General features: G+C 40.1%; 1 long non-coding RNA gene across 1 annotated transcript; it reads left to right on the top strand.

Annotated features, from left to right (window-relative positions):
• Window positions 1–43070: 43070 nt before the first annotated feature.
• LOC138844208 (uncharacterized) lies at window positions 43071–53516 on the top strand. The gene is made up of 5 exons (XR_011379771.1): window positions 43071–43388; window positions 46503–46652; window positions 47157–47240; window positions 49716–49920; window positions 52251–53516. It is a non-coding gene; the product is annotated as an uncharacterized lncRNA (long non-coding RNA).
• The last annotated feature ends 18573 nt before the right edge of the window (window positions 53517–72089 follow it).

Raw genomic sequence — 72089 nt, 5'->3', positions numbered from 1 at the left:
GGCCGCAACAGCTGGAGCTGTGCTGATCTGAAGCCAGGAGCCAGGAGCTCCTTCCAGGTCTCCCATGCGAGTGCAGGAGCCCAAGGCATTGGGCCATCTTCTACTGCTTTCCCAGGGCACAACAGAAAGCTGGATCAGAAGTAGAGCAGCCGAGTCTTGAACCTGCGCCGGTATTGGATGCCGGCACTGCAGGCGGTGGCTTTACCCGCTACGCCACAGTGCCGGCCCCCTTTATTCCTTCTGATTTTCGGATTATTTTGTCAGTGACTGGAAGAGAAATGTTGAAGTCTCTGGGTATAATTACCAATTTGACTATTTCTTCTTTTAGTTCTGTCTGTTTTTTATTCATGTATTTTGAACCTCAATTATTAGGTGCATACACATTTAGGAGTACAAGAGTACTTTGGTAAGCTCATGGAAAAGTGAAATTACAGATACTTATTTTAGTGCAAAAATGTTTTGAAATCCATGCGTAATTTTTTCATAATATGAATTTTTTTTCAGCTTTTGGCGATGCTTGCATGCATGGATTTCAAAATTTATGTACCAAAATAAACCTATCTTATATGTGATTTCTTGATTAATTGCCATTTTTATTATGTGATGCCTGCTTTTATTCCAGATAATTTTGCTTGCTGTGAAAACTACTTTGATGTTAATATAACAATTTCATCTTCCCTGCCCTTACACTTTTAAAAAATTATTTGAAAGGCAGAGTTACAGAGGAGGAGACAGAGAGAGCACGATCTTCCATTGCTGGCTCACTCCCCAAATGGCCACAATGGCTGGGGCTGGGCCGATCTGAAGCCAGGAGCTGGGAGCTTCTTCCAGGTCTCTCACGAGTGTGCAGAGACCCACAGAGCTGGGCCACCTTCTGCTGCTTTGCTAGGCACATTAACAGGGAGATGGATTGGAAGTGGAACAGCTGGGACTAGAATCGGTGCCCATATGGGATGCTGGAGCTGTAGACCATGGCTTAATCTGCTGTGCCACAGTTCTGACCCCTCAAAATTTATTTATTTATTTGAAATGCAGAGTTATATATAGAGAGAGACACACAGAGAGAGAGAAATTTTCTTTTTTTCTTTTTTTTTTCCTTTTGACAGGCAGAGTGGACAGTGAGAGAGAGAGACAGAGAAAGGTCTTCCTTTTCTGTTGGTTCACCCCCCAGTGGCTGCTGCAGCAGGCGCGCAGCGGCCAGTGCACTGCACTGATCCGAAGCCAGGAGCCAGGTGCTTCCCCTGGTCTCTCATGTGGGTGCAGGGCCCAAGGACTTGGGCCATCCTCACTGCACTCCCGGGCCACAGCAGAGAGCTGGACTGGAAGAGGAGCAACCGGGACAGAATCCAGTTCCCCAATCAGGACTAGAACCTGGGGTGCCGGCACTGTAGGCAGAGGATTACCCTATTGAGCCACGGTGCCAGCAAGAGAGATATTTTTCATCTGCTAGTTCACTCCCTGAATGACTGCATCATCCAGGGCTTTTATAAATTTTACATTTCCCTGATCATATATCATTCAGACATGCATATGAACTCTTACCTAAAATTTAATAAAAAAAAATACTGAACATGAAAAGAGCCCATTAATCTGCTAGGAATTCAAGTACTAATAAATAGTTGTGTATTAAGGAGAGATCTTTACATAAGTAGTATTTTTTTTCTAGAAATTGTATGACAAAGAAGCCCAGGGTTCCTTAAGTTTCAGTGGCCCACTGACCAGCTCTTCTAAAGCCATTCTCCTTGCACTTGATATGCTATCATATTACCTAGTTTCATTTCCTGTAGAGCCCTTATTATTTTAAAAGTCCTAATTTATTTAATTGCTTCCTTATCCTTTCTATGAAATGTAAGTTGCCTAAAAGCAGGATCCCAGTATGTCCTATGCTATATAAATGACCACCTGCAGAAAGTTAGTATACTTTGTTAGTTTTTTCCCTTGTGCCCATCTATTTGTTGTATTCCTGTGGATTAGGGCGTATTAGAATCCATTATACTATCCTCTCTAGTTTTGTTTATGAGTGGAATTTTCCACAATAAAAAGTTTTCTATCAAGGATGAGCAAATTTATATTATAAAAAGATATTTAAGTCAAGATGACATGAAACTCAATTTGTCCTGTAATCTGTTCCTTTTCTTATATTTTAAAATACCTGTAAAAAATGGGCTTCCTTTCCCCCAGGTAATTCAGTTCGAAACGCCAGCATGGGGTTTTAGAGCCTGAATGAGATAAGGATAGCAGTTGCTTGGGTAGTGGTGGATCACTGGAGCCATAGATATTAGTTACAGGGAGAGGATTGATCAAATAAGTAAATCTGTTGAAGTTATGGTAGCCAGGTTTCTAACTTTTAAAGTAGGAGAAAACTAGAATTAACCCTATGGTGCTAGGTTGAAATGGAGATGCTACTATAAACTCTTGAAACTCTTGATTTATAGCATATACAGACATGGCATGTGTGTGTTTCTCCAGCTCTATCCATGGAAACAGCCTGGAAATCTGCACTCCAATAATAATGAACACATTGGGTACAAGATACAGTTTTTTAAATATACTAAGTTCTGCTGTAACACTTGTTTTGCAAACAAGAAACATGGGAATACAGTGTGAAACAATATTTTGTGTTTATGTATGCATTATTTCTATGACAAACACTAGGTGAACTAAAACTACTGTACATAGCTGAATCAAGCTGTGTAAGAATACACAAAATGCTTACATGCATACACCTTACACATCTACAGCTACCTTAATATTTTGCTTATGTTGTGTGCCACACCCATTCACATCTGGTGTTAAGTTTCTCTAATTTGATATAACTAGCCCTCTTGACTGCTTCACCACAATTTACAAACTACAACCAATTTTTTTTTGACAGGCAGAGTTAGACAGTGAGAGAGAGAGAGACAGAAAGGTCTTCCTTCCGTTGTTCACCCCCTAAACAGCCGCTACAGCTAGCACACTGCACTGATCCAAAGTCAGGAGCCAGGTGCTTCCTCCTGGTCCCCTGTGTGGATGCAGGGCCCAAGCACTTGGGCCATCCTCCACTGCCTTCCGGGGCCACAGCAGAGAGCTGGACTGGAAGAGGAGCAACAGGGATGGAATCCGGTGCCCCAACCAGGACTAGAACCTGGGATGCCGGCACCACAGGCGGAGGATTAGCCTAGTGAGCGGCAGCACCAGCCCAAAGTACAACCATTCTGAAACCCATTTGAACAGGAAATGTTTTTTTCAAGGTAAGTACTATGTTTATTATAATATTTTTGTATTTTTAAACTTCTAATATGTATAAAACTATGATAACATATTTTCTTAGATTCTTACCTATATTTTAATGTGCCCTGATGAAGGTTTTGAGTTTTGTGCCCCACCCCCACTTTCCTCCAAACCTTGTTGATTTATTGAATGACTGTGCATTGCACAGTGATTTTTAGGAACATGTATTCACTCAAACATCACCTTGGAGAACAGACCGCATCTCTCTTCACTAAAACAAATCACAGCCCCTTGGAGAAGTGACTGATTCCAGGGCTAGAAGTGGCAGAGTATAAGATGACCCTGGAATATTTTGTGCTGGGAAATGAGGAAATGCTAGAAGCATTATGGGAACATGTCAGAAGTGACACAAAAGCAAGCTTGAAGAGGCTTCCATTGAACACATGTGGGATATTTTAAGCCTCTCTAAGTCCATACTTTTATAATTTTTTGAAAACATTTATTTATCTTAGTGGCAAAGAAAGGGAAAGACAGAGATCTTTCATCCACTGGTTCACTCCGCAAATGGCTGCAGGAGATGGGGGTTGGCCACACTGAAGCCAGGAGTCAGGAACTCCACCAGTGCTCTTAAGTTGGTGGGAGGGGCCCAAGCACTTGGACCATCTTCTGCTGCTTTCCCCGAAGCAGAACAGGCAGAACTTGAACCAGCAGTCAGACATGGGATGCCAGCATCACAAGTGGCTACTTAACTCACTGTGCCACAAAGCCGGTTCTGTACTGATATAAATTTAAAAATAGGTATACTCAAATTTTTTTCTTTGGAATAACACATTTTCCTTATTTTTTTTATTATCTGTGACGCAGAGAGAGACACACACACATATACAGCACCCAGCTGCTGGCATACTCCTCAAATGCCTGGAACAGCTCGGAGTAGGCCATACTGAAGCTGTGAGCCAGGAACTTAAACCAGGTCCCTCATGTGGCTGGCAGGGAGCTAAAATTGAAGTCATTGTGTTCTGCCTTCCAGGTTCTGCAGAAGCAGGAAAATGGAATTGGGATCAGAGCTGAGACTGGAACTCAGGCACTCTGGTAATGAGATGCAAGCATCCAAGTGGGGTTTAACCTCTAGAGCAAACACCTTTTCCTCCATGAATTTTGGAAAGCCCTCTCATATGTCTGACATAAATGTATTTTTTCCCTTTCTTTCCAGAAGATTTGGTCATTTGGTTGATGATAATATTTGTTTTAGATTAATTCCATAATTTTTACAAAATGTTTTTACATTCATCAATTCATTGAGAACACTGAGAAATAGTTATTGTAAATAGCTATTTCAGTTCAAGACCTGGGCTCTGGTCAAACTCTGCCTAGGATAAATTTCCTAACTTTTTTCAGGCTTCTTTCTCCATCTTTAAACTTTGGATGAAAATATTACCTGCCCTATGGTTATTGGTGTTAAGTGAGATAATTCACACATCTTGCCTTAGAATATGGTAAACAGTCTTTAATATTACTAGCTATAATTTGATTCTTTTAGTTTCTTGTTAGCTCACCAAGGCATATACTATTACTTTCCTTTTTTTTAGTTTGAAACTGAAACTCAGAGAAATTCAAGTGACTTATTCTAGCTCATATAACTATTAAGTGTTAGAGTTGTGGCTCAGTCACCATTGTGATTGTGCTGTTTGATTATTCTAGGTCCAGGTCCAGTGTACAGTTTTCATTTAAGAATATTTTAAATCAGTAAGAGGAAAGAATAGGAAATTAAATAAATTCTTCAGAAACTACGAATAAATCATCACTTTGGGCAATATGTTATGCATCTTAGAATTAATTATATGACTTCTTGAATGCTAGCATTGTCTGAAGAGTTCCTTCTAAAATTGCAAGTATGCTCATACCCTTTGACTGTAAACATTCTAATAATCAGGTATGAGCAAAAAATGCATAGGTACAATGTTTAACATTGTCTAAAGTAAAGTAGCCCCTAAAAATCTAAATTCTAGATAATATGACATAAATTCTAGAATGTTCAGAAGAAAGGATATTCTGAAGCCATTAAAATTGTTGTTTTAAAGGACATAATAACAGGAGAAATACTCCAAGTATAATATTATGCAAAGTGATGTAAACCACATACAGAACTTATTATCACAATTTTATATAGCATGTACTCATACAAGTATATTAATAGAAAAAAAAAACTATGCCACAATAGTGGCTGAGGTTTCTGTGTTAGGAGTTCTGATAGTTTTTTTTTTTAACTTTTATTTAATGAATATAAATTTCCAAAGTACGATTTATGCATTAAAATGGCTTCCCCCACATACTGTCCCTCCCACCCACTACCCTCCCCTTTCTCACTCCCTCTCCCCTTCCATTCACATCAAGATTCATTTTCGATTATCTTAATATACAGAAGATCAGCTTAGTATACCTTAAGTAAGGATTTCAACAGTTTACACTCACACACAGAAACATAAAGTGAAAAATAATAGATGATTTTTTTTAAATGATGATGAAATCAGATCAGACCTATTGTCATGTTTAATCCCAGTGAGAGTCAAGTTGGGAGTTGCTAATTTTTTTTTTTTTTACAGAGGATCAGTTTAGTATACATTAAGTAAAGATTTCAACAGTTTGCACCCCCATAGAAACACAAAGTGAAATATATTGTTTGAGTACTCGTTATAGCATTAAATCTCAATGTACAGCACATTAAGGACAGAGATCCTACATGAGGAGTAAGTGCACAGTGACTCCTGTTGTTGACTTTACCAATTGACACTCCTGTCTATGGCATCAGTAGTCTCCCTATGCTCCAGTCATGAGTTTCCAAGGCTATGGAAGCCCTCTGAGTTCTCCGACTCTTAACTTGTTTAGACAAGGTCATAGTCAAAGTGGAGGTTCTCTCCTCCCTTCAGAGAAAGGTACCTCCTTCTTTGAAGACCTGTTCTTTCCACTGGGATCTCACTTGCAGAGATCTTTTGCCAGAGTGTCTTGGCTTTCCATGCCTGAAATACTCTCATGGGCTTTTCAGCGAGATCCAAATGCCTTTAGGGCTGATTCTGAGGCCAGAGTGCTATTTAGGACATCTGCCATTCTATGAGTCTGCTGAGTATCTCACTTCCCATGTTGGATCACTCTCCCCTTTATTTATTCTATCGGTTAGTATTAGCAGGGACTAGACTTGTTTCTGTGATCTCTTTGACTCTTAGACTTATCAGTGTGATCAATTGTGAACTGAAATTGATCACTTGGACTAGTGAGATGGCATTGGTACATGCCACCTTGATGGGATTGAATTGGAATCCCCTGGTATGTTTTTAACTCTACCATTTGGGGCAAGTAAGCTTGAGCATGTCCCAAATTATATTTCTCTTCCCTCTCTTATTCCCACTCTTATGTTTAACAGGGAAAACATTTCAGTTAATTTTTAACACTTAAGAATAACTGTGTATTAATTACAGAATTAAACCAGTCATATTAAGTAGAACAGACAAAAAAACTACTAAGAGGGATAATGTATTAAGTTGTTCATTAACAGTCAGGGCTATGCTGATCAAGTCACCGTTTCCCATAGTGTCCATTTCACTTCAGGAGGTTTCCTTTTTGGTGTTCAGTCAGTTGTCACCGATCAGGTAGAACTTATGGTATTTGTCCCTTTGGGACTGGCTTATTTCACTCAGCATGATGTGTTCCAGATTCCTCCATTTTGTTGCAAATGACTGGATTTCGTTGTTTCTTACTGCGGTATAGTATTCTAAAGAGTACATATCCCATAATTTCTTTATCCAGTCTACCGTTGATGGGCATTTAGGTTGGTTCCAGGTCTTAGCTATTGTGAATTGAGCTGCAATAAACATTAGGCTGCAGACCGCTTTTGTGTTTGCCAATTTAAATTCCTTTGGGTAAATTCCAAGGAGTGGGATGGCTGGGTTGAACGGTAGGGTTATCTTCAGGTTTCTGAGGAATCTCCAGACTGACTTCCATAGTGGCTTGACCAGTTTGCATTCCCACCAACAGTGGGTTAGTGTCCCTTTCCCCCCACATCCTCGCCAGCATCTGTTGTTTGTAGATTTCTGAATGTGAGCCATTCTAAACGGGGTCAAGTGAAACCTCATTGTGGTTTTGATTTGCATTTCCCTGATTGCTAATGACCTTGAACATTTTTTCATGTGCCTGTTGGCCATTTGGATTTCCTCTTTTGAAAAATGTCTATTGAGGTCCTTGGCCCATCTCTTAAGTGGGTTGTTGGTTTTGTTTTTGTGGAGTTTCTTGATCTCTTTGTAGATTCTGGTTATTAACCCTTTATCTGTTGCATAGTTTGCAAATATTTTTTCCCATTCTGTCGGTTGTCTCTTCACTCTCCTGACTGTTTCTTTTGCAGTACAGAAACTTCTCAATTTGATGCAATCCCAATAGTTAATTTTGGCTTTGAGTGCCTGTGCCTCCCGGGTCTTTTCCAGAAATTCTTTGCCTGTGCCAATATCTTGAAGGGTTTCTCCAATGTTCTCTAATAACTTCATGGTGTCAGGACGTAGATTTAGGTCTTTAATCCACGTTGAGTGGATTTTTGTGTAAGGTGTAAGGTAGGGGTCTTGCTTCATGCTTCTGCATGTGGAAATCCAGTTTTCCCAGCACCATTTATTGAATAGACTGTCCTTGCTCCAGGAATTAGTTTTAGATCCTTGATCAAATATAAGTTGGCTGTAGATGTTTGGGTTGATTTCTGGTGTTTCAATTCTGTTCCATTGGTCTATCCATCTGTTTCTGTACCAGTACCATGCTGTTTTGATTACAACTGCCCTGTAGTATGTCCTGAAATCTGGTATTGTGATGCCTCCGGCTTTGTTTTTGTTGTACAAGATTGCTTTAGCTATTCGAGGTCTCTTGTGCCTCCATATAAATTTCAGCACCAATTTTTCCAGATCTGAGAAGAAGGTCTTCGGTATCTTGATTGGTATTGCATTGAATTTATAAATTGCTTTTGGGAGAATGGACATTTTGATGATATTGATTCTTCCAATCCATGAGCATGGAAGATTTTTCCATTTCTTGGTATCCTCTTCTATTTCTTTCTTTAAGGTTTTGTAATTTTCATCATAGAGATCTTTAACGTCCTTTGTTAAGTTTATTCCAAGGTATCTGATTGTTTTTTGTAGCTATTGTGAATGGGATTGATCTTAGAAGTTCTTCCTCAGCCATGGCATTGTCTGTGTATACAAAGGCTATTGATTTTTGTGCATTGATTTTATACCCTGCTACTTTGCCAAACTCTTCTATGAGTTCCAATAGTCTCTTAGTAGAGTTCTTTGGTTCCCCTAAATAAAGAATCATATCATCTGCAAAGAGGGATAGTTTGACTTTTTCCTTCTTGATTTTTATTCCTTTGATTTCTTTTTCTTGTCTGATGGCTCTGGCTAAAACTTCCAGAACTATGTTAAATAGCAGTGGTGAGAGTGGGCATCCCTGCCTGGTGCCAGATTTCAGTGGAAATGCTTCCAACTTTTCCCCATTCAATAGGATGTTGGCTGTGGGTTTTTCATAGATTGCTTTGATTGTATTGAGGAATGTTCCTTCCAAACCCAGTTTGCTTAGATTTTTCATCATGAACGGGTGTTGTATTTTATCAAATGCTTTCTCGGCATCTATTGAGATAATCATATGGTTTTTCTTCTGCAGTCTGTTAATGTGGTGTATCACATTGATTGTCTTGCGCACATTAAACCATCCCTGCATACCAGGGATAAATCCCACTTGGTCTGGGTGGATGATCGTTCTGATGTGTTGTTGCATTCTATTGGCGAGAATTTTATTGAGGATTTTTGCATCTATGTTCATCAGGGATATTGGTCTGTAATTCTCTTTCAGTGCTGCATCTTTTTCCGGCTTAGGATTTAAGGTGATGCTGGCTTCATAGAAAGAATTTGGGAGGATTCCCTCTTCTTCGATTGTTCTGAATAGTTTGAGAAGAAATGGAATCAGTTCTTCTTTAAATGTCTGGTAGAATTCAGCAGTGAATCCATCTGGTCTTGGGCTTTTCTTTGTTGGGAGGGCCTTTATTACTGTTACAATTTCTGTCTCAGTTATGGGTCTGTTTAGGTTTTCGATGTCTTCATGGTTCAATTTTGGTAGGTTGCATGTGTCCAGGAATCTATCCATTTCTGATAGGTTTCCCTGTTTGCTGGCATACAAGTCCTTGTAGTAATTTCTGATGATTCTTTTTATTTCTGTGGTGTCTGTTGTTACGTTTCCTTTTTCATCTCTGATTTTATTGATTTGGGTCTTTTCTCTTCTTTTTTTAGTTAGTTGGGCCAGTGGGGTGTCAATTTTGTTTATTTTTTTCAAAAAACCAACTCCTCGTTTGGCTGATTTTTTTGTAATGTTTTTCTTGATTCAATCCTGTTGATTTTAATTATTTCTCTTCTCCTACTAGATTTGGGTCTGGTTTCCTGTAGGTTTTCTAGATCCTTGAGGTGAATTGAAAGCTCATCTATTTGGTGCCTTTCCAATTTCTTGATGTAGGCACCTATTGATATAAACTTTCCTCTTAACACTGCTTTTGCTGTGTCCCATAAGTTTTGGTATGTGTGCTGTTATCCTCATTTACTTCCAGAAAGTTTTTGATTTCTCTTTTGATTTCTTCTATGACCCATTGTTCATTCAGTAGCATGTTGTTCAATCTCCATGTGTTTGCGTATGCTCTAGGGATTCCTGAGTTGCTAATTTCCAACTTCATTCCTTTATGGTCTGAGAAGCTGCATGGTATGATTCTAATTCTTTTGAATTTGCTGAGACTTGCTTTATGGCCTAGTATGTGGTCAATCCTAGAGAAGGTTCCATGCGCTGCTGAGAAGAATGTGAAGTCTGTAGATGTAGGGTTGAAAGTTCTGTAGATATCTGTTAGATCCATTTGGGCAATAGTGTCAAATAAATCTGCTGTTTCCTTGTTGATCTTCTGTCCGGATGATCTGTCTATTTCTGAGAGTGGAGTATTGAAGTCCCCCAGTACTATTGTATTGGAATCTAAATCTCCCTTTAAGTCCCTTAACATATCTTTTAAATAGACCGGTGCCCTGTAGTTAGTTGCATATACATTTATAATAGTTACATCTTCCTGTTGAATTGAACCCTTAATCATTATATAGTGTCCCTCTTTGTCTCTCTTAACAGTTTTTGTATTAAAGTTTATTTTGTCTGATATTAATATGGCTACACCTGCTTTTTTTTGGTTTCTGTTGGCATGGAATATCTTTTTCCAACCTTTCACTTTCAGTCTGCATGCCTCTTTGTTAGAGAGATGTGTTTCTTGTAGGCAACAAATAGTTGGGTTGTGTTCTGTGAGCCAGTTAGCCAAACAGTGTCTTTTAACTGAAGAATTCAGACCATTAATGTTCAATGTGACTATTGATACGTAGTGACTTTGCCCTGCCATTTTCCCGGAAATATTTTCTAGTATATGCTTTGAGCTTCCCATGCTCTTTTACTGGTAGGTGTTCTTCCTTTCCCTTCTTTCATATTGATGGCCGTGTTTCTGTGTTTCTGAGTGTAGCACATCTTTAAGTATCTTTTGCAGGGCCGGACGAGTGGCCACAAAGTCTTTCAATTTCTGTTTGCTATGAAAGGTCTTTATTTCACCTTCATTCACAAATGAGAGCTTGGCAGGATATAATATTCTGGGCTGGCAATTTTTCTCTCTTAGCACCTGTGCTATGTCTCGCCATTCCCTCCTAGCTTGTAGGGTTTCTGATGAGAAGTCAGCTGTGAGTCTGATTGGAGATCCTCTGAGAGTAATCTGACGTTTCTCTCTTGCACATTTTAGGATCTTTTCTTTATGTTTCACTGTGGTAAGTTTAATTACCACGTGTCGTGGTGAGGATCTCTTTTGGTCATGTTTATTAGGGGTTCTGTGGGCTTCCTGTACTAGGATTTCTCTGTCCTTCTCCAAACCTGGGAAATTTTCTGCTAATATCTCACTAAAAAGGCCTTCCAATCCTTTCTCTCTCTCCATGCCTTCAGGAACTCCTAGAACTCGAATGTTGGTTTTTTTAATAGTATCCTGTAGATTCCCAACAATATTTTTTAGGTTTCTAATTTCCTCTTCTTTTCTTTGGTTTGACTGTATGTTTTCCTGTGCTCTATCTTCTAAGTCCAATATTCTCTCTTCTGCTTCACCCATTCTGTTTTTAAGGCTTTCTAATGTGTTTGTCATTTGATCTATTGAGCTCTTCATTTCATTTTGATTTCTCTTCACTATAACACTTTCCTGTTCTACTAGTTTCTGAGTTTCATTTTGACTCTTCCTTAAAATTTCGTTCTCACGAGAGAGATTTTCAATCTTGTCCATTAAGGATTTCTGTAGTTCAAGGATTTGCTTTTGAAAACTTCTAAATGTTCTTATCATAAATTTTTTGAAATCCGTATCTTGCATTTCTTCTATCTCATCATCTTCATACTCTTGGCTTGGGGTGTTTTGCTTATTTGGAGGCATCATAGTGTCATCGTTGATCTTGCTCCCTCTATTTCTGTGTTTGTTACTCGGCATAGTTAATTCTTCTTGCGTCACTGTGCGTTTTTTTTTTTTTATACTGTGTCCGTGTTAAGTGGACTGCCTGCTGTTGGAGGAGCCTTGGAGGCTTGAGATGGGTGCGGCCTGAGAGCTCTGCCTGGTTCTTCCTGGTTAAGGGTGTGCAAAAGTACACCCTCAGGTTATGCGTGGTATATCTCTCTCTTTTTATTTATTTATTTATTTTATTTATTCAGGGGGTAAGTAACACCGCAGGGCACGGCTGTGCAGAATTGATGGTATTTAGCTTCCAGTCTTTGGCTCCTCTGGACTCCCACTGGGTTTCCTAGGCTACTGAATTGTAGTGACTCAGTTCCTTAGCTCTCCCCCATTGATATGTAAATCCAGAGAGGAGGCCTGCTCTTTGTCTCTTGGGAATTCTTCAAGCCTTGCAGCCTTGTAACCTTTGCAAGTTTAGGGGGAAGAGAAACCCCGAAGCTTTTTTTTTCCTTCTTTCCGGTAGTGAGTTTGCTGCACTTTCCGGCCCCCCTCTAGATTCTGACCCCCGTTTCCCCACCAATGTCTCGGGTTATTGAGCTCACCTTCCCTTCCAGCGCCGATGTGTGGACTCGGAGCCCTGAGCGTCCCAAGTCTCCCCGCTGTTGTCTGTGTGGCATGCACTCCCCTTTGAGCACTGGCGTGCAGACCCCGGGGCTTCTGCGGCTCTGTCCCGCGACTTGGCTTCCACGCGGTGGGCGACCTTGTTCTCCCAGTAGGTCCTCCGATTCACGATTCCCGTGCAATTTTTTCCTGGTTCTTTTTTCTGCGGCTACCGTAACTCCCCTTTTATTAAACTAAATTTTCCCGGACTATTGGTGCGCGCCCTCACTATTCCGCCATCTTTGCTCCGCCTGATCTGTCTATTTCTGAGAGTGGAGTATTGAAGTCCCCCAGTAGTATTGTATTGGGGTCTAAGTCTCTTTAAGCATCTTTTGCAGGGCTGGACGAGTGGCAACAAATTCTTTCAATTTCTGTTTGCTATGAAAAGTCTTTATTTCACCTTCATTCACAAATGATAGCTTTGCAGGATATAATATTCTGGGCTGGCAGTTTTTCTCTCTTAGTACCTGGGCTATATCTCGCCATTCCCTCCTGGCTTGTAGAGTTTCTGATGAGAAGTCAGCTGTGAGTCTGATTGGAGATCCTCTGAGAGTAATCTGACGTTTCTCTCTTGCACATTTTAGGATCTTTTCTTTATGTTTCACTGTGGAGAGTTTAATTACAACGTGTCGTGGTGAGGATCTCTTTTGGTCATGTTTATTAGGGGTTCTGTGGGCTTCCTGTACTAGGATTTCTCTGTCCTTCTCCAAACCTGGGAAATTTTCTGCTAATATCTCACTAAAAAGGCCTTCTAATCCTTTCTCCCTCTCCATGCCTTCAGGAACTCCTAGAACCCGAATGTTGGGTTTTTTAATAGTATCCTGAAGATTCCCGACAATATGTTTTAGATTCCTAATTTCCTCGTCTTTTCTTTGGTCTGACTGTATCCTTTCCTGTTCTCTGTCTTCTAAGTCCGATATTCTCTCTTCTGCTTCTCCCATTCTGTTTGTAAGGCTCTCTATTGTGTTTTTCATTTGATCTATTGAATTCTTCACTTCAGTCACTATCCCAGTTTCCTGTTGTACTAGTTGTTTCGTTTCATTTTGATTCCTCCTTAATATTTCATTTTCACGAGAGAGATTTTCTATCTTGTCCATTAAGGATTTCTGTAGTTCCAGAATTTGTTTTTGAGAACTTCTTAATGTTCTTATCAATTTTTTGAGATCTGCTTCTTGCATTTCTTCTATGTCATCATCCTCATAATCTTGAATTGGGGTGTCTTTTTCATTTGAGGGCTTCATGGTGACTTCCTTGTTTTTATTACCTTGGTTTTTGCGTTTGTTATTTGTCATATTGGAGATATTTGGTTTCTTCACTGTGGTGCTTTTTCTTGTTATACTATGACTCTAGATTAGGTGGACTATCTGTTTTTGATGGAGCCTTAGGGCTTGAGATGGGTGTGGCCTGAGAGCTCTGTTTGGTGTGCCAAAGGTGACACTCCCAGGTTAGGCGTGGTAAATCTCTCTCTCTCTCTGTCTTTTTTTTTTTGATTCAAAAGGGAAGTTATTCTGCACAGCTGAATGAAGTTGGAGGTAGTTAGCAGGCAAATGATATACCCACAGGAGCCAGAGATCAGAAGCTCTTTCCCAAGGACCACACAGGGAATCTGTTCGGCCCTCAGAGTGGGCTCAAATTCTCCTTCAGTCTCCCACTGGGTTGCCAAAGTTACGGAATTGTAGCATCTCTGGAGAGTGCTCACGTGAATTCCGTGAGTTCTCTCCCCCACCGTCTCTTTTTTCACAGTCTCAGTTCAGTAGCACCACAAATTTACTAGGTCCTAATCTCCTGTTAATTTGTCCCACCCAGAGTCAGGTTTTTCTGCTAGGCTCAGGGCCGGTGCAGGCCTGAGGTCGCTCTGCTTATGACGTATGTCCAAAATGGCGCCTGCTCTTTGTCTTGCGCGCCCTTGAGAGGTGAGCGGAGAGAGAGAAACCCGTGTCCGTACCAGTCACCTTTTTTTTTTCTCTCTCTCTCTCTTCCAGTTAGCCTGGTGAACGTCCCCCCCAACCGGGGGTCGTTCCCTCTAGTCTCCTCTCTCCGCTTGCCTGCCGGTGTCTTGGGCTATTGAGGTTCGGCTCACCTCGCGTACCAGCGCTGATGTGTTGAGTCTGCCACTGGTGTCCCGAACTGTGGGCTCCCACGCTCTCCACGCAGGTCCACTCCCCTTCCAGCGCCGATGTGTGGACTCGGAGCCCTGGACGTTCCAAGTCTCCCCGCTGTTGTCTCTGTGGCACGCACTCCCCTTCGAGCACTGGTGCGTAGAGCCTGCGGCTTGCGCAGCTTGGTCCCGCGGCTCGGCTTCTGCGGCTTGGTCCCGCGGCTCGGCTTCTGCGCGGTGGGCGACCTTGTTATCCCAGTAGGTCCTCCGATTCGCGGCCACTCAATCCAGAAGAGTTTCCTCTGCAATATTTTCCTGGTTCTTTTTTCTGAGGCTACCGTAACTCCCCTTTTATTAAACTAAATTTTCCCGGACTATCGGTGCGCGCCCTCACTATTCCACCATCCGAGCTTTCCTCCCTCTTTTTTTTTTTTTTGAAGATTTATTTATTTATTTGAAAGGCAGAGCTACAAAGAGGCAGAAGTAGAGAGGAGGGTGGGAGGTAGGTCTTCTATCTGCTGGTTCATTCCCCAGATCATAGTTTTTTCATAATGAAGGTAGTAGGTGCAGGTACTGGCCAGTGAGTCCCAGTTTGAGACTCCACATCCCATATCAGAGTGCTGCTCTAGGTCCTGGGTACTCCCCTTCCTGCTTCCTGCTCATGCATACTGGGAGGCAGTGGATGATGGCCCAAGTGCTTGGGCTCCTGCCACCCATCTAGCAGACCTGTTGGAGTTCTAGCTTTGGCCTAGTGCAGTGCTTGGGTGATTCTGGCATTTGGGGAGTGAGCCAGTGGATGGGAGCTTGCTTCCCCCAACCCTCTTTCAAGTACATGAAAATAAAAAATAAATTTTCTAAAAATAATGAAGATAGATTACTCATATCACAAGAAACTTGAATGTTTAAAAGTTTTTGTTTAAATTTAGTGAGTAGAGAAGGTTGGCCCAAAACTAAGATTTACTATGGAATTGTGTTTAGGTTGAGAGCTTTATAAACACTAGAGAGTATATATATTTTTTTAATTTTTTATTTTTTGGACAGGCAGAGTGGATAGTGAGAGAGAGAGACAGACAGAAAGGTCTTCCTTTCCCGTTGGTTCACCCTCCAATGGCCGCCGCGGCCGGCGCGCTGCGGCCGGCGCACCGCGCTGATCCGATGGCAGGAGCCAGGAGCCAGGTGCTTTTTCCTGGTCTCCCATGGGGTGCAGGGCCCAAGCACCTGGGCCATCCTCCACTGCACTCCCTGGCCACAGCAGAGGGCTGGCCTGGAAGAGGGGCAACCGGGACAGAATCCGGCGCCCCAACCGGGACTAGAACCCGGTGTGCCGGCACCGCTAGGTGGAGGATTAGCCTAGTGAGCCGCGGCGCCGGCCTTAGAGAGTATATATTATGAGCTGTTTGTCACCTTCTAGAAGGATCTGCTTCATTCATGGAAGATTCTTAGGTTTCTGGACTTTATGTGCCCAAAATAAGCCATCAGAGTTGATGCTTCTGTGTAAGACCCCCAAGCTCCATAGTGGCCTCTAATTCTGTTACTGTCTTTTGGGGAATGCCACCTGAGTTTCTGTTAAAAAGATGACTGTGAGAAGGACTTTCATAATTATTAGCCATTTTACTATGCAGGATGTAGAAACACTAAATTCATAAAGTTGATTAAAATTTTTTTAATGTAGGGCTATTGAGTGTGAAGATCATATTAACTTTGCTGTTACAACTAGAGTCTTTATGTTTCACTGAGTCTGTCCCAACCTCTTAGAAGTGTTAGGTTCCTTCCTTTTAGTAATGGAACCAGTTCTCAGTGTCCTTAAGCCTCTAAGCTGTTATTCATAGTGATTCTGTGAATCTTACCCAAATAAGAGAACTTTACCTCCCTTATGTGAATAAAAAGTCTATGAGCAAAGGTTTCAATAAACTCAGAAAAATAGGGACTTTTTCACTGGCTGTTTAATCAACTGCCGTCTGCTTGTTCCAGGCATTCTGGAACAAGGAAGAATGATTGTGTATGCCCTTCTCTCTACTTAGAGATTTTAGCATTCTGAAACAGTGGTTCTTAACTTACTAAACAAACCATTTTTAAGAATAATGTGGACTGTCTCCAGGGTCTGTAACATTGTAAAGATAGTTAAATTTCTTCATTAATGTGGACTCCTCTGGTCAACAATGCTAGTTTTAGGGGTTCTGATTTGTTTGTGTCTTGGGAACTCTTTTTTTTTTTTGTAAATAGTTTTTATCCTTTTGTAAAGAATTCCCATTCTGTGTCTTTCTAGAAATTGTATTAATGGCTTATATTACAATATCCATTTTTCTTAATTTAGTGCTTTTTAAACATTGAACATCTCAGTCAGGGAAGTCTTTCTTCGGCTGGTGCCTCAGCTCATTAGGCTAATCCTCCACCTGTTGTGCCGGCACCCCGGGTTCTAGTCCCGGTTGGGGCACCGGATTCTGTCCTGGTTGCTCCTCTTCCAGTCCAGCTCTCTGCTGTGGCCCGGGAGTGCAGTGGAGGATGGCCCAAGTGCCTGGGCTCTGCATCTACATGGGAGACCAGGAGGTAGCACCTGGCTCCTGGCTTCTGATCCGCGCAGCATGCTGGCTGTAGCGGCCACTTGGGGGGTGAACCAATGGAAAAAGGAAGACCTTTCTCTCTCTCTCTCTCTCTCTCTCTCTCTTACTGTCTAACTCTGCCTATCAAAAAATAAAATAAAATAAAATAAACGTTGAACAAAAATTCCAGTTTTCTTTTGAAAGAGTCAGTGAGGTATTAAAATGCATTCAGGGTTAAATGTGGGAATTATGGAGTTGATGTTCTGCATACATAGATAAAAGTATGCCCTTCTGTTTGCAAAAGAGACAAGTCAGTCTAAAAGGTTGACAACACAAATGTGGATTAACTAACTACCTTCCAATCTTGATTGGAACTTGGAATTCTTAAGAGTAATTTTATTTAAGATTAACGAAAAATTAGGATCTCTGATTTACAGACGCTGACATCAGGACTCTGAAAGGAATCTGAGATTGAGGGATATATAAAGTATCTTGTGATCTTGGCATAAGAGAGCTAAAAGATGTTGAGATGAATTGAATATTATTACAATATCTAAGTCACTTGAAGAGAATTTCATTTATACTAACGAGTTTACTCCTTTGCTCTAAATTTTATACTAAAGTTGCCTAAATGTAGAAGTTAAGCTTTTACTGTCTTGACTCCCCTAAACTCTGACTTTGTTTCACCTGAATGTAGGTGAAAATTAATTCACTTCCATGGATGGATGATAGATTCTGTTTCAGATGTAGAAATATTTATCAGTTGGATTCTTCCACTGCAAACAATTAAAGCTGAATGACTTAAGTAAAAATGGAATTTATTGAAGGGTATTATGGCAACACATAGAATCCAAGGAATGCAGTAGCTACATCAACTGGGAAGGAAAAATTAGGTCAACTTTGGTGCTCCCAGTAGTATGCCAAATGGGAATTCCTTTAAGAAAATGTCTCAACTTGACTAGGGCAAAGGATGTTTATGTTAGTTTTTAAGCTACATAATCTTTCTTTTCCATATTTATTTTTGTTTTGATTCATTATTATTATCATATGTAAAGCCTGCTTAAATTTGATAGTCTTATTATTTTATTCATGTGCATATTTCTGCTGTCATCCTTGGCATAGACTTTTTCTTTGGTGCTCAATAGCATGGAATTAATGGTTTTAAAGAATTAGTTTTTGAAAGGCTAAGTTTTTATCTGTCTAGCAGTGATTGCACGAGAAGGTTAGAAGACATTTATGGTGCAGATAGAAAAATATTCCTGGAAGTTGCTGTAAAAAAGCACTTGGTGTTGATTGCTGTGCCGTAGACATCTTTTACCTTGATTGATACTCTTAAATTAAGAGTCATTTTCTGCTAACTTAGTAATTGGTGGTGGTGGTGGAGATTGAGAACAAAAGGTCTGTCTTCCACAGACATGAGGGAGGGCAAGTGTGACACATCTTGCTTTGTCTCTTTATTTTGATTTAATTGACTGACTTAATATTTGCTTAAGTCAGAGCAAAGAGATCTCTGTGGCAGTGCTCTGTGAGTCATTCTTCACCAATTCTGGGTCTTTTTTTCCTCACCCCTTTTAATACTAATCTTATAATTGTTGGTATTCTGAGATTTGTACTTACTTAGACTGGCTCTCTTTGAACTTGGACTAGTCCTTTTTGACTAATTATTGGATTCAAGACATGCTAAACCCATTGTCTTAAGAATATTTAATGGTAGAGCTAGAATTTGGGCACAGGTATCCCAACAACAGATGTTTCATCTAATGGACTGGGTGTAATGTAATTAAATATTCTCATAAACTATTTTCTTGATTGTAAATAATAAAAATATAAAATTAGTATTATAGAAAAATCTCAGTATTGCAAGGCTCAGAAAATGTTCATGTCTTTGCAATTAATTCAATTAATTCAGTTAATTCAATTAATCCAGCCAATTATGAAATGGGGTTATGAATGATAGTGTCATTTATGTATGCAATGATAAATTCTCTATTTTCTGTAAATATAAATCATCCAATGCTAAGTCAGCAATGGCCAAAACAAAGTTATTAATTAAAAAAAAAAAAGAATAAAGCTACTGGGCCGGCACCACAGCTCAATAGGGTAATCCTCCCCCTGCGGCGCCGGCACACAGGTCGGGGCACCAGATTCTGTCCCGGTTGCTCCTCTTCCTGTCCAGCTCTCTGCTGTGGCCAGGGAGTGCAGTGGAGGATGGCCCAAGTCCTTGGGCCCTGCACACGCACAGGAGACCAGGAGAAGCACCTGGCTCCTGGCTTCAGATCAGCGCGGTGTGCCAGCTGCAGCGCGCTGGACGTAGAGGCCACTAGAGGGGTGAACCAATGGAAAAAGGAAGACCTTTCTCTCTGTCTCTCTCTCTTACTGTCCACTCCGCCTGTTAAAGAAAAAGAATAAAGCTACTGAAACAAAATACCACAGACGAGGGGGCTTAAACAACAGAAACTTATTTTCTCACAGTTCTGGAAGCTCAGAGTCCCTGATCAAGGTTGAGGCAAACTTCAAGACCTGTGTCCTTATGTGGCCTTTGCTTCGCATGTGATGGAAGAAGGGGAAAGAAAGATGTCTTTGGTGTGTCTTCCTCTATAAATTACAGACACTAGTCCTGTTGGATTAAGGCCCCAATAACCTTAGGGCCTCACTTAACCTTTTTTATTTTTTAAAGATTTCTTTATTTATTTGAAAGTCAGAGTTACACAGAGAGAGGAGAGGCAGAGAGAGAAGTTCTCCGTCCAATGGTTCACTCCCCAGATAGCCTTAACAGCAGGAGTTGTGTCGATCTGAAGACAGGAGCCAGGAGCCTCCTCCAGGTCTCCCACGCTGGTACAGGGGCCCAAGGACTTTGTCTGTCCTCCACTGCTTTCCCAGGACATAGCAGAGAGCGGGATTGGAAGAGGAGCAGTCATGACTAGAACCAGTGCCCGCATGGAATGCCGGCGCTTCAGGCCAGGGCGCCAACCCACTGTGCCACAGCACCATCCCCTCACTTAACCTTTATTGCCCTTTTTTTTAAGACTTATTTTTTATTTATTTGAAAGGTAGTTACAGAGAGAGAGGTAGAGGCAGTGAGAGAGATCTTCCATCTGCTGGTTTACTTGCCAAATGGCTGCGGCAACCAGGGCTGGGCCAGGGCAAAGCCAGGAGCCAGGAGCTTCTGGTTCTTCCATGTGAGTGCAGGGACCCAAAGACTTAGGCCATCCTCCGCTGCTTTCCCAGGCACATCAGCAGGGAGGTGGATCAGAAGTGCAGCAGGTAGGACTCAAACCGGCTCCCATATAGGATGCCAGCACTCCAGACCAGAGCTTTAACCTGCTGCACCACAGCTCCAGCCCCTCACTACTTTTTTAAAGCCCTCACCTTTAAAAACAGTCATTTTGGGGATTAGAGATTCAACATATGAATTTGGGAGAGACACAGTGCAGTTCTTTGAGGGGTGGGGATGTGTGGCCCATGGGTTGCGTAAGGCTCACAGAATCATTTGGTCTGGCCCTACAAGGCAAACCCAGTAAGGACTCAAAATTCAATAAATCTATTATTACACACACATTTTTAAGTTGATAATTTTGTATGGCCCATGAATGATGTTATAAATATTCAAATGGGCCTTGGCAGAAAGAAGTTTCCCCTTTCTTCAGTCGTCACTTTCATATAGTTAATAGGTAGATTCTCTTATTTTGTAGTAATAAATAAAGTGATTTTCTATAAAACTTATTTGCTATTGAAGGGGGGATAAGTCATGTCATTTTGGCCCTCTGCACCTCAGTTTCCTCATCTGTACAGCATGACATTTGAGCTACTTGGCTTCTGAACACAGAAATTCTGTGGCTCTGCAATTCACAGTTACAGATTTCTGATATTATTCAGCAGGTAGATTATAGGAAGCATCTTATGATAGAAGTTGAATTCTATAAATTAGCATTCTACTAACTTTCATCATTGAAATGATGTCACTCTAAATACCTATAGATTCTTTTATCGACACTTTCCAACTAGCTATGCTGGGCAGTGTTTTCTATGTACAGTGTAAAGGTTTGGATGTAACGTCTTTCTTTTTTTCCCCAGTTAATACCTTTCATTTATTCAATATAATTTATCCTTTATTAATTATTATTTAACCATTTCACTATAATGGAGTCAAACAGTGCAGTCATTTTAGATAGGAAAATGTGAGAATCCCTCTCTTGCCTACATCTCTTTCAAAGGAGACGTTAGAAGTAGCAGTTTGGTTTATGTACCCTTCCAGTCTTCTTTCTGTGAATGCACTTGTGTGTATTAATTTGTGCATATAAGTTTTCATAGTATGTCTTGTAATATGTCTTGTAAACTTTTAATACATACCAGGTTCTATGTCTATCATTTAAAATGACTATATAGTATTACATAATATTATCATAATTTACTTAACCATTTCCTTCTGCTGGACATCAGTTTGTTTTCTTTGTCACTGTTAAAAACATCACTGCAAACCCATGCATTTAGGCAGAGATTCCTTTATATTTCCTACATTTAGGATTGAAATGACTGAACATTTTGAAAACTTCTGCCAAATTTGTCTTCCTAAAAAGCTTTACAGACTTACCTTTCATTCAACTGAGAATGAAAATGTTCACTTACCCTGACCATTGCCAATTGATGTTGTGATTTCAAAATCGCTGCCAGGCTAATGGTTCAAATTTTTTTTCAGTTTTAAAAGTTGCATTTAAATGTCATCTGGGATATTAAGCATCTTTTTGTTTGTTATCTATTTGTATTTCTCCACGAATTGCTCTACTTTGCTCATTATTCTTGTGGAATTAAATCTTTGTATTATTGATTTTCTTGAGCTCTTTATAGATTTGAGTTGTTAATCCTTTATCAATTGCATAATTTAGAAATATTTTCTAAAGAGCTCAAGAAACTCAAAAACAATCACAATAACAAAACAAATAGTCCAGTTAAGAAATGGCCAAAGGACTTGAACAGGCATTTTTCAAAAGTTGAAATTCAGATGGCCAACAGACACATGAAAAAATGCTCAGGATCATTAGCCATCAGGGAAATGCAAATAAAGACCACAATGGGGATTTACCTTACCCCAGCTAGGATGGCTATCATACAGAAATCAAAAAAACAGTAAAAGCTGGTGAGGATGTGGGGGAAAAGGTACCCTAATCCACTTGGTGGTGGTGGGAATGTAAACTAGTACAGCCATTGTGGAAGAAAATGTGGGGATTCCTCAGAAAGCTGAAAATAGATCTATCATATGTGACCCTGCCATCCTGAAATCAGCATATGAAATAGTTATCTGTACCCCCATGTTTATTGCAGCTCAATTCACAATAGCTAAGACGTGGAATCAACCCAGGGACTCATCAACCAATGACTGGATAAAGAACAAATGGTGTTATATAGACTATGGAATATTGTATTGTATTGAGCTATAAAAAAGAATGAAATCTTGTCTTTTACAACACAATGAATGTAACTGGAAACCATTATACTTTGTGAAATAAGCCAGTCCCAAAAAGACAAAATATAATGTTTTCCCTGGTCTGGGGTAACTAATAAAATATAAAAAATGTAACGGATATGAGTAAAATTGCCATTTTGAGAATTGATTATTGTTTACAGTCCATATCTCTACTGTTGAGGAACAGTGTTTTTATTCTCACAATTTGTTGAATTCTTTACTTAGTAGAGCATTAAGCTTAGGATTATAAAGTAAACTGAAATTATGTCATTGTAAAAATTAAAAGAAAGGCTAAGAAAGGAAAGAGGAGGGAGGGTAGGAATGTGGGCTGCAGGAAGGCTAGGGTGGGAAATATCCCCGTGCTCCTAAATCTGTATATATGAAATACATAGGGCCGGCGCCACAGCTCAATAGGCTAATCCTCCGCCTGCGTTGCTGGCACCACAGGTTTTAGTCCCAGTCGGGGAGCCGGATTCTATCCCGGTTGCTCCTCTTCTAGTCCAGCTCTCTGCTGTGGCCCAGGGGTGCAGTGGAGGATGGCCCAAATCCTTGGGCTCTTCACCCGCATGGGAGACCAGGAGAGACACCTGGCTCCTGGCTTCAGATCAGTGCAGCACACTGGCCGCAGCAGCCATTAGGGGGTGAACCAATGGAAAAGGAAGACCTTTCTTTCTGTCTCTCTCTCTCACTGTCCACTCAGCCTGTCAAAAAAAAAAATGAAATACGTAAGATTTGTTCACCTTATATAAATTAAAAGATATAAATAAAAGATTATATCATAATCTTTTAGTATTGATTTGTAAGATTTTTCAAAAATGTACTTTGTGTGTAAATCTCTCTCTTTTTTTTTTTTTTTAAAGATTTATTTGTTTGTTTGAAAGAGTTCCAATGTTGAGGAAGATAGAGCGGGCGAGTGAGCATTTGAACCATCGTCGCTGGTTTCCCAGGCCATTCCTTAGGAAGGAGCTGAATTGGAAGTGGAGCAGCCTGACTCAAACTGGCACCCCTATGGGATGTCGACGTCACAGGCAGAGGGTTTATCTGTTCACCACAATGCCAGCCTGACTCTTTCCTTTTGAATGTTACATATATGTATTTTCCCTATCTTCTGCTTCTCTTTTGACTTTGCTGATTGTATCTTATGGAATGGAGATTTTTCATTTTGTGAAAATGTAAATCATTATCTTAATGGGATGAGTGTTCTCTATAGCATTTAAGAATGGGTTCCCTGAGTAGAGTTATTTACATTTTTGGTAATATGTCTTTAACTCCATTTTAGAATAAATGGATGATCAGTTGACCCACCCCTTTGTGTTGTGCAGTCCATTCCTTTCTTCACTGATTGAAAGCCCTCTTTATTTTAGTCTGAACCTTCATAAATAATATAAGCAAAGTTATGAGTATTTCTGGACTGTATTCTGTTCATTTTGTTGTAGTTTTCTAATTCTACCAGTTGTGAGCTTCTGCTTGTAGTGATTTTCCATGTCTTGAAATCTGAGAGAACAAGAATGTTGTCCTTCATTTAGTTTCTTCTGCACAGCTATTTGCTGGTTTTTTTTTTTTTTTTTATGGCTTTTTCCTTCTTTCTCTCTGTGAGCTATTATTTCTTAGTATTGCTGTAACCTTACTCTGTCCCCTCTGATTGTTGCTGTTAAGTTACATGTGAACTAGGAAACTAGCTAACAGGCTGCTGGTACTTTAGATAAGCCAATCCCTAAACTGAGGAAATGATGAATTCATAAGAGAGTTGCTCATGGTGAAATGTTTATGCCTTAATACATAAAATTTATTACATGTTTCAGTATCTTAGAGGCCTGAATTTTTTATGTTTCTAAGTTTTTGGCAATACTTTATATAGTCAGTGTTGCTGAATGTGTAATGTCTGTATAGACATTCATGTATACTAAAAATTATTTTAAGAGCAGAAACTAGTCTGGCACCACAGCTCACTAGGCTAATCCTCTGCCTGCGGTGCCGGTACTCCGGGTTCTAGTCTTGGTTGGAGTGCTGGTTCTGTCCCGGTTGCTCCTCTTCCTGTCCAGCTCTCTGCTGTGGTCTGGGAGTGCAGTGGAGGATGGCCCAGGTCCTTGGGCCCTGCATCTGCATGGGAGACCAGGAGGGAGCACTTGGTTCCTGGCTTCGGATCGGCTCAGAGCACCAGCCACGGTGGCCATATGGGGGGAAGACCTTTCTCTCTGTCTCTCTCACTGTCTAACTCTGTCTGTCAGAAAAAAGAGCAGAAACTATATTTATATCACTTTATGGAACAACTTCATTTCTATCACTTTATCTTAGTGAAAGTTGTTTGTAATAGGAAAGCAAGAAAATATGACCAAGTCCATGCATTGCTTTGGAATTTTCTTTATTAACAATAGAGAATAAAATAAAAATACAAGAAGTAGATAGTTAAGGAGAATAAGCTTATTTTAAATCATCTGTAGGTAGATTCTGTTATGAGAACAACATCTGTTACCATAGAGTTTGCTTTAGTGCATGATCAGCTGTTATAAAAATAAAAAGGCTGGGAGCTATTTTGTGCTTTATAAAAATAATTATTATTAGTAGCTTTGAGCAGCTACAGCCTTTATTGTAACCTTATATGAGGAACTTAAAGTGGCCTTCTCTTTTTTACTGTAAAATTAATAGAATATCCTGCATAATGTGCTCAGGTAGAAAGCAGGTAAGATAGAGAAGTAGGGATTTATAAAAATAAATTGTGTACAGTTTTTTGTTACATTTGTGTTAATCAAGTAAAATGAGGATGTGACATGCTTTTTAGAACTTTAAGATTTTGTCTTTCTTTAAAATATCGCTGGTACTATGAATATGTGCACGTGCGATAGCATATTATTTAGGGAAATACTATTTTCCTTTTCCTACGGTGGATTAAATAAGGGTTTCATGGACTGCACCAAGATTTGGCGTATCTGGGGGACAGAAAGGAACCTATACTTTTCTATACATTTCAAGCTTAGAGTGACACAGAGAACCAGAAGTTGAATAGTTGTCTATTATTGTTAGCATCTGGAGAGTTTAGTCAGATCTCACTTGAGGAAGAAACATACCTCTTTTGGTCTGGAATTTCTGTCTAGACTGGGATTTCTGTCTGGACTGAGATTCAGTAAATTGGTGTACTATATTTCAGCACCCACAAATAGATCCAGCCTACAGAAATATATGTTGATTGGCCCACATCATGTTTTTAAAATATCCAGATTTAAGGCTTCTCCTAAAAAACTGGACAATTTGACAGGTGTTGCCCCATATCACTCCATTGGTAGCAACTAGATAGATACATGCTTCTAGTTTGCCAGCATAAGTGCTAAAGTTATTCAGTTCTTAGTGTTCAAGATGACAGCTATATTTTTTCTAAAAAAAAAAACAAATTGTTTTTACCCTCATAAAACATAAAACATCTACCCTGATGTTTTATCAGTTGTCATTTATCACTACACATGTGTAGTTATCAACTTGGACAACTCATTTATGTTACCTTCCCAGTTTCTAAAAGATTGGAACGTTTAATGTACAGTCAACAGTAGACACTGCTTTCTTTGTGTCTGCTGTAGCTAAAAGACAAATAAGTAGGTAACAGTCTAACATAGGACAAAATAAATTATTCTTTTCTGTAAACATACTATATATTCATGCCTTTATAGTTTGCTCTTGCAAACTCCTTCCTGGTTACCACATTGCTAGAAGCACCCCAAATACTCCATCTTCCGTAGGCTCCCAGGTGTGTTAGCAGGAAACTGCATCAGAAGTGGAGCAGCCAGAGTTTGAACTTGTGCTCCAACTGCACAACACTGACCCCGTATTTATTTTTTTTCTTGCTTGTAACAGTTAGTCTACTCCCTTGCTGAGTGATTCCTACTCAGCTCAGCTCCCAACACCTGGGCTTTTCCTTGATTACCACTGTCTGTAGTGTTTTCCCTCTTTCCAAGTTTTAGAAAAATTTCTCTGATAATTAGATCTATTATAGTAAGAGATTTAGGGTCAAATTCAATTAAAGAAAGCTTGTGTTCTGTGAAGAGGCCTTTGATTAACCTTTTCTTAATGGTCCACAATTTGCTTTTTTAGAAAAAAAATATATAGTTGTCATCTTGAATACTAAGAACTGAGTAACTTTAGTACTTATTTATTTAATTTATTTGAAACACAGAAAGAGGGAGAATAGAGATCTTCCATCCATTGGTTCATTCCCCAAATGCCTGCAACAGCCTAGGCTGGGCCAGGCCAAAGCTGAGAACCCAGAATTCAGTCCGAGTCTCTATGTGGGTGGCAGGGGCCTAAGTCCTTGGGCTATCCCCTGCTTCCTCCCAGGGTGCACATTATTAAAAGGAAACTCAAATCGAGAGCAGAGCCAGGACTCAGATCCAAGCACTCTAACTATGGTTGTCGCATCCAAGGGCATTTTAATGCACTGTGCCACAATGTCCACCTCGTAACAAATTTTTTTTGGCAGGCAGAGTTAGACAGTGAGAGAGAGAGAGAGAGAGAGAGAGAAAGGTCTTCCTTCTGTTGGTTCACCCCCGCAAATGGCTGCTATGGCCGGCGCGCTGCGCCCATCTGAAGCCAGGAGCCAGGTGCTTCCTCCTGGTCTCCCATGCAGGTGCAGGGCCCAAGCACTTGGGCTATTCTGCACTGCCTTCCTCGGGCCACACCAGAGAGCTGGACTGGAAGAGGAGCAACTGGGACAGAACCGGTGCCCCAACCAAGACTAGAACCTGGAGTACCGGTGCCGTAGGTGGAGGATTAGTGAGCCGCAGCGCCGGCCAGTAACTAATTTTTATTCCCTTAATTTTTTCAATCGGCTTTTGGGCATTAAATTTAAATATTGTTTTCCTTGCTTTTTAGTTACAGATGAGGACACAATAAAGAGGTGTTTTTCCAAGTTTGAAGAAAAGTTTTACCAAACCTGTGAAAAGGAACTTGCCAAAATCAACACATTTTTATTCAGGTCAGTGGTCATAAGAAATGATTTCTACTGCTAGGGAAGGAGAAATTATTCCATGTGATTGTTTAAACTTTTGATCAACATTTTCAGGTTGAAGCTTCTTTTCCTAGCCCTATTGCTCTTCAGGAATATTTTGTCATGGGAGCATGTATGGTACCTAAAGGGTCAGATAGCTGATTTTATTACTGCATCTAGTGCTGAGTTACTGAGGTTTAGTTTATCGGTTACATGATTGTTATATCTTTCAATTGCCAGGAATGCTCATATCTATCTCTAGAGCACTCTTCTATAGAGTGAGAGCTACAGGGGGCCACTGGAGTATGAGAAGAAAATATCAGAACTTCTATTGTTTTATCTAGCTTTATTTATTTGAAAGTCAGTTACACAGAGAAGGAGAGGCAGAGAGAGAGAGAGAGAGAGAGAGAGAGAGAGAGAGAGAGATCTTCCGTTCACTGTTTCACTCCCTAAATGGTTGCAACAGCCAGAGCTGCACCGATCCAAAGCCAGGAGCCAGGAGCTTCTTCCAGTTCTCTCACATGGGTGCAGGGGACCAAGGATTTGGGCCATCTTCTGCTGCTTTCCCAGGCCATAGCAGAGAGCTGGATCAGAAGTGGAGCAGATGGAACTTGAACCGGTGCCCATATGGGATGCTGGCACCACAGATGGTGGTTTTACCCACTACGCCACAGCACTGGCCCCAAGATTTATTTGTTTACTTGAAGGCAGAGTTACAGATAGGCAGAAGAAGAGAGAGAGAGAGAGAGAGAGAGAGAGAGAGAGAGAGAGAGAGAGAGTCTTCCATCTGCTGGTTCACTCCCCAAATGGCTGCAATGGCCGGAGCTGCACCAATCCGAAGCCAGGAGCCAGGAGCTTCTTCTGGGTCTCCCACGTGGGTGTTGGGGCCCAAGGACTTGGTCCATCTTCTACTGCTTTCCAAGACCATAGCAGAGAGCTGGATAAGATGTCGAGCAAACTGGTGCCCATGTGGGATGTTGCCACTGCAGGTGGCAGCTTTACCTGCTATGCCACAGCGCTGGACCCATGTCCAGCTCTTTTAAAAGGTTTCTTTTTTCTTTAAGTCATACTGTATATAACATTGATTACTAAAACAGTGCCCTCTTATGGAAAATTGTGTGAACTGTGCTCTAGACTACTGCATTTGGCATCATGTATTCAATGACACCTGATTAGTTGATATTCAGATAGTTTTATGACTATAGAATCAGAACAAAGTGAGTTGGGTTCAGGGAAACATTTCATCTGACTCTGGGAACCCCTTCCACTATCCTTATTATGCTGCAAATTTACAACCTAATAACTAGAGTACTTATTGGATGTAATATATCTATTTCGTAGTGTAATGGACACAAAAAATTCGTAATTTTATTTAATAGCAAAAATGAAATAATATTATTTTTTCTTGTATTTAATATGCATATATTCCAGTTATTAACATGCTATTAAATCAGAGGAGAATTTCATTTTCTTTTGTGTCCACCATGATTGTAAAGAATATACCCTCATCTCTTGACAAAGACTTAAAAATGGCATGATCTTAGTAACATAGTCATAAACCAAATACTATAATGAGTTAGTCTAAGGATGAAAATTTTATTACTTTGCTAGTTTTTTTTTTCCAAAGGATGATTGTTTCCCTAGCTTCTACAACTTCTGGAAGCTGCTCACTAAGGTGTTCTTTCTTTGGGGTGCAATGGAAGATGGGAGGTAGGAAATGCGGTGTGATAAGAAGAGTGAAAAGAAACGGCCAGGAAACTAACAGATGCTGAATCCAGCATTTTCTGAGCAACTGTTAATCTTCCAAATCCATATTTCAGCATATTTCTACAAATGTGGGTCACTTTCTAAGCCTCCAGTAGTTTGCAGAGCGTCTGTCCTCTGCCACTTGAACTTGGTGCTTCTCCTAACCTGGTTGCTCACTGAGAACTCAGACTCTGGCTCCCAATCTAAATCTCCGTCTTCGTTTTATATAACCCTGGTTGACTTCATTGTCTGTGTGGACAGTCTGCTTCAGTTTCATTTCCTCTCTACTTTTGCCACATAATCCTATGGCCATACCCATCACCCAGAATTGCTCCCCTCTAAAATAATAAACCCTGGTGTTGACGTTAAGCTTTTTACTCTCCTCCATGTTCATGTCAGTTTTCCCATCTCACAGAGCCCTGTCTCCTTAACTCTTTCCTTTGATTCCAGTGGATGGCATCCTTCCATAATTAACTTCTTCTCATCAGTCATTTTAACCATTCTGTCTCCTGTGCTTTTAATCCCTTTTCCTTCATTGCCTTATTTTGAAATTGCCAAGCAAACTCCCACCATTCTAGACTTTACCTTTTTTTGTGCCTATCCCCAGGACTCCTTAGGACAATAGCAGAACAGATTGAAACCATTATAAATTTCATTAGTGTACTCTATTTTTTAAGATTAATTTATTTATTTAAAAGTCAGAGTTACACAGAGAGAGAAGAGGCAGAGAGTGAGAGAGTGAGAGAGGTCTTCCATCGATTGTTCACTCCCCAGTTGGCCACAATGGCGGGAGCTGTGCTGATCCAAAGCCAGGAGCCAGGAGCCTCCTCTGGGTGTCCCACACTGGTGCAGGGGCCCAAGGACTCGGGCCATCTTCCACTGCTTTCCCAGGCCATAGCAGAGAGCTGGATTGGAAGAGCAGCTGGGCCTCGAACCCGTGCCCATATGGGATGCTGGCATTTCAGGCCAGGGTGCTAACCTGCTGCACCACAGCACCAGCCCCTCATTAGTGTACTCTTCACTGTGTCCTCAGAGCTATCTGTGTGTCCTAATGAGTTTCCTTTTCTATGCTCCAAAGTGCTTCCTCTAAATATTGTGTACCATCCTGAATTCTCCAGTCCTTCTGTCTTCAGCATGGTCATTATACCTACTACTTTACAAATAAAAATGAAATCTGTCAACTCCTGTTTTTTGCGTTTTTTTAAGATTTATTTATTTGAAAGTCAGAGTTACACAGAGAGAGAAGGAAAGGAAGAGAGAGAGAGAGAGAGATCTTCCATCTGCTGTTTCATTCCAATTGGCTGTACCAATCTGAAGCCAGGAGCCAGGAGCTTCTTCCCAGTTTCCCACATTGGTGCCAGGAATGAAGGATTTGGGTCATCTTCCACTGCTTTCCCAGGCTATAGCAGAGAGCTAGATAAGAAGTGGAGCAGCCTGGTCTTGAACCGGCGCACATATGGTATGCCGGCACTGCAGGCAGCAGCTTTACCTGCCATGCCCCAGCACTGGCCCTCATCAACTCCTGTTGATGAGCATACAATGCCTTGCAGATATCTGCTGCCCCCTTCCTGCCTATCTGTAGATGTTCTCATACTTATTTTCACCCAATTTCTGTACAAACAAATCCTACTTCTTCCCTGACAGATCTTTACATTACTGACTGATTCGTTACTCTATAAGACCTTGCTCCAGAAATCGTTTTCAGTAAGAAATACTGAATGAGTGTATTTCATTTCCCTTTGTACTGGTTCAGTTTGCTCAGCAAATTATTCCCTTCAAGCAAGAAAATAAGCAAACAAGTTTTGTACTTCTATATTCCTCCGCCTTAATTTTCCCTTATGGCTGGAGTTCCTCCTAGGCAGGGGGAAGAGTTTGTGCAAAGCATGGAGTCATGAACGGGCATGCTTATACACATGTGCTTTTCACTATGTTACAAGCACTTAGGGGACAGAATGAAAATAGCAGTATTACTTGAAACCTGGTAAAAAGACTTTCTACCAGGGGAAAACATACAGGAGATGTTATCAGATGGAGCCCCTTGCTCACATATACCGGATTAGTTACAAAAACACTAGATTCACTTTCTGAGAAAGAGAACATTTATTTTTACTGCAGTCCAGTAGGAGAAAGAGACAGGTCGTGTCAAGACCCAGGTACAGAGAGAGGATTGGGAATTTATGGAGTTAGGGTAATTGGGGACAAACTGGGTGAAACAAAGCAACAGAGCATGATAGGTGGAAAGGAAAGGGATAGGAAATGTCCTTCGAGCATGAGCATGTGCCTTGACAAATCATATCTTTATATATATATATCAGATGTTCAAAGGTGGCTATTGAAACATCATCAGAGGTGTGTCAGCTAGCATTCTAATGGACCATAAGGTAACTGTGTGGTCTGATTGGTGCAGGTTCCTTTTACAGGTCTGGTGGGAGCCTGTTCTGTCAGGCTTATCAGTTTTCAGGGACCCTGAAAAGAGGACTCTGCAGTTTTTTTTTTCTTTTCTTTCAGAAACAACTATGATGATATTACAAGTTAGTATGCAACAGGTAGGTAAAGAACTATTATGGGCTGTTAATATGCTAGACAGGCACTGGAAACTTGCTGTTAAGCAAGGGGAGGGGTCTTTTGTTGTCCATGTTTTCAAAGGAATTGCAGTGTTCCAAGGACAAAGGTTTCCACAAAAAGGAAGTAGAAAGATAAAAGAGGACCTAGCGATGTAGAATTGAGTTCATTAGTATTTTCCTTTTGTTTAAAATTTTTGTAATAAATTGTATATATGTATGGGCTACAGTGTGATATTTCAATACATATAATCAAAACTTCTCCCCTTGTGTGAAATTTTAATTTGAGGCTTGGAACTTCTTATATCTGGGTTATTATGAACTCTACTCTCCTCACTCTGCTGTGTACTGCTAGGAATGTATTTCCTGGATCTAACTCTGATTTGGTAGCCATTTTCTAAACTCCCTCTGTCTTCCTCATCTCTTGCAACCTGTAGTAATCACCATTCTGTGTTTAGGTTGAGTTGTGTTTTTAGTTCCCACATTTGAGGGAGAACATACTATATTTGTCTCTCTGTGACTGGCTTATTTCACCTAACATGATGTCCTCTTGATCTATCCATTTTGCTACAGATGACAGGATTTCTTTCTTTTTTTATGGCTGAATAACACTCCATTGTGTATATATACCACATTTTCTTTTTGATTTTCCGATGATGGACACCTTGGTTGATTTCCATATTTTGGCTCTTTTGAAAAGTGCTAATGAATTTTGGCTAATTTGGCTATTCGGAATAAACTTGGTGGAATGAATAAGTCTTTGATTCCATGTCTTTTGAATACATACCTAGTAGTAGGATTGCTGGATCATATGGTAGCTTTACTTCTAGTTTTTAAAGAAATTTTCATACTATTTTCCATCATAGCCTGTACTAATTTACATTCCCACCAACAGTGTATATGAGTTCCCATTTCTCTACATCCTCTCCAGCATTTGTCTTCTGTGTCTGTTTTCTAATAACCATTTTAACGGGATATAGTAGTATCTCACTGTGGTTTTGATTTGCAGTTAGCTGATGGCTGGTGATAGTGAGCATTTTTAATATATTTGTTGTCTACTTATATTTCTTTTTTTTAAACTTTTATTTAATGCATATAAATTTCCAAAGTACGACTTATGGATTACAATGGCTTCCCCCCCATACCATCCCTCCCACCCACAACCCTCCCCTTTCCCACTCAACTGTCCTTTTCCCATTTCTTAACTGGAAGTTTAAATTATTATTCTGGATATTAATACTTTGTCAGACAAGTGGCTTGCAACTATTTTCTCTGTTGTACAGGAGCTGCTGAATTTGACATAATCCCTTTTGTATAATTGTGTTGTTTTCTGTGCTTTTGGGGTCTTATCAAAAAAAATTATTGCCTACACCAGTGTCTTGAAGTGTTTTTCCTATGTTTTTGTGTAGCAGTTTCATAGTTTTAGGTCTTAATGTAGGTTCTTGATTCATCTTGAGTTGATTCTTGTATATGATGAGAGGTAGGGGTCTAATTTTATTCTTCTACAGATGTATACCCAGTTTTGCTATTTATTAAAAAGACTATCCTTCAATGTATGTTCTTGGCACCTTTGTCAAAAATCAGTTGGCTGTATCTATGTGGATGAATTTCTGAGTTCCTGAATGACTTCCATTGATCTATGTGTTGGTTTTCATGCCAGTACCATTCTGTTTTAATTACTGTACCTTGTTGTATGTTTTGAAATCAGATATTCTGATGCATCTTCCCCACCTGCTACTTCAGGATTACTTTGGCAATTCTTGAGTCTTTTGTGGTTATTAGTATATTTCTTTTTGCTGTGATTTTTTTGGAAGGATCTTTAAGCCCAACTCTAAATGGATGATTTACATCATGAAGAATGGATAGTATCTCCTTGGTTTCAAAGAAAAATAAATGCTAGTTAGCAATAGATACTTATATATACTGTTAATATTTTTGAGGTACACTAAAATCTATACTATGAATTAGTACATGTATATGAGGGTACTTCAAAAAATTCATGGACAATGGAATAAAATGCAAGTTTATTTTGTTGCAAAAATTTCAAAATCCATTTCTGCAAGGCTGTAAAGGAAATGTATAGAAAATACATATTTTTTAAAACTGCATGATTTTCAATTTCTGAGTATGTTTGAGTATGTATGTGTGAATATACAAATATATTTCAATAACATAACTTATTTCACAGGACAGCATTTATTCTTGTACTGCTTGTGGTATATTCCTGTTTTCTATTTCTTTCTGAATTTTAAAAAATGCTAATTATGGTTCACTAATTGGTTTTAAAGTCCTGTATTTGGTTTTAACCCTCAGAATAAAAAAAATGTTATATCAGACTAACTCACCTCTCAAAAATATTCTCAGCCTGGCATTTGTTACAAATGTGGGTGGTCTGTCTTAAAGACTGCTCTGTGTATTGGCAGGACTATTAGGACGTCTCCTGATGTCATCACAGAGTAGGTACAAACTGAGAGTCTTCAGACTGCTTTTTGCAAGGTCAGGAAGTGATGAGTAAGCATGAAGACATGATTGACAAAAGTAGAATTTGGCACTTGTCTTAGTATCATTTTTCTCTTTATTTAGTAGCAGATTGTCTTGTAGACTTCAATCCTCAGATATAGAGCACATGGAAAACTATAAATAATACAGAGGTGAGTTCAGCTTATTTTTTTTTAACTTTTATTTAATGCATATAAATTTCCAAAGTACGACTTATGGATTACAATGGCTTCCCCCCCATACCGTCCCTCCCACCCACAACCCTCCCCTTTCCCACTCCCTCTCCCCTTCCATTCACATCAAGATTCATTTTCGATTATCTTAATATACAGAAGATCAGCTTAGTATACATTAAGTATGGATTTCAACATTTTGCTCCCACACAGAAACATAAAGTGAAAAATAATAGATGATTTTTTTAAATGATGATGAAATCAGAGCAGACCTATTGTCATGTTTAATCCCAGTGAGAGTCAAGTTGGGAATTGATAATTTCTTTTTTTTTTTTTTTTTACAGAGGATAAGTTTAGTATGATTAAGTAAGGATTTCAACAGTTTGCACCCCCAAAGAAACACAAAGTGAAATATATTGTTTGAGTACTCGTTATAGCATTAAATCTCAATGTACAGCACATTAAGGATAGAGATCCTACATGAGGAGTAAGTGCACAGTGACTCCTGTTGTTGACTTTACCAATTGACACTCCTGTCTATGGCATCAGTAATCTCCCTATGCTCCAGTCATGAGTTTCCAAGGCTATGGAAACCCTCTGAGTTCTCCGACTCTTATCTTGTTTAGACAAGGTCATAGTCAAAGTGGAGGTTCTCTCCTCCCTTCAGAGAAAGGTACCTCCTTCTTTGATGACCTGTTCTTTCCACTGGGATCTCACTCGCAGAGATCTTTTGCCAGAGTGTCTTGGCTTTCCATGCCTGAAATACTCTCATGAGCTTTTCAGCCAGCTCCGAATGCCTTTAGGGCTGATTCTGAGGCCAGAGTGCTATTTAGGACATCTGCCATTCTATGAGTCTGCTGAGTATCTCACTTCCCATGTTGGATCACTCTCCCCTTTATTTACTCCATCAGTTAGCGTTAGCAGGTACTAGACTTGTCTATGTGCTCCCTTTGACTCCCAGTCCCTTCACCATGACCAACTGTGAACTGAAACTGATCACCTGGAACAGTGAGATGGCATTGGTACATGCCACCTCGATGGGATTGAATTGGAATCCCCTGGTATGCTTCCAACTCCACCACTTGGGGCAAGTCAGCCTCAGCATGTCCCAAATTATACATCTCTTCCCTCTCCCATTCCCACCACCATGTTCAACAGGGATCACATTTCAGTTAATTTTCAACACTTAAGAATAACTGTTCATCAATTACAGATCTAAACCAGTCATATTAAGTAGAACAGATAAAGAAACTACTAAGAGGGATAATGTATTTAGTTGTTCATTAACAGTCAGGGCTATGCTGACAAGCCACCATTTCCCATAGTGTCCACCTCACTCCAACAGGTTTCCCTCTTGGTGTTCAGTCAGTCATCACTGATCAGGGAGAACATATGGTATTTGTCCCTTTGGGACTGGCTTATTTTACTCAGCATGATGTGTTCCAGATTCCTCCATTTTGTTGCAAATGACTGGATTTCATTGTTTCTTACTGCGGTATAGTATTCTAAAGAGTACATATCCCATAATTTCTTTATCCAGTCTATCGTTGATGGGCATTTAGGTTGGTTCCAGGTCTTAGCTATTGTGAATTAGGGTGCAGACCTCTTTTTTGTTTGCCAATTTAAATTCCTTTGGGTAAATTCCAAGGAGTGGGATGGCTGGGTCGAAAGGTAGGGTTATCTTCAGGTTTCTGAGGAATCTCCAGACTGACTTCCATAGTGGCTTGACCAGTTTGCATTCCCACCAACAGTGGGTTAGTGTCCCTTTTTCCCCACATCCTCGCCAGCATCTGTTGTTGGTAGATTTCTGCATGTGAGCCACTCTAACCGGGGTGAGGTGAAACCTCATTGTGGTTTTGATTTGCATTTCCCTGATTGCTAATGACCTTGAACATTTTTTCATGTACCTGTTGGCCATTTGGATTTCCTCTTTTGAAAAATGTCTGTTGAGGTCCTTGGCCCATCTCTTAAGTGGGTTGTTGGTTTTGTTTTTGTGGAGTTTCTTGATCTCTTTGTAGATTCTGGTTATTAACCCTTTGTCTGTTGCATAGTTTGCAAATATTTTTTCCCATTCTGTCGGTTGTCTTTTCACTCTCCTGACTGTTTCTTTTGCAGTACAGAAACTTCTCGATTTGATGCAATCCCAATAGTTGATTTTGGCTTTGAGTGCCTGTGCCTCCCGGGTCTTTTCCAGAAATTCTTTGCCTGTGCCAATATCTTGAAGGGTTTTTCCAATGTTCTCTAGTAACTTGATGGTGTCAGGTCGTAGATTTAGGTCTTTAATCCATGTTGAGTGGATTTTTGTGTAAGGTGTAAGGTAGGGGTCTTGCTTCATGATTCTGCACGTGGAAATCCAATTTTCCCAGCACCATTTATTGAATAGACTGTCCTTGCTCCAGGAATTAGTTTTAGATCCTTGATCAAATATAAGTTGGCTGTAGATGTTTGGGTTGATTTCTGGTGTTTCAATTCTGTTCCATTGGTCTATCCATCTGTTTCTGTACCAGTACCATGCTGTTTTGATTACAACTGCCCTGTAGTATGTCCTGCAATCTGGTATTGTGATGCCTCCGGCTTTGTTTTTGTTGTACAAGATTGCTTTAGCTATTCGAGGTCTCTTGTGCCTCCATATAAATTTCAGCACCAATTTTTCCAGATCTGAGAAGAAGGTCTTCGGTATCTTGATTGGCATTGCATTGAATCTATAAATTGCTTTTTGGAGAATGGACATTTTGATGATATTGATTCTTCCAATCCATGAGCATGGAAGATTTTTCCATTTCTTGGTATCCTCTTCTATTTCTTTCTTTAAGGTTTTGTAATTCTCATCATAGAGATCTTTAACGTCTTTGGTTAAGTTTATTCCAAGGTATTTGATTGTTTTTGTAGCTATTGTGAATGGGATTGATCTTAGAAGTTCCTCCTCAGCCATGGCATTGTCTGTGTATACAAAGGCTGTTGATTTTTGTGCATTGATTTTATACCCTGCTACTTTGCCAAACTCTTCTATGAGTTCCAATAGTCTCTTAGTAGAGTTCTTTGGGTCCCCTAAATACAGAATCATGTCATCTGCAAAGAGGGATAGTTTGAGTTCTTCCTTCCCAATTTGTATCCCTTTAATTTCTTTTTCTTGCCTAATAGCTCTGGCTAGTACCTCCAGAACTATATTTAATAGCAGTGGTGAGAATGGGCATCCCTGTCTGGTTCCAGATCTCAGTGGAAATGCTTCCAACTTTTCCCCATTCAATAGGATGTTGGCTGTGGGTTTTTCATAGATGGCTTTGATTGTATTGAGGAATGTTCCTTCCAAACCCAGTTTGCTTAGAGTTTTCATCATGAACGGGTGTTGTATTTTATCAAATGCTTTCTCGGCATCTATTGAGATAATCATATGGTTTTTCTTCTGCAGTCTGTTAATGTGGTGTATCACATTGATTGTCTTGCGCACATTAAACCATCCCTGCATACCAGGGATAAATCCCACTTGGTCTGGGTGGATGATCTTTCTGATGTGTTGTTGCATTCTATTGGCGAGAATTTTATTGAGGATTTTTGCATCTATGTTCATCAGGGATATTGGTCTGTAATTCTCTTTCAGTGCTGCATCTTTTTCCGGCTTAGGATTTAAGGTGATGCTGGCTTCATAGAAAGAATTTGGGAGGACTCCCTCTTCTTCGATTGTTCTGAATAGTTTGAGAAGAATTGGAGTTAGTTCTTCTTTAAACGTCTGGTAGAATTCAGCAGTGAATCCATCTGGTCCTGGGCTTTTCTTTGTTGGGAGGGCCTTTATTACTGTTTCAATTTCTGTCTCAGTTATGGGTCTGTTTAGGTTTTCGATGTCTTCCTGGTTCAATTTAGGCAGGTTGCATGTGTCCAGGAATCTATCCATTTCTGATAGGTTTCCCTGTTTGCTGGCATACAAGTCCTTGTAGTAATTTCTGATGATTCTTTTTATTTCTGTGGTGTCTGTTGTTACGTTTCCTTTTTCATCTCTGATTTTATTGATTTGGGTCTTTTCTTTTTTTAGTTAGTTGGGCCAATGGGGTGTCAATTTTGTTTATTTTTTCAAAAAACCAGCTCTTCGTTTGGCTGATTTTTTGTAATGTTTTTCTTGATTCAATCCTGTTGATTTCTTCTCTGATTTTAATTATTTCTCTTCTCCTACTAGATTTGGGTCTGGTTTCCTGTAGGTTTTCTAGATCCTTGAGGTGAATTGAAAGCTCATCTATTTGGTGTCTTTCCAATTTCTTGATGTAGGCACCTATTGATATAAACTTTCCTCTTAACACTGCTTTTGCTGTGTCCCATAAGTTTTGGTATGTTGTGCTGTTATCCTCATTTACTTCCAGAAACTTTTTGATTTCTCTTTTGATTTCTTCTATGACCCATTGTTCATTCAGTAGCATGTTGTTCAATCTCCATGTGTTTGCGTATGCTCTAGGGATTCCTGAGTTGCTAATTTCCAACTTCATTCCTTTATGGTCTGAGAAGCTGCATGGTATGATTCTAATTCTTTTGAATTTGCTGAGACTTGCTTTATGGCCTAGTATGTGGTCAATCCTAGAGAAGGTTCCATGTACTGCTGAGAAGAATGTAAAATCTTTAGCTGTAGGATTGAAAGTTCTGTATATATCTGTTAGATCCATTTGGGCTATAGTGTCGTTTAAATCTACTGTATCCTTGTTGATCTTCTGACCGGATGATCTGTCTATTTCTGAGAGTGGGGTATTGAAGTCCCCCAGTACTATTGTATTGGGGTCTAAGTCTCCCTTTAAGTCCGTTAATAAATCTTTTAGATAAACTGGTGCCCTGTAGTTAGGTGCATATACATTGATAATTGTTATATCTTCCTGTTGAATTGATCCCTTAATCATGATATAGTGTCCCTCTTTGTCTCTCTTAACAGTTTTTGTGGTAAAGTTTATGTTGTCCGATATTAAGATGGCTACGCCCGCTCTTTTTTCATTTCTGTTGGCATGGTATATCTTTTTCCAGCCTTTCACTTTCAGTCTGTATGGATCTTTGTTGGAAAGATGTGTTTCTTGTAAGCAGCAAATAGATGGGTTTTGTTCCTTAACCCAATCAGCCAATCGGTGTCTTTTAACTGGACAGTTCAGGCCATTCACGTTCAAAGTGACTAATGATAAGTGGTAACTTTGCCCTGCCATTTGCCAAAGATAAGTTCTAATATATGCTTTGAATTCCCTGTGATCTTTTGCTGTGAGCTTTCCTTCCTTGGTTTCCTTCCTTTACCTTCTTTCATATTGATGACCGTTTTTCTGTGTTTCTGTGTGCAACACATCTTTAAGCATCTGTTGCAGGGCTGGACGAGTGGCAACAAATTCTTTCAATTTCTGTTTGCTATGAAAAGTCTTTATTTCACCTTCATTCACAAATGATAGCTTTGCAGGATATAATATTCTGGGCTGGCAGTTGTTCTCTCTTAGTACCTGGGCTATATCTTGCCATTCCCTCCTAGCTTTTAGAGTTTCTGATGAGAAGTCAGCTGTGAGTCTGATTGGAGATCCCCTGAGAGTAATCTGACGTTTCTCTCTTGCACATTTTAGGATCTTTTCTTTATGTTTCACTGTGGAGAGTTTAATTACTACGTGTCGTGGTGAGGATCTCTTTTGGTCGTGTTTATTAGGGGTTCTGTGAGCTTCCTGTACTAGGATTTCTCTGTCTTTCTCCAAACCTGGGAAATTTTCTGCTAATATCTCACTAAAAAGGCCTTCTAATCCTTTCTCCCTCTCCATGCCTTCAGGAACTCCTAGAACCCGAATGTTGGGTTTTTTAATAGTATCCTGAAGATTCCCGACAATATGTTTTAGATTCCTAATTTCCTCGTCTTTTCTTTGGTCTGACTGTATCCTTTCCTGTTCTCTGTCTTCTAAGTCCGATATTCTCTCTTCTGCTTCTCCCATTCTGTTTGTAAGGCTCTCTATTGTGTTTTTCATTTGATCTATTGAATTCTTCACTTCAGTCACTATCCCAGTTTCCTGTTGTACTAGTTGTTTCGTTTCATTTTGATTCCTCCTTAATATTTCATTTTCACGAGAGAGATTTTCTATCTTGTCCATTAAGGATTTCTGTAGTTCCAGAATTTGTTTTTGAGAACTTCTTAATGTTCTTATCAATTTTTTGAGATCTGCTTCTTGCATTTATTCTATGTCATCATCCTCATAATCTTGAATTGGGGTGTCTTTTTCATTTGAGGGCTTCATGGTGACTTCCTTGTTTTTATTACCTTGGTTTTTGCGTTTGTTATTTGTCATATTGGAGATATTTGGTTTCTTCACTGTGGTGCTTTTTCTTGTTATACTATGACTCTAGATTAAGTGGACTATCTGTTTTTGATGGAGTCTTAGGGCTTGAGATGGGTGTGGCCTGAGAGCTCTGTTTGGTGTGCCAAAGGTGACACTCCCAGGTTGGGCGTGGTAAACCTCTCTCTCTCTCTCTCTTTTTTTTTTTGATTCAAAAGGGAAGTTATTCTGCACAGCTGAACAAAGTTGGAGGTAGTTAGCAGGCAAATGATATACCCACAGGAGCCAGAGATCGGAAGCTCTTTCCCAAGGACCACACAGGGAATCTGTTCGGCCCTCGGAGTGGGCTCAAATTCTCCTTCAGTCTCCCACTGGGTTGCCAAAGTTACAGAATTGTAGCGTCTCTGGAGAGTGCTCACGTGAATTCCGTGAGTTCTCTCCCCCACCGTCTCTTTTTTCACAGTCTCAGTTCAGTAGCACCACAAATTTACTAGGTCCTAATCTCCTGTTAATTCGCCCCGCCCAGAGTCAGGTTTTTCTGCTAGGCTCAGGGCCGGTGCAGACCTGAGGTCGCTCTGCTTATGACGTATGTCCAAGATGGCGCCTGCTCTTTGTCTTGCTCGCCCTTGAGAGGTGAGCGGAGAGAGAGAAACCCGTGTCCATACCAGTCACCTTTTTTTTTCCCCTCTCTCTCTCTTCCAGTTAGCTTGGTGAAGTCCCCCCCCCCGGGGGTCGTTCCCTCTAGTCTCCTCTCTCCGCTTGCCTGCCGGTGTCTCGGGTTATTGAGGTTCGGCTCACCTTGCGTTCCAGCACTGGTGTGTTGAGTCTGCCGCTGGTGTCCCGAACTGTGGGCTCCCACGCTCTCCACGCAGGTCTGCTCCCCTTCCAGCGCCGATGTGTGGACTCAGAGCCCTGGACGTCCCAAGTCTCCCCGCTGTTGCACTCCCCTTTGAGCACTTGCGCGCAGACCCTGCAGCTTGCGCAGCTCAGTCCCGCGGCTCCGAGTTCAGCTTATTAACTCACCTCTACCTACTTACATCTCACAAATTATTGAGTAGTTAAACATGGTCAATTTGTAAGATAAACTCCTGACTGAAACCTGTAAATGCTTGAAAAAAATTGCAGTAGTAATTTCTTTTTCTTCTTCTTTTTATTTATTTATTTTTTTGACAGGCAGAGTTATACAGTGAGCGAGAGAGACAGAGAGAAAGATCTTCCTTCCGTTGGTTTACCCCCTCAGTGGCTACTACAGCTGCTGCACTGTGCTGATCTGAAGCCAGGAGCCAGGTGCTTCCCCTTGGTCTCCCATGCGGGTGCAGGGCCCAAACACTTGGGCCATCCTCCACTGCTTTCCCGGGCCACAGCAGAGAGCTGGACGAAAGAGGAGCAACCGGGACAGAATCCGGTGCCCCAACCGGGACTAGAACCCAGGGTGCCAGTGCCGCAGGTGGAGGATTAGCCAAGTGAGCCACGGCGCCCACCACAGTAGTAATTTCTAATCACACCAAAAACTCTGCAATGAAAATACTATTATCTACAAATTACATTTGAATTTTTGAGCCTTTTTTTTTTCTTAGAAATGTACCTTTTAACATTCCTGGTCCTCCATGCTTTTTTTTACCAACCTTTTGACTTTATTTGTTTTTTGACTGTTTAATTTTCATTTCTAATTCATTTTTAACATATTCAGTGTGATTTGTAGAAATAATTCTTTTTTAAAAGATGTTATTTATTCATTTGACAGGTAGAAGTGCAGACAGTGAGAGAGAGAGAGAGACAGAGAAAGGTCTTCCTTCCGTTGGTTCACTCCCCAAGTGGCCACCACAGCTGGCGCTGCACTGATCCAAAGCCAGGAGCCAGGTGCTTCTTCCTGGTCTCCCATGAGGGTGCAGGGGCCCAAGCACTTGGGCCATCTTCTGTTGCTTTCCCAGGCCATAGCCGAGAGCTGGACTGGAAGAGGAGCAACCAGGACTAGAAGCGGCACTCATATGGGATGCTGGTGCAGCAGGTGGAGGATTAACCCAGTGCACCACGGCGCTTGCCCATGTAGATACAATTCTAAGAACATAATGATGTTCCCTTCCTCTCTTATGCTCTCTCCCTCCCACCCTCCTTCCTTCTTCCTTTCTCTCTTTTTTCAAGTTTTTGAGATAACATATTTTAAATCTACATTACACTAAAAGGCTTGATATTTCACTGAATAAGGGGTTTAACAAATAAAAAGCAAAAAGACCCTAGTTTAGTGAGAATACACACAACAGGTATAAACAGGAGAACTGGACTGGAAGAAGTGCAACCAGTACAGAACCAGCGCCCCAACCGGGACTAGAACCCACGGTACAGGCACCACAGGCGGAGGATTAGTCTAGTGAGCCGCAGCGTCGGCCCCAGTCAGCTTTTTAACCACCGCCCCATTGAAAACTTCCATCACCTTTTTATCTTCCTGATTGGACGATCTTGTTTTCTTACAGAGAAGCTCGCAGAGGCTCAGCGCAGGTCTCCACACTTCAGAATGAGCTGCAGTCGTCACTGGAGGCTCAGAACGACACTGCTGGTGTTACTACGCTGCGACAACTAGGAAACCAGTCCTCCCCCTGTCCCGTGAGGAACGTGTCCACCACAGGAGTATAAAGACCTTAAACTGGCCTTCAGCGAGTTCTCCCTCAGTGTTCCTGCTGCAGAACTGTCAGGTGATGAGATTTTACCCAGGTGAATGGCACCTTGCAGTAAATGAGACATCCCTGGAGATGGGATTCACCTGGAACTCTACAAACGAGTCCATTGGAAAAGGATACTCCTTAGCATGTTGTTGTTGGGATTTCAGATGCCCTTATTGGCTAAAAAGCAAGTATCAGAGGCAGTACAACGGTGCTAACAGGACTTCCGTTTTTGAAGGTTAATTTTCTAAAAATTTCTGAATTGGGGTAGCTTTACAGGGCAGCCATTTGTGTCCTATTTTTAGCAGCAACTCTGATAATGCTGATAGAAAGAAGAAATAATACATATCTTCCAAATCATTGCTGGGATGGAAGAACATTTATGTTCCTTCTAGGCAATAGCAAAAATTTTCCAAAAGCAGTTGGATTGTTAAACTTCCTTCAAGGAACATTAATAAAAGATCTGGACTTTTTAATGTGCCACTAAAAGAACCTTTATTCTTGACAGGCACCTGTCAAAACAGCAATATGGCTGTTTTGTTTGTTTGTTTTTTGAATTTTTTTTTTTGACAGGCAGAGTGGACAGTGAGAGAGAGAGACAGAGAGAAAGGTCTTCCTTTGCCGTTGGTTCACTCTCCAATGGCCGCCGCGGCTGGCGCGCTGCAGCCGGCGCACTGCGCTGATCCGATGGCAGGAGCCAGGAGCCAGGTGCTTTTCCTGGTCTCCCATGGGGTGCAGGGCCCAAGCACCTGGGCCATCCTCCACTGCACTCCCGGGCCACAGCAGAGAGCTGGCCTGGAAGAGGGGCAACCAGGACAGAATCCGGCACCCTAACCGGGACTAGAAACCAGTGTGCCGGCGCCGCTAGGTGGAGGATCAGCCTAGTGAGACGCGGCGCCGGCTTGTTTGTTTTTTAAAGATCCTGAGAAAGAACAGAAATCAGGATATGGCAAATGTGAGTACGGACTTAAATCTATCACTTACATCTATCACTCAGTGTTTCTAACACTGCAGCTTTTCTAAATTACAGAGATATAAGACATTTATTTATTTTTTGTTCCTTGCATCATTCTTGACATAGTTAAATTTATTAGGAATTTAATTGAAAGCTATTTAAATAGGTAAGTGCAACTTCCTTATATTTATAGACGATATACTTTTTTCATTTTATTCTTTTGGTTATTACTTAGATGAGTGGTTAGGATCATCATAGGATGATATACCACATAGAAAGCTAAATTATGCTATAAAAGCAATACCTGGGATATAAGAATTTCAAAATTAAGAGTAACTAAAGTTTCATATCTGAAATAACTATATAAATTGTTAATGCAATGCATGTATTTCCATCTTCCTCTTTGAAAAATTCAGAGTTTTTTCCTTTGGTAACTTAAGAGTTATCATTCACATACAAACTCAAGGGAAGATAATTTAATAGAAAACTTCACATTATAAAATATATATATATATAATACAATGATACATTTCTTTTCTTTGAACTTTGTGTTTTTATCATTAAAACAGATTTCATTATTTCATATATACAGTTTAAAGAACATGATGCCTCCCATCCTCTACCATGTTTAATTTAAGCTTTATAATTTAATTTTAATTAATATATATTAATATATATTCCACTTTCCTATAATGCTTTAAAAACATTAACATTTCTTAGTTCATTAGCTCTGTGCTTGTGTGTTACAGAGAAATTCCCTGTAAAATTCAGTATCAATTCATTTTGTATCATTATAAAATACTCCTTGGGAAAGCAAGAATAGTTTTTAACTATAGAAATTGTGTTCTATTCCGAGTTTTTTGGGTTTATTCTGTACACATGTGTTATTCTGTAAGAATGTGTTTCTTTTGAGAATGACAGAAGATTGACTAAAAACTGCCTCCAAGTTATGACACATGCACTCCAAGTAGAGTGAAGTACGAGGGAAAACTATAAAGAAGCAAGCAAGGCCTATTTGCAGTGAGTGCTATTTTTTTTACTGACAGGGATAGTTGATGAGTCATCTTGGGAGACCTCTGGTTTGTAATTTAACTTTGCAAGTACATGGCTTCCTACTTTTGTGTAAAGCATGATAGAATTTGATACTGTAAAGAAGTATGGTATATTTTTTAAAGACTTTTTTATTCATTTAAAAGGCAGAGTAATAGAGTGAAGGGGAGAGAGATATTCCATTCGCTGGATCACTCCTCAAATGACCACAACAGCAAGATCTGGGCTGATCCAAAACGAAGAGTTAGGAGCATCTTCCAGGTCTCCCAGGGGTAGGGGTCCAAACACTGGGGCTATCTTCCACTGCTTTCCCAGGTGCATTAGCATGGAGCTGGATCAGAAATGGAGTATCCAGGACTCGACCCAGTGCCCCAGAAGTATGGTATTTTGTGATTGTAGAAACTGAGGGGCCGGAGCCACAGCTCACTTGGCTAATCCTCTGCCTGAGGCGCCAGCACCCCGGGTTCTAGTCCCAGTTTGGGTGCTGGATTCTGTCCCAGTTGCTCCTCTTCCAGTCTAGCTCTCTGCTGTCGCCCAGGAAGGCAGTGGAGGATGGCCTGAGTACTTGGGCTCTGCACCCCCATGGGAGACCAGGAAGAAGCACCTGGCTCCTGGCTTCAGTTCAGCACAGTGTGCCTGCCTTAGAGGCCATTTGGAGGGTGAACCAATGGAAGGAAGACCTTTCTCTCTGTCTCTCTCTCTCTCACTGTCTAACTCTGCATGTAAAAAAAAATTGAAACTGAGAGAAGATGGGGGGTTCCTAGCCACCATCAGCTGAACCAAAATGTAGTCACTTACTCCTTTCTACTGACTGACCACACACCACTATCCACAAAGTGAGAAGGAAGGGAAGGAGAATGTACTTTAAGAGAAATAGCTGATCTTCCGTTTCCTTGCTGATACATACATGCTCACGTGGTAGGTGAGAAAATGCACATCTATACTAGTCCCTCAAGAAGCAGAGAAATAAAGAAATGTATTTAGTGTGTGATACATGCAAAACCTTTTCTGGAAGTATTCTTTACACAGGAGCATTACATCTCCCAGTGTACTCACTTTTTGTCTAGGCAGCTTAGTGCTTATTGGTTTTCATCTTTGGTGATGGTAGATTTTATGGTTGTGTTGTTCATTTCTTCCTGTAGAATCTGAATTTTACAGGATTTCAAGAAATCCTTAAAAGGCATGACAAGATCCTGGAAACATCTCATGGAGCAGATTGGTGAGTGGCTCATGTAGAAGTAGCCCCATTTTATACATGCAAGAAAATTAACCAGCTCATCTCTGAAACTGAGGTATAATAATCCCACTTACCAACCATGTATCTGCAATCACATTCATGTCTTATTTTTAAAGAAATACTTCCTCATTCCTATTCTCCAAAGAGTTGGTAGCTTTCAATACATATAGTCTTTTTTAATTTAATTTTTATTTATTTGAAAGGCAGAGTTACAGAGACAGAAAGATCTTCCATCTACTGTTTCACATTCCAAATAGCCACCACATTTGGGGTTGGGCCAGAAGTTTCCTCTGGGTCTCCCACGTGGGTGCATAAGTGGAGTAGTAAGGATTCCAACCGGTGCCCCTGTGGGATGCTAGCTTTGCAGGTGGCAGCTTAACCTGCTGTGCCACCATGCTGGCCCTCAATACAATAGTCTTAGGATTTTTTTTCTTTTGCTTTGTCAATATAAACTCTTCAAGAGATTATCACAAAACAATGCATACAAATGTTGCATAATGATTAATGCAAGGTTGAAATTTGGTATAACTCATTTCATAATTTAATAACATCTTTCTAGGCTGTAGTGACCAATGAACTTGAAGATGGTGACAGACAAAAAGCTATGAAGCATTTACCTGTTCACCCTTTGGGAGCTGCTCAGGTTAGTATTATGTCTAGTGGTTTGTTTGCTTTTACCTTTGTAGTAATCCACACAATCTGTTTAGCTGGTTTCATAACCTTAAAGCAAGAATTTCAGACACATTTTTATGTAGTTGTTACTGTTATTATTTTAGTTTTAAAAAATAAGATGCCAGATTTCTGTTCATAATGAATTATAATGTTACCCCAACATTCTCTTTTTAACCTGCGTGTATTCCCTCTCTTGTTTATTTTTAATGACATACTAGCTTTGGTTTCTCGAAATGATTACTTTTTTAAATGATACAGTGTGTTCATATCTGTTGGACTGCTATATAACATTATCTAAAATCTATCGGTTATACCAAATAAAAGACTCTATTAAGTCTCTATTAGGTGATATCTTCTGTATCATAAATAAATTTCAATGAATTTACAAGGACTTAAATTGTACATGATATATTCTTTGACTACAGTGGAAGTGAAATCAATAACAGAAAGAGCTTCCATAACTTAATAAGAGGCACCTATGAAAAATCTATAATTAATACCATAGTTAATGGTAAAACACTGAATACTTTCTCCCCAAGGCTATGAACCAAAAAGGATATTTTCCCTTACCACTTCTGTTCAACATTGTGCTGCTGAGGGTAGCCATCATTGTAAAATTAGAAAAAGAAATAAATGGCATTTAGATTAGAAATGATGAAGTAAAACTTTTGAGATTTTTCTGCCATTGACGGGGATGATCTTTGTAGAAAATCCAGTGAGTCTATGGGTTTATAAGAACTAATAAGAACCAATAAAAGAGCTCTTTGTAGAATACAAGATAAGCATTCTACTCATTTGTGTGTTTATACAATAGCAAGAACAGTTGGAAACAGAAACAGTGCTATTTATAATACCATCAAGGCCGGCGTCGTGGCTCAATAGGCTAATCCTCCACCTTGCGGCGCCGGCACACCGGGTTCTAGTCCCGGTTGGGGCGCCGGATTCTGTCCCGGTTGCCCCTCTTCCAGGACAGCTCTCTGCTATGGCCAGGGAGTGCAGTGGAGGATGGCCCAGGTGCTTGGGCCCTGCACCCCATGGGAGACCAGGAAAAGCACCTGGATCCTGGCTCCTGCCATCGGATCAGCGCGGTGCGCCGGCTGCAGCGGCGGACATTGGAGGGTGAACCAACGGCAAAGGAAGACCTTTCTCTCTCTGTCTCTCTCTCTCACTGTCCACTCTGCCTGTCAAAAAAAAAAATACCATCAAAATATGAAATATGTAGGGATAATTCTGACAAAAGATGTCCAAGACATTCATAGTAAAAACTATGAAATATTGCTGAATTGAATAAAACTTGAAGCTTAATTATGACATGATTCTATATTTAGGGGATCCAAAAGACTCCACTAAGTGACTATTGGAACTCATACAGTGTTTGGTAAAATGGCAGGATATAAAATTAACACACAAAAATAAATAGCCTTTGTATATACAGACAATGCCATGGCTGAGAAAGAATTTATAATATCAATCCCATTCACAATAGCTACAAAACAAATAGCTTGGAATAATTTTTTCTAAGAATGTCAAAGATCTGTACAATGAAAACTACAAAACATTAAAGAACCACGGGAAAAGGAAGACCTTTCTCTCTGTCTCTCTCACTGTCCACTCTGCCTGTCAAAAAAAAAAAAAAAAAAAAAAAAAAAAAAAAGAAAAGCTGGGGTGGTGGAGGGGAAGGTAAATAGGAACTTTATCAAGTACATATAGGTAAAAATATTAGCATGTGACAAGATGCTCAATATCATTATATAGTAAACCAGTAATGCTATAATACCTATTAGAACAGCTGAAATTTAAAAAGTAATCATAATAAATATTGGAGGAACAAGAGTTTTCGGTTTTCATATGCTGTGATGCAATGTAAAATGGTATAAACACTACACTTTTAATTTTTTTAAATTTTATTTATTTACTTGAGAGGCAGAGTTACAGACAGAGAGGGGGGAGACAGAGAAAATGTTCTTCCATCCACTGGTTCACTCCCCAAATGGCCTCAACTGCTGGAGCTGGGCTGATTCAAAGCCAGGAGCTTCCTCTGGGTCTCCCACACGGGTGCAGGGGCCCAAGCATTTGGGCCGTCCTCCACTGCTTTCCCAGGCCATAGCAGAGAGCTGGATCTCCAGGTGAATAGCCGAGACATGAACCAGCACCCATATGGGATGATGGCTGCATGGGTGGAGGCTTAGCCTACTACACCACAGCGTTGGCCCCCCACCACTACACTTTTAACATGATCGTTTATACTCCTAAATATTTACCTAAATGTAAGTGTATGTTCATATAAAGGTGATACATAAACATTCATCGCAACTGTATTTATAAGAAGCTAAAACTGATTAAAAATCCAAATGTCCATTAATATGTGAATGATAAACAATTTATGATATATCCATACAATGATTTAGTACTCAGCAATAAAAGGAATAACTTACTTTTAATGCAGCAAAATGGATGACTCTCAAATGCCTTATGCTGACAGAAGGAATGCAGACCCAAAAAACAACAGTATAATGCTTGTGATTCCACCTACCCAAGTGCCTGGAAAATGCAAACTAATATATTGTGACAAAACATACATCAGAGGTAGAGCAGTATGGTTTGAAGGGAAAGGCTAAGAAGAGGCATGAGGAAATGCTTGGAAGTCATAGGTATGTTCATTGTCTTGATTGTGGTGATAGATAAATTGTACCCAGTATGTGTAGTTTCTGTCAGTTTAATCAATAATGCAGTTTTTAAAATAGGCATGTCATAGTCAAACTTCGTAAATTATAGAAAAATTTTAAAACAAAAGAAAAACAAATTATATCCTTAAAGTACGTATTTATTTTAATTAGTTATATCTGAATAAAACTGCTAGTAATTTTAAAAGATGTAGGTATTTAGGAATGTATGTAGAGGCATTAAGGTAAAGAAAGCATGGAAATTGTTATCTGGTAAGGCGGGCAGGTTTTTGGGTCGGGAGCTGTAGAGACTTCAAAGCTAATGGCACATTCTGCTTCTAAAGAAGAGTACTAGGTACTGTGTAGTGCTCTGTTACTATTCATTACTACCAGTCTGAGTTCACTGGTATACATTTTTTGGTGTATGTGATAAATTTTGCAGTTTTTGAAACTAAAGATAATTTGTTTAAAATAACATGACCATCTTCCTCTGGATGTTTCCAGTCTGATACCTTTTACTGATAAATAATAAGTAAGAAAGATTGAGTCTCAATATTTTTAAAAGATTTTTAGAAAACTTTTAAATACCTGAAATTTAGTACCACCTCTAATATCAATAAAACTTTTTATAACATTCATTATAAATATTTATCCATAAGATTATCTTTCTTCATGTGTGTCATCCCTTTTAATTTTTTGAAGTTTATTTATTTATATGAAATGCAGAGAGAGAGAGAGAGAGAGAGAGTTTCTACCTGTTGGTGTTGGTTCACTTTCCATATGGAAAAAATAGCAGGGATTTGGCCATGCAGAAATCAGGAGTCAGGAACTGCATCTGGATCTCCCACATGAATGGCAGAGACCCAGCGACTTGAGCCTTTATCTGCTGCCTCCTCAGATGCAGGTTAACAGGAAACTGCCTGAAGTGGAGGTGGGGCTTTATCCCTAGCACTTCCCCACACAGGGCTTTAACCTGCTACACCCCAACACCCCAACCCCCTTTATGGTTAAAACCTAAGATACTTCATTTTATTTATTAAAAAAAAAAAAACAGTAGTTTTAAAAATCACTGTCTATAGGCTAGCGCCACGGCTCACTAGGCTAATCCTCCGCCTTGCGGCGCTGGCACACCGGGTTCTAGTTCCGGTTGCCCCTCTTCCAGGCCAGCTCTCTGCTGTGGCCCGGGAGTGCAGTGGAGGATGGCCCAGGTTCTTGGGCCCTGCACCCCATGGGAGACCAGGAAAAGCACCTGGCGCCTGCCATCGGATCAGTGCAGTGCGCCGGCCGCAGCGCGCCGGCCGCGGCGGCCATTGGAGGGTGAACCAACGGCAAAGGAAGACCTTTCTCTCTGTCTCTCTCTCTCACTGTCCACTCTGCCTGTCAAAAAATAAATAAATAAAAAATAAATAAATAAATAAAAATCACTGTCTATGTAAAAGTTAGATTGTAACAGAGAAAAATATATTTTAAACTTAACGAAATCTGGAAATTCTTATTTTATGACTGATTTTCCAGTCTCTTGAGGATATGTACTTTCTCTCGAAAGGTTCGTTTAAATTACATCAGGAGGCAGGCAGTGGTTATGCTACTGCTTGAGATGCCCACATCTCATATCAGAGTGCCTTGGCTCAGGTCCTGGCTGTGCTTGGAATTCCACTATCTTGTTGATGCACATGCTGGGAGGCAGCAGGACACGGCTCATAGTTCAGTCCCTGCCACCCATGTGAGGGATCCTGCATTGCATTCTGGGTTGCTGGATTTGACTTGGCACACCCTTGGCTGTTACAAGCATTTAAAGAATGAACCAGTAGATGACAGAAATCTGTGTTTGTCTGTCTTAGTCTTTCTTTTTCTCTATACCTTTCGAATATATGAAAATAATAAAGTAATTTAAAAAGTACTACAAAATAAATCCTGACAGAAAATAAGTGTTCTCATTTTTACTATTAACTCTAGTATTCATAGTACAAAGTAGGCAAACTTTGAGTATCAGCAACTCACAAAATTTAGAGATGTATACATTGTAAACATTAAATTGTCTTTTAAATTTCTCCTCCACCAAAAATTTAGTGTGCATATAATTTTATGCCTAAGATTTTAATCTTATTTTGAGACTCAGGTTTCTCTATAGAATTCAATTAACTGGCAACTCTATTACAATTATTATAAGATGATGAAAGATAGATGGTTCTGTGGTTCAGATTTATAGAAATTCAGACCATAAAGTAAAATGTTCATGACAGAACTTTGAGGCTCTATACTACTATTATATTATAACATTTTGACCTATACCCAAAGTGCTGTTGTTCTGTTCACAGCTGGCACCAGCATGGACTACTTTTAGAGTTGGTCTATTTTGTGGAATATCCATTGTACTGAATATCACCCTTGTGCTTGCCGGTAAGTAGTTTAAATTTTGCATTATTTTTATGTATTAATGTGACTTTGTTATCTTCTGTCCATCCATAATGAATCAAACATGCATCTGTGAAAACTGTCGAAAGGAGTTAGCTTTTGGTTTTTATGAATGATGTGGGCCTTTTTGTTTATTTTTTTTTTCCTTCTTTGGATATGGTCATACTTTAAAGCATTGCTAGTGTGTGATGTATTCATCATTTTCCAACTTGTATGTGCTGTTCCAGACTTTTTAGAATTCAGTTACCAAGAACTTCAGCTTCCTTGGTCATAGTTGAGGATAAATAATTTGTGACAAAATTCATTCACTAAAAATCATTGACTTTGCTTATTGGAGACCCTAACATTCTTTTCAGAATATTTCGACAGTTACTTTGCATATAGTTTTAAGAAAGCTTGGTTATGTATTTTGTAGTCTGTGCAAGTTAGAAATCAGAAAGAAGGAGGAAGGATTGCTAGGAGCATTAGTGTTTCCACCATTGAGAAATAATGTAACAGCAAAAGGAAGGCATAATCTTACTTAACTCTGCAAAATTTGACTCTCGGCAGCATTTCACATTGTTGATCACTACGTCTTGAAACACTTTTATCTGTGTTTTTTTTTTTTTTTCTGGGAAATCCATGCTCTGCTGGTTTTCCCCTTAAATTTCACCAGCAGCTCTTTCCCAGGATCCTTTGCTAGCCATACCTTTATTTGTGACATTGAGATGTTGAGGAGTACCAGCAGGCTCAGTCCTTGAGTTTTCTGTCTGCATTCATTTCCTCCCTAGGCAATCTTATTCAAGCCTATTGCTATAAATACCATCTGCATGCTAATGGCTCCCAAGTAAGTACCCTCTCTCCTCTGAAAGACATTTGATTGTCTACTTAGATGACAGTATAATAGACATCTCAGACTTGGATATACAAAAGAACCCTTGATTTTTACCCCTAAATATGCTTTCTCTTCTATAGGCCACCATGTTTCATCCCATTTCTCAGTCCAAAAACTTCCAGCCTCTCTTTTCCTCGTACTCCATCTCCAGTCCTTCAGCAAATCCTGTCGCTCTGTCTTCAAAATGTGCTCCAAATCTGATCACTTCTCAGCCCCTCTACCAATACCGTCTCTGTGCAGCCATTCCTTGTTCAGCATGCCACAGTGGCCTTTTGAACCTCTCTCCCTGCATTACCTCTTGACTCCTTACATTGTGGGATAAGGGGCCTCCCAGTGGGGCTTGTTCCAGGCTCTTTCCTCCGCCTGTGAAAGAGTTCAAGGAAGAAGCTTAAAGGTGTACAGAAAAGCAGGATTTATTTAAAGGGCCAGTGCCCGCTCAGACCTGAGTGTGGTGAACCTCTTTTCATGAGAAAGGAAGAACTGCTGCCTTCACCAAAAATGGGCTTGTCCTTTTGTAGAGAAGGGGCAGAGCCCTAATTCAGTGTTCACATGGGGTGGAGTTGGAGGCAGAGCTTGAGTGACACTTGCTTCCATGTTCCTTTTTGGGGGGTCTCAGACGTGTGATGGTGTCTCCATTTGGGGCTTGAGCACATACATGGTCATCTCTAGGGAACACGTCTAGGTATGTGATGGAAAGGAAGGCTCAGGTGCATAATGGAGAGTGGGAGTTGAGGGCCTGAAATCACATTGCATAGGCATGGAAGGAGATGGGGTTCAGAGCAGTCAGGCTGTGGCCCAGATGCTGCTGACAATCTCTCAGCTCCTCTTTGCGTCCTAGCTACCTCCCTGCCCACATCACTGACAGCCACTAGTGAACTCCTTACCATGGCTTACAAGACCCCTCAGGATCTCACCTTCCATCTCCGAGGGAATTCTTACTTCATAGCCCGTCATCCTCCCCCACACTCTCCAACCACACTTGTGTGATTGCTATTCCTTGAATACACCAAATCCATTCTCGTGTAGGACATTGCCTTCCCCAAGATGTGTGCAGGGCTTACTCTCTTACTTTATTCATAAAGGCCTCTATCCAAAGGCTGCCCCTTCAGAAAGACTTTTCCTGATCACCTTGCCCAAAAATAGACTATTCGTCCACTTTTTGTCTTTTTAGCCCACAATAGTTTTCTTCAGAGTGCTTATAATCACATAACATTATATTGTGTACCTACATTTCTTGTTATCTATTTTCCCACTGGAATGCCAGCATTTTGAATCCCAAGCTCTTGTCTCTCCTGTCCACCATTATACCTCCAGCACCTAGAATCCCTCCTACACTATAGTAGGGGCTCACAAAATACTCGAGAAGTTTGTATGGTTGAAAGAGAAGGAAAAAGATGAAAAGAAGAGATAGACAGGAAATGCACAAATGACAAAAGACAGAAGAGTCTCAAATCTTCTTGCAGATAAGAACTTGTAAGCACAGATAATCTTTATTTACCTCAAGAGTTTACATAATTATGCTCATAATTATAACTGTAAATCATTAAGGAAAGATTAATTTCTGCATGGTGAGATGTGAAAAGAAATGCGATTTAGAAACAGTTATTACTTTAGATATTTTACTTGAAAGGCAAAGTGGGAAAGGAAGAGAAATATTCCAACTGCTGGGTCAGTCCCCAAATGGCTTCAAAGGTAGCCCTGGCTGAACCCGGGAACCCAGAATCCCATATGGGTCTCCCACATGTGTGGCAGAGGCCCAGACACTTGGGTCATCATCCCTGCTGTCATAGGTGCATTATCAGGAGCTGAATCAGAAGCTTGGTAGCTTAGGGTCAAACCTGTGTCATGATAGAGGATGCTGGGATCCCAAGCAGTGGCTTCACCCACTGTGCCACAAGGCTAGCCCCAGACTGCAAAGAACTGTGGTTTATAAATAGATGGTACCATATAATATTCACTATATTTTGTTTTGGACTTTTAGTGATCATAGTAATGCACAAACAGAGGCAGCTTTTATCATTGACATGCTTATTCTCTATTGCAGGGATGATGAGTTTTCATTTTTTTATTTCCATTCTCTAACATAGTGCAAAGCATATAGCAGATGTCTGAGAAATAAGTTACTGAACTCATTATTCCTCATAAATATTTTTCTTAAGACTGTAATTTGTGCATTATGAAATTATAACTCAAGTTGTAATGGCTTTTAGAGAACATATGAATTTTACATAGCTAACTATGTTTTTGTATTTTCCTTCCCACCAGTTACTAAAAACCAACTTTATTGTTGTCCACCCTAACTTCATGGTTCCTACTGATAGGATACATGATCATATTTTAAATATACTCCTATTTCTTTAGGGGGAATACATTTTACTTATATAGCATACATGGAAATTCTCCAATAAGAAATCTTTGACCTAGATTATCTAGCCAGTTGTTGTGGGAAAAAACAGGTCTTTCTTGGTTTTAGTCCCAGCTCTAGCAGTTTTAGCTTTAAGGACAAAACTTACCTTCTCTGAAACAGTTTCCTCGTCTGCTAAATGAACTTAATGAACTTAAATATCCTTTTTTCTTAAGATGTATGTATTTGAAAGTCAGAGTTACACAAAGAGAGAAAGAGAGACAGAAAGAGAGAGAGAGAGAGAGAGAGAGGTCTTCCATCTGCTGGTTCACTCCCCAATGGGCCACAATGGCTGGAGCTGTGCCAATCTGAAGCCAGGAGCCAGGATTTCTTCTGGGTCTCCCATGTGGGTGTAGGGGCCCAAGGACTTGGGCCATCTTCTGCTTTCCCGGGTCACAGCAGAGAGCTGTATCAGAAGTGGAGCAGCCGGGACTTGAACTGGCACCCATATGGGATACCGGCACTGCAGGCGGTGGCTTTACCCGCTACAAAACAGCATCGACCCCTAAATATCTTAAATTTTCAGAGTTGCTTTAGGAATCATTGACTGATTCAATAAGTAAGTTTTATGGATCTCATGATTATTCTTGATACTCTTGAATCTTAAGGTAGAAAAGAATCCCTTTCCTTATGAAATTTATAGCTCATAAAGATTAAGGCACATATTAAAATAATAATGATATTGGTGGCTTTGGGATCTGCAAGGAGAGAAGGCCCACACTTCCAGGAATGGAGAGTTCCTAACTGCACTTCCAGGAACAAAAAGTCCCTGTCAATGTCTCTGCAGGTGTAAAGATCCACCAATGAGGATCAGATCCGCCTCAACCTTTAACCTTCACACCCTGTATCTACAAAAGGAGTTCTCCCAACCTCTGTTGGGACTGGTGAACCTCGCCTGGAGTGGAATTCCAAAAACTCTTATAAATTAATTGATTCATCTGGCTGGGAAGTTTTGTTATGTGCCGGACACCTTGCAGATATACTGTAAGAAGGTGTTGGGGCCAGCGCTGTGGTTCACTTGGTTAATCCTCTGCCTGTGGCACCAACATCCCATATGGGCACCAGGTTCTAGTCCCGGCTGCTCCTCTTCCAGTCCAGCTCTCTGCGGTGGCCTGGGAATGCAGTGGAGGATGGCCCAGGTGCTTGGCCACCTGTTCCCACATGGGAGACCAGGAAGAAGCACCTGGCTCCTGGCTTTGGATTGGCATATCACCAGCTGTTATGGCCATTTGGGGAGTGAACCAGTGGAAGGAAGACCTTTCTCTCTGTCTCTCTCTCACCGTCTAACTCTATCTGTCAAATAAAAAATTAAAAAAAGGTTTTTAATATTCTAAGCAGTTCAGATCTTCTGTATATTAAGATAATCGAAAATGAATCTTGATGTGAATGGAAGGGGAGAGGGAGTGGGAAAGGGGAGGGTTGTGGGTGGGAGGGACGGTATGGGGGGGAAGCCATTGTAATCCATAAGTCGTACTTTGGAAATTTATATGCATTAAATAAAAGTTTAAAAAAAAAAGAAAAGAAAACAAACAAAAAAACTGTTCCTCAAAAGTCAAGGCAAAAAAAAAAATATTCTAAGCAGTTCAAAGGAATAAGTGGTTACTTTCAATCGACAGCACCAGAGAAGGGTTTATGGAAGAAATGGCATTTATGTAAGATGTTGATGGAATGAAAGGCATTCTAAGGGAAGGGGACAGAAGAGCTTTAGTTGAACTGGGGTAGGAAGGATGAAGGAGGAGGGAGTAGGTTAATTTTGTGTTAGCATCGTCATCATTAAATAAGATTTAAGAAAAAATAAACATATTTATGTGAATTAATTTAAGAAAACTTGCATACTAGTATTAGGAGTATACATTGTTGCAATTTCTGTGGAAAATGATTTGGTAGTACATGTAAAGGATGTAAACACAGTCACTGGTTTAAAAGATTCAGGGCAAATTGAGACATAGTTTCCTCAGTAAATGTAGACTGCTTTTGTGAAACAGACTGATCTACTTCTTAACATGTGTGGTTTGTGCATTTGGTATTATAATGCATTATATTCTCTCACCTCAGAACCCTTTACTTGATCTTTGCGCGTACTGAGGTTGGGAGTGGATAAATATTGTTAAATCCAACTATCTGTCCTTATTTATCTCCCAGTGAGTGCTCAAAAGATAAATGTTGAGAGTCAGAGAAAACACAGCAGTAGTAATGCATGTACGAGCATGTTTTTATTTTCCCAAACATTCACATCAAAATGTGCATAATTGCTGTGGTTTCTCAAGGGGACATGGCCTGAAATTTAGTAATTTGCCTGAAAACCACATATTCTAGATACTCAGTTTCATGACGATGTACAGTTGCCTGCTTTGACTTTTTATCTTTTTTGGACTTGTTTCCTTGACAGATTCCTAGCAAAATTTAATTTAATACAATTGAAATATATCAAGTTCATTTATTGGTTTGATGATTTACAGTGAATATAAGGGTGTGAAAATAGGTACTTTCCTATTTAGTATTTAGTAGTAAGAGAATTAATTGTTAGCATCTCTTTGGAGAATAAAGTGTTTATATTTACAGTCACTTTGCTTAGGCAATTTTCTTTCTTTCTTCTTCTTTTTCTCTTTTAAGCATTATTTACTTTTAGAAAGGTAGACGTACAGAAAGGAGAGGCAGAGAGAGACAGAGAGGGGTCTTCCATCTGCTGGTTCACTCCCCAAATGACTGCAAAGGCCAGAGCTGGGCCCATCCGAAGCCAGGAGCCAGGAGCTTCTTCTGAGTCTCCCACACAGGTTCAGGGGCCCAATCACTTGGGCCATGTTCTGTGGATTTCCTAGGCACATTATAATGCAGGGAGCTGGACTGAAGTGGAGCAACCTGGACAGAAACTAGCAGCCATATGGGATGCCGGCACTGCAGGCAGTGACTTTACCCACTGTGCCACAGCACAGGCCCCAGGCAATTTTATTTTTACAGTAACTACAATACTTGTACATTGGTGTAAAATATGTATGCAAGGAGAGTACTCACTGGCATTTTATTTATAATAGCAAAAACTTAAAAACCACTCAAATATGCACCAGCTTGAATGTGTAGGTAAATTATATTATCCCTATACAATGGAATAGCAAGGACATATTAAGATGAGTGGTGTAGTGGTGTGAATAAAGACGGACACAGTGCTTTGGAGAACTATTTAGCATATTTACCCAAACTGAACATATACTAACCTATGGCCCAGCTCTTATAGAGATGCTTATATACAATTTCCACCAAAACACATGTGTGACAATGTTGAAATTACAGTACTGTTTGTAATTGTTCCCTATCTGGAAACAACCCAGATGTTCATCAGTATTAGAGCTAACCAGTACTAGTAAATTTTAATGTACTTGTACCTAGTGAAAAGAGCTTAGAGTTGTGAGAATGAAAACCACATCCAAGAACATAAATGAATCTCACAAATATGTAACAGAAGGCAGCAGAACAGAGTCTTTATTACATGGTTCTATTTATGTAGAGTTCAAACAACAGGTAAAAATTATGTTAGAGATTAGGATATGCATACCCTGGAGGATGGGTAACAACTGGAAGGGGGGTACGTGGGGGAGTTTCTTGGATGCTGCTACTATTTTTGTTCTGTGTACTAATTCACTTTATCATTTTCATCATACTATATACTTATGATTTATCTGCTTTCTGTATGTGTATACCACCTAAAAGTTTATATTAGAGGTGTGTGTTGTGCCACAGTGGATTAAGCTGCTGCTTGGAATGCTTGCAACCCATAACAGTGCCTGGTTCAAGTACTACCTACTCTGCTTCTCTAGCATCCGGCTAATACACGTGGGAAGCATCAGATGATGGCCTAAGTACTTGATTCCCTGCTACACACATAGAAAACCAGGTGGAGTTTTTTGGCTCCTATCGTCAGCCTAGCCCAGCCCTGGCTGAAATGGGCAAAAAAGAAAAAGGCTACATTTGAAAATGTTGGAACTTTCTCTGCTTTTTAATTCTATCTATTATTATTACCAGACACTTGATCTTATTTAAATGATCCCTTTAACACTTAATCCTATCTATTTGATCACTTTCACACTTAAGATGGCATTTTTACCACCCAGCTGAATGAGATTTGGGGTCCCATGGCAAGTTTTTAAACTGTGCCCTTAGAACTAAGTCCATAGGAATGCATGCAGAACTATACAGCTTTACAGTTAAAAACTTCCTCCTCCCTCTCTTATTACACTCTTATTTTTTACTGAGATCTGTTTTCAGTTGACTTTACACAAATGATTAGCTCTATGTTAGGTAAAGAGTTCAACGAATAGAATGAAAAAAGGGAAAAAAACTATTCCTTGACAGGCAAGACAAGGGTTGTTCAAGTCATTGCTTCTCAAAGTGTCAGTTTCACTTCTACAGATTACGTTTTAGGTGCTCTATTAGTTACCACAGATCAAAAAGAATATATGGTATTTGTCCCTCTGAGACTGGCTTATAGCACTAAGTATGATTTTTCCAGATTTATCCATTTTATTGCAAATGACCAGATTTCATTTGTTTTAACCACTGTATAATATTCCATAGAGTACATATCCCATAATTTCTTTACCCAGTCTTCAGTTGATGGGCATTTTGGTTGATTCCATGTCTTAGCTATTGTTAATTGGGCTGCAGTAAACGTGGGTGCACAGATACCCCTTTCGTATCCTGATTTCATATCCCTTGTGTAAATTCCCAGGAATGGAATGGTTGGGTCATAGGGTAGGTCTGTATTCAGATTGCTGAGGTATCTCCAAACTGATTTCCATAGTGGTTTTACCAGTTAACATTCCCAGAAACAGTGGGTTAGGGTACCTTTTTCCCACATTCTCACCAGCATTTGTTATTTGTTGATTTCTGTGTGAAAACCATTGTAACTGGGGTGAGGTGAAACCTCATTGTGGTTTTGATTTGCATCTCCCTGATGGCTGGTGATCCTAAACATTTTTTCATGTGTCTTTTGGCCATTTGGTTTTCCTCTTTTGAAAACTATCTATTTAAGTCCTTGGCCCATTTCTTAACTGGGTTTCTTGTTTTGTTGTTGTGGAGTTTCATGATCCCTTTATATATTCTGGGAAAGCAGGGAAAGATGGCCCAAGTCCCTAGGTCCCTGCTACCCACGTGGGAGACCTGGAAGAAGCTCCTGGTGTCAGCCTAGCCCAGCCCAGTTGCTGCGTTCATTTGGGGAGTGCATCAGTGGACGGATGATCTCTTCTCTCTCTTTCTCTCTCTCTCCCCCCTCTCTCTCCTTTCTCTCCTTCTCTCTCTTTCACCAAATGTAACTTTGACTTTTAAATAAATAAATCTTTAAAAAAAGACTCGATTCATGTTATAGCATGTGACAGTACTCATTTCTTTTATGGCTAATATTCCATTTTAGGTACATATCACGATGTTTGTATTTGTGAATTCATTGATAGACATTTGGATTGCTTCTCCTTTTTGACTTCCACGAATGGTGCTACTGACATGGATTTGAGTACCTATTTAACTTCTTGGGAAACTGACAAGCTAGAGGCTGCAGTATTTTCCATTTCTACCAGAAATCTGTGAGGGTTCTATTTTCTGCATATTCTCTTCAAGATTATTTTTTGAGTTTTTTTTTAATCCATCCAAGTGACTATGAGGTGACATCTTGTTTGAATTAGCATTTCTCTATGGACTGATCATATTAATCATCTTTATACTTACTTGTTGGTCATTTGAATGTTTTTTGTGGGCAAATATCTATCCAAGTTCTTTGCTTATTTAAAATTAGCTTGTTTGTCTTTTTTAATATTTATTTTAATTATTTGAAAGAGTTAGGGAGAGAGGTAGAATCAGAGAGAGAGGTCTTGCATCTGCTGGTTCACTCCCCAGATGACTGCAATGGCCGATCCAAAGCCAGGAACCCCGACTTTGCTCTGGGTCTCTCATGTGGGTGCAGGGGCCCAAGGACTTGGACCATCTTCTACTGCTTTCCCAGGCCTTAGCATAGAGCTGGATCAGGAGAGGGCAGCCAGGACTAGAACCAGCGCCCATCTGGGATGCCGGCACTTCAGGCCAGGGCGTTAACCAGCTGCTCCACAGCTCTGGCCCCTGTCTTTTATTCTTTAAATTTATTTTATTTATTTGAAAGGCAGAGTGATAAGAGAGAGAGGGAGAAAAAGAGGTCTTTCATCTTTTGGTTCACTCCTCAAATGGTTGCAATGGCCAAGCTTGAGACAGGTGAAACCAGGAGCCAGAAATTCCATCGTGGTCTCCCAAGAGGGTGACAGGGACTCATGTATTTGGGCTATCTCCCATTGCTTTCCCTGGAGCATTAGCAGGGAGCTGGGTTGGAAGTGGAGCAGCTAGGACTGGAATGGGCGGTTACATGGGATGCCAGCATGGCAGCTTTATCTACTGTGCCAAAACTCCAGCCACCTGGTTGTCTGCTTATTGTTAAGTCATATGAATTCTTTACCTATTCTGGACACTAGGTCCTTATCAGGTATATGAGGGTACTTCAAAAAGATCATGGAAAAGGGGCTGGCCCTGTGGCATGATGGGCTGAGCCTTCACCTAGGGAACCCACATCCCATATTGCACTGGTTCATATCTCAGCTGCTCCTCTTCTGATTCAGCCCTCTGCTATGGCCTGGGGAAGCAGTGGAAGATGACCCAAGTGCTTGGGCCTCTGCACCTTCATGAGAGACCTGGAAGAATCTCCTGGCTCCTTTCTTTGGATCGGCCCAGCTCCAGCTATTACAGGCATTTGAAGAGTGAACCAGTGGATGGAAAACCTTTCTACTTGCCTCTCCCTCTCTCTCTCTGTAACTTTCTCAAATAAATAAATTTAAAAATCTTTTTTTATGTAGTAAATATAAATTTCCAAAGTACAGTTTATGGATTACAACGGCTTAAATTTTTTAAAAAAGGTCATGGAAAGGATGCATTGTGAGTAAATTATGCATGGATTTCAAACTTTTTTGGCACCACAGTAAGCGTTTTTTTTAATTCCATTTTTCTGTGAACCTTTTGGTGTACTGTCATATGATTTGCAATTGTTTTCGTCCGTCACATGGTCTGTCGTTTCACTTTCTTGACATACTTCATTGATATACAAAATTTTTTAATGTTGATGAAGTGCAATTTAGCTATTTTTCTTTTTTTTGTGTGTATTTTTTGTTGTCATATCTAAGGACACATTGCTATACCCAGGGTCTTGAATAATTACTGCTTGCTTTTCTAAGACTTTTGTCATTCTAATTCGTATATTGAGGTTTTTGAGCAGTTGTGAACTAATTTTTGTATATGATGTGAGATCGAGCATCCAGCTTCATTTTTGCTTGTGGTTATCCAGTTGCCTCAGCTCTAGTTGCTGAAGACAATGTTTTTTTTTTTTTTCACTGAATTTTCTCAGCAGTTTTTAAAACTAATTGACCGTAGCTATGTGAGTTTATTTCTGAATTCTCAGTCACATTCCATTCATCTGTATGATTGTTTATATGCCTGTGCGTATTTAGGTTGATACAGCTTTGTAGTCAGTTTTGAACCTGTGAAGTAAGATTCTCCAACTTTGTTGCTTTTCATCATTGTTTTGGCTATTTTAGACTTTTTAATATTATAAAAAGATTGAGACTTTTTATCATTTCCTAAATGCCCTTTAATTTTAGAATTGATTTTTTAATTTCTGTTAAAAAGAAAAGAAAGACATTGATTGGAGTACATTAAATTTGTGGATTGCTTTTTATGTTATTGCCATCTTAAGAGTAGCAATCTTCCAACCTCTGACATGAGATTTCCGTCCATATAGTTAAATCAATTTGAATTGTTTTCTGTAATATCTTTTAGTTTTCAATATACAAAGCTTTCACTTCCTTGACTAAAGTTATTCCAGGGTGTGTTATTGTTTTGGATGCTGGTATATACAAATACAACTGAATTTTGTGTGTTGACCTTGTATTCTGCCTTTACTGAATTTACAGACTCTTAAGAGTTTTCTTGTAGATTGTTTGGGATTTATACTTATCTGCATGTTGACATGTATTTGTTAGTTTTGCTTGGGAATCATGATATAGATCTGTAATTTTCCATTGATATCCTCCTAACTACTCTTGCTTGTAGGTTTGCTACCTTGTAGTCTATTCTCCACATAATAGCTAGAGTGACCCTTCAAAATGAATAATCCAATCATGTCACTTAAATGTAAACCTTATGCCAGATTCTACATAAAAATAAAAGCTTAACTTAACAAAGCACTACAAACCCCTATATTAGCCACTGCTAATCAACACATTACCTCCTGTTCAAATGATAGCTATTATATTAGTGTGCAGTTTTGTATTGCTGTGTGGATAGTGGACAGCTAAGTCCTTACTTTGAAATATCGAGTTTTCCCCCAGAAACCTAGTCTTGAAGGAATAGAAACTTCATGCATTTCCTAAGTACCCCTTTAGGAATACCATATATTCCCACAATCCCACCCACACTCTGCCCCACACCCCCACCCCTCTTCCTCCTCCCTCTCCTATTCCCATTCCTATTCTTTACTAAGTTCTATTTCAATTAAGTATATGCACATTGGGTTAAGGCTCTACTAAGTAAAGTGTTCAACAGATTGTATGGGGAAAAAACCAAACTGTTCCTCCACAGTCAACCAAGGGCAGTTCAAAGACATTGCTTCTCACAGTGTGGATTTCAGTTCTATAGATGACCTTCTCGGGCTCTATAAGTTATCCCAGATCAGGGAGAACAAAGGGTGTATCCTCTTCACCCTGTCCCAACAACCAACCAAACCAAAACAAAAGCTAAAAAATTATCGCCCGACCGAGAATCTAAGGACCCTAAGGTAATTAAAGAGGGATCATATTCAGAATGGTAGTTTATTGATGAAGTTGATTAAATACAACTAACAAACACATGTAGGCTTTCCAAGTGTGTGCATGTTGTGGTATGTGTGCATGTGTGCGTGCCTGTGTCTGTGCATCTGTGTGTGCATGTGGGTATGTGTGATGTCTGTGAGTGTGTGTGGGTTGTGTGCATGTGTGCCTGTGTGTGCCTGTGTGTCTGTGTGGTGTCTGTGTGTGTGGGAGGGTGTGTGTCAGTGCATGTGTTCATGTTGGTGTCTGTGTGTCAGTGCATGGGTGAGTGTGTGTGTGTGCATGTGTGTATGTGTGGTGTCTCTGAGTCTGTGGGGGGTGTGTGTGTGTGGTGTCTGAGTCTGTGCATGTGGTGTGCCTGTGCATGTGTGTGTGTGACGTGGCATGGTGTGTGTGCATGCGTAGGTATATTCCTGTGTGTGCATGTGTGTTTAGTCTAGAGGGTGATGTTGCACTTGGCAGTTTGGCAGCATTTGCAAATGGCTGCTCCAGTCCTCCTGTGTGCTGTGCAGGGAGCATGGCCCTTGGTGTGTGCGTGCGGTGAAGCGAGGAGCCTGGCAGGTGCTGTCAGGCCGCGGAGGCCATTGGCAGCTCCAGGGCTGAGCAGGGGAGGCAGGCTCTAGTGCGCAAGCGCGGGCTTGTCCTTAGGCCTTGGGGCCTAGCGGATGCGGAGCCCGGGTCGAGTGCCGAGTCCCAGCTGGCCAGCACCTCAGCGGGCCCCGGAAGAGGGACCGGACCTAGGCCTCTGCGAAGGGAAGTGAGCTGAGCGGCCAGGAAGGGAGCGGAGCCCCGCGGGAGGACAGCGGCGGAGCGGTGAGTGGCCATGGGCCGGGGCGGGGGTGGGGGCTGGGCGCCGCTGGACGCTGGTGTGGGCAGGGAGAAGGCCTTCTGAGAAGCCCGCCACACTCGGGAGGATGCGCCGGCCGTTGTGGGGAGGCCTGTGTGTGTCAGATGCTGAAGCTGCTCTCTGCTTTACACACGGCCTTTCCAAACCAGCGGCTGTGGCTGCGTCCAGGGGTCCTGGATGGATGGACAGAGGCCAGGCCACCGAGGTACCACAGGGGAGAGTTAGAAACACCGCAGGTCTTGTGCGTGATGCCCTTGGTTATTGGGCAAGCCTAGGTGACATGTAGAAGTAGTGAAATCGCTCTCTAAATCTCTTTTTGGTAAAACTCATGAAATGCGTCTCTGGGGTCTGGAACTGTTGGCCATGTCTGTGGGGATTGTACAACCTGTGCTTGTTTTGTGGTCTGGAGAAATTGGGAGGCGATGAATTGTCAAAGGTCATAGAATGCTGCGTTCCTATTGGGAATATTTTCAGCCATTTTTCCGTATGTTCTATTTTTAGTGAGCATTTTGTTTTACTACATACATAGTGTCTGTAATGGACAAAGTGCGTGTATTTTGTGACACCTGTTTTCTAGATGATTGCACAAGGGGCTGTGAAAAGGGTCCCAAATGCTCCTCGGCATAAGATCAGTGTTTGGGCTGTTCTGCTATTTTCTAACAGATGGTCTGCTACTACTGTAGTGCTTGAAAGAAGTAAGCCTGAAACTGGTGTTGGGCTTTCTATTGCTCAGGGCAGTCATGGGTGTAATCCCAATTGTGCGGATTTTCCTGGGGCAGCTAAGATAAGTCCAGTTAGTGAAGAATCGTAACATTGTGGTCTGTAATAAATATTTGTTGGAATTCCCATGTACTGAGGTTAATGGCGAAATCAGGCTGTAGCTATAATAAAACCGATATCTCTAAAGCGATTATATAAAATTTCTTGTAGGGCCCTGGTGTTGGCATCTGTCCATGTAATCGTCTGATTAAGAGGAATGATATAATTCCTATGCCTCCCATCCAATAAACAGTTGGAAAAGATTATTTGCTGTAACTAGAATTAATATAGTAATAAGAAATATTAATAAGTATTTGAAGAATTGTTAAATTTTTGGGTCTGACTATATGTATCATATGGAAAATTCTGTAATGGACCATGTCACAAAAAGTGCAATTGGGGTAAATAGTAAAGGGAAATAATCTAGTTTAAACTAAATGTCAGTTTAAAAATATGGTCATACAGTGCCAGTTGGAAATTATTGGTTCTTGGTTTGTTCTAATAAAAATTAGGGTTGGAATGAGCCTAATAACAAATGCATATGATACTGAAGTCTTTACAAAATTAAGGTAGCTAATGTTATTAAAAATGTTAGTGAACAAGGCTGGAATAGGTAGAATTAGAATGATGATTGAGAGAGCTACTAAAGTGGAGAATAAGTTAGTTCCTTTTATTTGGAGTTGTGCCAATGTTTTGGCTCCTAAGGCCAGCGGATTACTTCTATCCTTTAAAAGTTGAGAGAGCCATGAAGTTAAGCATGGGTGCATGAGTTAGCATTTCTTGCAGACATTCTCGGTAAATAAGGAGAGTTAATCTTCTATTATTAGATTCACAATCTAATCCTTTCTTAAAACTCTATTTACAAAATATTGGCCTAGAATAATTTTTGGGTTAATAGGTAGGAAAAGGAGTGCAGTTAGGTGAAGCATTATTAGAGTATTTTCTTGGGTGAATGTTGGTGAAATATTATTAGTATGATATGTAAATTTTCCTCTTTGGGTGGTAGATAATAGATCAAGGGAATAAAGTGCTGTAATTAGTACCTATTAGTGTTAGTGCCTATTAAAATAATAGTAAGATTAGATCATGAAAAGGATGCTATTATAACAAAACGTTCCCCTAGTAAGATAGTAGTAGGTGGTAAAGCAAAATCAGTGAGGCTAGCTAGTAGTCATCATGCAGCTGTTAATGGCAAGACAGTTTGAAGACCTTGTGCTAATAGTATAGTTCGGCTATGAATACGTTCATAATTAGAATTAGCTGAGCAGAATAATATAGAGGAGGTTAGGCCAATGGGCAATTATTAGAGTGGTGGCTCCTGTAGACTTCATGGAGTTTGGATTAAAATTGTGACAATTCCTAAGGCTATATGACTAACTGAAGGATAAGCAGTGAGTGAGTTTAGATCTGTTTGTCGTAAGCAGATAGAGCTAGTTATAGTTATGCCTCAAAGTGAGAGTATAAGCAATGGGTAGGCTATCTATTCTGTGATTGGGTTAAGCATGATGGTAATACTTATAGGCCATAGCCGCCTAGTTTTAGTAAGACGGCTGCTAGGACCATTGAGCCTGCAATAGGGGCTTCAACGTGGTGTTTTAGTAATCAAGCCCATAAAGGGGTATTTTGACTAAAAATGCTACTAAGCATGCTACTCATATTAGTGAGTTAGACCATGATGGTGCCAGTGCTTCATTTAAGAATTGTATAAGTAAAACATAAAGAGATCTGGTAAAGTTTTGGCTATAGATTAAAGCAAATAAAAGTGGCAGAGGGGGCCAGCACCCTGGCTCACTAGGTTAATCCTCCACTGGCGGCGCTGGCATCCCACATGGGCGCCAGTTTCTAGTCCCAGTGCTCTTCTTCCAGTCCAGTCTCTGCTGTGGCCTGGGAGGGCAGTGGAGGATGGCCGAAGTGTTTGGGCGCCTGCACCCGCATGGGACACCAGGAGGAAGCACCTGCCTTCTTGCTTCGGGTCGGTGCAGCGCCAGCTGTGGTGGCCATTTCGGTAGTGAACCAATGGAAGGAAGACCTTTCTCTCTGTCTCTCTTTCTCTCACTGTCTAAAACTCTATCTGTCAAAAAAAAAAGTGGCAGAGATCCTGTAAGTGTATAGAATAAGAAGTAATTTCCTGCATTAAGTCGTTCTGTTTGGTTACCTCATTGTGTGATGATAATTAGTGTGGGGATTAGTGTTGCTTCAAACAAAATGTAAAATAAGATAAGTTATGTGGCTAAAAATGTTATAACTAAAAATGCCTGTAAAGAGATTAAAAGGGAAATATATGTTTTCTTTTGTACTAAGGTTTCTTTGTCTAGATGATGTTGACTCACTAAGATTATTAGGGAAGGAGTCAAACTGTACGTATGAGGAAAAGAGCAGATAGGGCATCTGAAAAAAATGTTGTTGAAAAGCTTAGGTTGGTGTCATTTGGTTGATTTAATAGAAAAAGAGCAGCCAGGCTAATTAAGAGACTATTCGTGGTCGTGTGAATACAAATTATAGAATTCTTAGACCATCATGAATTAGGGATAAGTATAATTGTAGGAATAATAATTTTTAGCATTGTAGGAGGCTAAGGTTTTGAACATAATCTCGATGCAGTAAGTATTAAAGACTGTAACTAGTCATGCTAACCCAACAGCAGCTTTACAGGCTGTAATACTAAGAGGATAATTGGAAATATAAAGGAAAGTGTAAAGGGGGCATTTAGGGCTGTTAATGTAATTGAGATAAATAGTGATAGTATTATTCCGTCAAGGCATAAAAGAGAAGATATTGAGATTGATAGATTAGCATTCCTAAAAGTGCTAAGATAAATGCTAGGAAAATGTTAATACGGATTGAAGGCATTTTGATAATGATGGAATTACCACAGTCGAATGAGTCAAAATCATTTATTTTAAGTAACTAATTATCATATTCAATTCATTCTAATCCTTTTTTGTTTCATTCGTAAGCTAAGCCTAAAGCTAGCATTGATATTAGTATGAGTACTATGATGAGAACTAGGTTGAGGTTGTTGAATTGTGCTGCTCATGGGACAGGAAGAAACAATTTCTAGGTTGAACAATATGAATGTATTGGCTGCTAGGAAAAATTTTATTGAGAATGGTAGGTGTGCTGATCCTATAGGGTCAAATCCACATTCGTAGGGGCTTGATTTTTCAGCACAGAGTCCGGTGTCGTTCCTCCGCAAGTGGGGGAGCGACACAAATACGTAAAAAAAAAAAAAAAAAAAAAAAAGGTGAAGTGTGACAGTGGGGACTTAGTGTAGGTAATAGTGATAACAGTCCTAATAAGTTATTTTTAAAAGAGAAAATTGTTTCAGTAATTTAGAACTACACTTAATATTGAGTGCAATTTAACCCAAATGACTCTTATTTTTACATTTGGATGCATAAAGTTGAGAATTTAGAATGTTCCAGTCTGAGCTCAGATGGCACTGGAATGGAGCATGTCTACTCTCTGATGTCAAGAGAAAAACTGGCAAACTGGAATGTCCCAGGGGAATGAGCAGGCTGGGCAGGATGTAGAAACTGTGCCACATGACCTACACTGGGAAGAACTAGGAAAAAGAGACTAGAGAGAAATGAGATGCTTCTTTTCAAGGACATAAATGACTGTTGGGTAGGAAAACGTTTCAGCTTATAGTAACTGCCCTAAAATAAGCCCCCATGGAGCTGAGAAAACACATTTCAACTGAAAGTAATATACTCTGAAAACAGAATGAGGTTCTTCAATTGAGTTCCTTTTCAACAGGGCAGTGGCTAAACAATTAAATATATGGATTTTTTAGAGGATATTTAAATAACATCAAATGGATTCTAAATGATCTTCTAATTCATGATTTTGAGATTTTTAGAACATATATGACAAGCACAGGCTCACAATATTTTGTAGGCTGGTCTGATTGTGTTAGTATATATTACTGCTTTTTCTTATGAATCAGTGTCAAATTCCTTACAAGTAGGTTTCCCGAAGTAGAAGTTGCAGTTGGCAAGGAATCTTGGTACCTGACTTCCAGAACTCCATGAACAAAAATTGGGGCAGAAAGAGAGGAAGAGAGAGGGAGAGAGGAAGGGAGAGGGAAACCACTGCACTGCTACACTACTTCTTGGGGAGACACAAGGCATGTTAGTATGTTGCAGGTTCTGAAATGCCCTGTGTTAAAAGGAAAAAACATAGCATAACTCTTGAACTCTGCAATGACACTATTCAGAGTCCTCCACTATACATATTTTCCTGACTTTCCAGCCTCAGTCTATAGAGCTTCCTATCAAATCTCCACTCCAACCACCCAGGAACTGTTGTCCACATTTTGGCCCTGGCAATCTCTCTCTGTAAGAGGTTTAAATTCCTGCGCCTTCCCAAAGGGGTCTCCCCTCCTGAAGCAAACCAGAGAGAGCCCCTCTCAGGTTCACACTCATCTGTCAGAGGCTCCGAGTGGTTCTATTTCATGAATTTCCTCATTAGCTCTTGGCCACACACAAGAATATAATACATTCTGATGTGCCTCACAACACCTACTGTGATGCTTCTCACCAAGTAGGTGTAGAGTAAGCCTGTTTCAGATTATTCAAGGAACTAGAAGACAGTTAGAAGATGACATACCCATGCTGTGGTCAGTGTCGATATGGTTACTATTAAGGGCAGAACCTTCTTTAATCCTGGAAAGTAAATGGAGAAGGTACTGTCAAACCCTGACCAGCGGTGTTTAGATGCAGCATTACTGTAATTTGTATCAATTTTTTTCTGAACAAATTGTTCTGTCTTTTGTCACTGTGGTCCAAACTAGATGACTGACCCCTAGATGGAAGCGTGAAGTTGAGGAGAGAAATGGCTTTATTCCCATGCATGAACCATGCTTTCATTGTTTCTTATTCTGTTTTCATTAAAATACATAACATATAAATGTCCAGTGTATAATCATCCCCACCTTAACTGTTTTGAATGTAACAATAGTAGGTTTTCATATTGGCCCAACATGATGAAGATGAACCTTGTTCATTTTATGTGGACATGTACTTTATTTTTTTCAAATCTTGGTAGACATTTTTGTTGACTTCACACTTAACCGTTAAAAACAACATTGTTGTAAACATGTAAGTGTTTCTGTAGTGTGTGTACAATTGAAGGGGAATTTATGAATAATAGAGAACCATATATTAAACTAACCTCGATATGTTCAGATTATCTTTTGGAGTGATTATAATGATGTCAGTAGAAGATGAGGTTCCTCCTTATATCCTAATTCTTGAGATTTTCAGTCTCCTTAATCATTGCTCATCTGTCAGACATTGAATAATATCTTTCTATGTATATATCTTTTGTGATTTAATTTATATTTTAAAGCACACATATTTGAGTGTTTAGTTTTATTAATTTTAACAATGTTTACAATAGTCTAATCCACACCACAGAGAAGATATAAAACTTCTTCTCCAGAAAAAATCTTCTGAAATCCACACATGATTTTCATAATTCCCATTCTATGAACTTTCAGAAAACTCCTATATGTGTGGATTTCAATACTTTTTGCACCAAAATAAATCTTTTAATTCCATTTTCCATAAACTTTGAAATGTCCCAAATTTATCTTAAGATCAGCACTGAATGTCATTATTTCACCTTTTTTTTCCATTTCTTGGGTATTACCACTCTGCAATTTTTACTGGTAGAAATTCTTTTTTGTGAGATTCTGAATTTCTGTTTTTTATCACAAGTGCTTTTATTGGAGCAATTTGTTGATCAGTGTTCAAGAAGGAGTATAGAGTGATCAGTAATAATAAAATCTGATGGGGATCATTTCCCAAAATGCTGTCTAGGAGTAAAACTGATATAGATTCTGTAACCCAAGGTAGGTTTTTCTGTACCTTTCCACTAGTAGTTTTTTTTTTTTTTTTTTTTTTTTTTTTTTTTTTTTTTTTTTTTTTTTTGACAGGCAGAGTGGACAGTGAGAGAGAGAGACAGAGAGAAAGGTCTTCCTTTGCC

Source organism: Oryctolagus cuniculus, chromosome 11 (genome assembly GCF_964237555.1).
Source record: "Oryctolagus cuniculus chromosome 11, mOryCun1.1, whole genome shotgun sequence".
In the NCBI taxonomy this organism is placed as follows: domain Eukaryota; kingdom Metazoa; phylum Chordata; class Mammalia; order Lagomorpha; family Leporidae; genus Oryctolagus; species Oryctolagus cuniculus.
Note: the sequence above shows the minus strand (reverse complement) of the source record. Positions and strands in the feature narration are given on the sequence as shown.